Here is a 72,089-nt window from a genome sequence, read left to right on the forward strand (position 1 = left end):
CAATGGTACACATTTATGTAGCATTTCAAAATTTATCAGGTACTTCTCATGCAGTAATGCAAGTATTATGCACTTTGGTCCAAGAAAGGTAACCTTTACTCAGAGAAGTTCTATCAGAGCTTGTTTCTGGCTCACAGTCTTCCTCTTTTCACAGATCTTACCATTATTCTAAGTACTCAACATATATGTTGCTATTCCCTCCAAAATCCTAACTACTCAATTCCTTATCTCCTCAACTCTCATGAACGACTTCCTCACTTCACCCTCTATATAGTGCTGCTCTCCTCGTAGCAGCAGTACCTTTCAGTTCTCTACAGTTTAATCCCAGCTACTTTCATATCCAGCATGAATGCAGTCATTTCTATAACTCTGTTGTGCAGAAGAAAGTCAATCATAGAAATATATTTGTACACATATATTTATATGATGAGAAATCAATCATTAGTAATTAAGAAAACAATCACACACAAATATTGAATATATGATGGTTCACTCAAAACCTGGAAGAACAGTAGCCCCTGTAAGCCTTGAGCCTGATGTCTATTCATATCTGAGGCAATCTCTAAGGCAAACATAAATCTCTGATTCTGTGATCTGTCTGTAATAAAGAAGATAAACTTCAATGCTTATTATTCCAGGCATACTTTAATGATTTTAATAATTAATGACCAAACAATCCATCAAATAAAAATCGAACATTAAATCTATCAAATAAAAAGTGTTCTTTAATGTAGAGCCTATATTGCATTGCATGCCACCTTGGAGAGAGGAGAAGGGAGGTGGAGAAAAATTAAAATTTTGTGGAAGTGAAAGTCGAAAACTAAAAATAAATAAATTTATTTAAAAATTTTTAAAAATGTATTCTTTATAAAATAAACTTGTAAACATAACAATAACATATCCAGTATTACTGGTGTTTAAACTTATTGCCAGTCAAATATCATCAATTTGGTCTAATACATTTGTGAATCATCTTACATCAAAAATTACTTCATAACTTATCAGTTTAATATTTTATACCAAAGAGCATGATAGAGTAATTACACTTTTAATTTTTATTCATAGTTTCTAAGTATAACATTTTAATGTCAAATATTAAATGTTTCATTAAAGTATGATCTATATATGGATGGTAAAACATTATGATTATCTCCCTTTAAATGCATCACATTATAACATAGTTTAGATTTATAATCACAAATGATCTCAATGAAAACGTCAATTTCCAAAAGACTGTTAGTTGCCACCACCTCAAATAAGAGAGGCAACTGTTTTAGATTAACTTCATTCCAAAGATTTATAGAGGAAGTTTCACATTCTCATCTCCTTCTTGCATTATTTCAGCATTTACAAAAATCTTTAAACTCTGATATGGAAAATGTACAGTAAAGGTATTATATTTCAATTATAAATTTTTCTCTAATTAGTTTGTAATGTCATAAATTTCTACAAACCAGGAAAATAATTTCCTTTCTTTACTTGTCTAACTTTATCTCTGTAACCCCCACCTGACAATTGAAATTACAGAGAGAAAGTATCTTGAAGTTTTCTTTTTCTTTTTTAAATTCCAAAAACCTTATATTGAGGTAAAAGTCTGAAATGAGAGTAAATCTGGTTATTGAGGAGAGTTTAGAATCAGATTATAGAAATCTAGCAGTAAGTTTTGAGGTTTGAAACTTCATTCATCTTCCCCACCTACCATTCTAAACTCCATTTCTGCATTTTTTTTCAACAGACTTTATTGTTCAGCTGCATTTTTGCCTTAGAAATCTTCCATGTTGCAGAATCTACAAATAACACCAGACATGACACAGCACATTTTGCTGAGAACCTCATGGGATGGGAGAAAAAGATGTTTGCCACACTTCGGTACTAGTCTTTAGCCCATAAATGCCCAGCCCTGGTCAACAGTTTATCTGAATAATACACACTGGAGCTTCCCTCATTAACCTGGTGTTATCCTAAGTGACTAGGTATAGGACTGATATTAGATGAACACTTCATCAATGCCTCTCAGTTAATTAAAGGGATTTGTGATATAAATAGTGTAAATCAACCCAATACAGGAAAATGTTCATCAGAAACTAAATCAGTGCAAAAGAAAACAAATTAGAAACTAGATTAAAAAGTTCAGAAGGTAAAACCAGTGGAAGAGTTTAAAAAGCATACACCAATCATTATAAAAAGACAGAAAAATTTCCCAAAATATTAGGAAATTCTGGTCTTAATTCAGTTCAAAACTCAAAAGTGTCAAAGATAAAGGAAAAAATAAATATTTCAGTGACAATATTACTCTGACTAGAATAGTAGATAAACCTGTTTAAAACCACAAATAACAGGAAAAAAAAAAAGTAATTCCTTTTACCCAGTACGTAACCACAAGGAGATTTTGGCAAGCAAGGCAGATGGAGCCGTGCCTGCAGAACTCATTCTCCTACAGGGGCACTTTAGGGACATTGCTTCCTTTCAAAGTCAGTATGTACTGCCTTCCAGAGAAAAGGGGCAGGAAGACTGCCCATATCAGCTTTCCTCTCCCTTCCTCCCTCCCATGACTCTCCTCCCACTTCCTTATCTCTTTCTCCCGACCCCCCCCTTCCTTCCTCTTACTCTCCCCCCTCCCTCCCTTGTCGTCCCCCTCTGACCCCACCATTCTTTAGGAACAACTACCGAAAAAGGGGACAGCAATCACACTGAAGTCAAATGAATACTTTATTTACTCAAACATTTCCGTGCAGCCACACTTCTAGGGAAACTGTAAAGAAGTGATTTCTGGCTTGCTGCTCCCTCCATCCCTGCCTGTGCAACTTGAAACCCTGCCCCTCCCTCTGAGCTTCGTTGGGCAATCGAGTAGAAATGTATAAAGCCAAGGCTTCTGTCAGTTAGTCTTTGCCTCTGCGTGGGTTTTCCGACACCCCAGAGCTGACCTGACCTGTGAGGTGAAAAGAAATGGCTCTTTCCAGATCTCACAGGGTGACAATGAATGATGGGAATACCATCCCGGTGCTGGGATTTGGTACTTACGCACCCAGAAGAGTAAGTATAGATAGCAGGGGGGTTTGTGGGCGCTGGGAGGGGAGATGAAGTGTGTAATCCTGATTCCCTTCCCATGCTTCCCAGTTTGCTGTTAGAGACTTTTTGGATGGAGAAATACACAATTACGTAGCAAACGCAGAACAGTGAATTTCTGTGTAAACCTGACACTGTGGTAAATGCATCATATTTCGCATTCAGTCACAGCTGGCTGGCCATGGATACTCTGGGAGTTGTAGTTTTTCCCAGGTTGAGAAAAGAAAGTTAAGGTGAGATCAGCCCTCAGATGGGGAGGGAGGAAGGTTTTTCACTAAGCCCTGAGTTTGAAAAAGCATTTAGGAGTGTACGAAGAGAGGAGAGGAGCATCCCTGGCAGACAGTGTCTGCTATATATCTGCCTTCCCCTCGTTGAGACCGTGAGAGATGATATTTAAATGAATGAGCAGAGAGATGTGGAGTTGTGTATTATTATACAAGATCGATCCAGGAGGCAGAGGGGTCAAAGAAAAATAGGTCCTGCCATATTCCTTACTTCTGCTTAGTTGTGTTTTTAAAAAAATTCTGTTAAAGAATATTTGCCAGATTTAATATTAGTTTTACTTATTTAAACTATATTTATAAATTAGGTGAGTCATATAAAATATAATTATGACATAAGATTCATTTAATTTTTATTTAATTATATTAATTTTCATATTATTTTTCACTTGTGGTTGTTTTGGTTCTTAACGTTGCCTGGTAAATAAATTCCTTTGATTGAGGCTTGAGGGCAACATGGGAACCACACTGAGAGGGAACTTGCTCAGGGTAAGGCAAGGAGCTTTTTTTTCTCTGAGGGCATAAGCAATAACCATTTTATAATTACACTTCCAAGCCCAAAATTATTGTGAACTTGCACCATCTTTGAAATAAATCTGTATCACAGATGAAGGCTTATAAGGGTAACCGCTTGTACTGTATGCACTTTATTGAACCTGCGCACCTCAGCAGGACATGGATGTTGGAAGATGGGTAGATGGATTCCCTTGAGTTCCCAGTGGTGAGGAAAAGGGAATCAGATTTATTTCAAACTGAGGTGCAGGAAATGCCAGGTCAGCATGTGGGCACCTGGATATTGATGTAGTCTGAGCATTGGAGAAAAGAGTGCACAGCAAGCAAAGCTGTATTTGGGGAATATCCGTGCTGTGTGCATATTGTAGCTAGTAAAGGGGAAAGAGACAGAAAGGGAATAGTAGTGGAAGGGAGAATACATTTTGCTTACCATGTGAGCACAGAGGGGAGCCAGTCAAGAGAAAGAACTTTCCTCCAGCCCCCTTCCTCTCTGCTTCCACCTGAGGGTCTCCAGGAAGCAGGCAGTTTATTTCTTCCTTTATTTAGGATGGCAGGGCTCTTGGAGTTTGGGGTTTGTAGGGTATTAGTCCAGCTAAGAGACTAACAGTCAGAGCTCTAAACCCATTCTCTTTCTAGGTGTCACTGTCTCACTGTCAGACATGCTTTGTCTGCCTCTTGGTGAAATGGGGACTTTGGGAAAAGGGGATGGGGGAATGGGGAAGGGAGTTGTTATAAGGTACAATTCTCTAAGTAAAATTTTATGATTGTTGAGGTAACATAGTGTGAAGGTCTGGACTTGTTGATTGACTAGATGGGGAAGGGTATAAGCCTAAGCAGGACTACCCTGACAAGAAAACAGAACATGGTATTTGGGCCCCTTCAAGCTTGGGTACAAACTGGAAAAGCTTTGATATTTTCTGGTCTGTTAACTAAGACACTGCCCCTAATTTTAAGAAACCCACAACTTAAAAGAGAAATAAGATATAAATACAGAAAACTATAAATATATGTTATACAATAATTGCATTAGAGAGTTATACCACAAAGAATTGTGAGAAGTTTGAAGTGGAGACTAATAACCAAGTGGGGAGAGGGAGAGATGGAATAAGGGAAGGCTTTCTGGACAAAATGTTATTGACATTGAGCTTTGTGATATGATTTATTTTTAATACTTTTCCAGTGGCCCTTTATTTATAATATAACTTCATTGCATTATGACAAGTAAGCATATATTATATATACATATAATATTTATGCTTTTTTGCCATTTGTTTTTGTTCTTAAGTAATGATCAGTTTTTGTGGAGGAGTTACACACAGCTGAGAAATAGGAATATTCATTTCTATTTTTTTCAATAACCATTGGAGGTGTCATATCTAATTTATCTAAGATTCTATTCATATTTTTAATTTTTTATTTATTTTTTTGTTATATTTACCTAGGGTTGATGGGGTAAATTGAAGTCCCTCATTATTATAGTTTTGTGGTTTTTTTCTCCTTATAATTCATTTAGTTTTTCCTTTGTTTTTAATAGTTATACCATTGGTTACATGCATATAAAGTGTGAAATCAATTATTGTGTTACCTTTCAGCAAAATGTAGTTTTCTCTTTATCTCTTTTAAATTAAGTCTATTTTTCCTGTTGCTTTGACCAAAATCATAGTTGTTACCCTGGCTATTTTGTGTTCAGCTGAGTCATAATAGATTTTTGTCCCAACCCTTTATTTTAACTCTTTGTGAGTCTGTTTCATACAAGTATGTTTCTTGTAAACAATATATTGTTGGATTTTGTTTTCCAAATCCATTCCAGCTTCTGTTTTAGAGATGAATGCATCCCCTTCACATTCACTTTATTTTCTCATTTTCTCTCCTAGAATCATTCATTTCTGTTTAGTCCATTCTGATTTTTAGGGTATTTGTTACTAAAGTTTTGTACCTCTTCTGTTAGGCTATTGCTCCTTTCCCCAGTTCTCTTCTCCATAATTTTGATTTCTTTTGTAATACTTTTTAAAACTCTTATCATTCAGAAAAAAATTAGAAGTTTTCTTGTGGGCAAGCTTTTTCTCCCCTGTGGTTTTGATTATAGAAATTTTACATTATTCTTTTCTGGTTTGTACCTTTGTGATTTACTCAGGGAAATACTCTGCATTTATAAATTTTTTTTGTTATAATATTTAGTTCATTTTTATTTGTGAGGCTTTAGGAGTTGAGTTCTAGCTTTCCCCTACTCTGGGGGATCAGATCAGGTTGAGCACCTTTCCTTAACAAGGTCTGTTGTCTTTCTTTAGATCTTTTTCTTCACTATGGATTCCTAAGCTCTCCTTCCTTCTGGTCAGCCTTACTTAATAGCTTTTCCTTTGAGCAGACAGAGAGAAGAAGGAGAAGCCTTTTCTTCACTTCTTAGTTATTCCATGCATGCCCTCCCCTGGTGGGAGAAACCTAGATGAAGAGTAATCCTTAAGGAGGAGAGAGGTTACTGTTCTTTGTGTCACAATCTTTTTTCTTCTTCTTTCTGTTCTCCCTTAAAAATATGTACCAGTAGTCTGTGGGAAAAGCTGCTGAACCTGGTGCTATATTCCTCTAACCCATAATTTTTTTTCCTGAAAATCATTTTAAGATATGTAAAATTCACCCTAACGTGACATTTAGTGTCTGTTGCTGTTCAGTCATGTCTGACTCTGTGGCCCCATAGCACAACAGGCCTTTCACTATCTCTGTCTGTCCAAGTTCATGTTCATTGTTTCCATGACACTGTCTATCCATGTCCTCCTTTGCTGTCCCCTTTTCCTTTTGCCTTTCCTCTTTCCCAACATCAGGTCTTTTTCATTGTGTCCCATCTTCTCACTTTGTGGCCACACAAAGTTTCAGCTTCAGTATTTGACCTTCCAGTGAATAGCCTGAAATAATTTCTTTAAGTATTGATGGATTTGATCTCTGTCGTTGCTGTCTAAAGGACTCTCAAAAGTCTTCTCCAGCACCGCAATTTGAAGGCATTAATTCTGTGATGCTCAGCTTTCCTTATAGTACAACTCTCACAATATAAATACAGTACACATAAAATATACCTGTCAGAATTCAAAGCACCACTTACAAGCTGCTTTCAATGAGGCAAACTCTAGCAACTGTAAAAAAATACATAACAACAACATACATACAATATTACATGCACATGTCAAAAAGTACAAAACATTGTATATAATTCAAAAATAAGTTATATTGAGCTGACTAAGTAGCCAGTGACACTGCAATAGCATTATTTAGCCTATTTATTGATTGGATGGTTATAACTCTTTTCTGATTCATTTGTCTTTCCACATCTGTACCTAAAGTAGTTGTTGGCAAAATCTCACTCCCAATATTTCTAACTCTATGATTTTGCCCTCTTATCCTTATTAATACGACAGCTGAGGTTATAGATATAGACTCCCTAACAGTAATTCTGAACTCTCTGTATTGCCCTTTAAGGGGATTCTTGAATTTTAGTTTAAGTGTATAGTCATGGATAGTGAATATCAAGTTAACTTTTTTCCCCAATCCATGATTGATAGTGATTCTCGTAAGTTTATCTTTTTTCATTTTTCCTGTAATGCACTGAATGTTTTCTCTCACACTTTTCATTGTGGAAAGCTTTTTTCCTCCTTTAGGCCTTACTGACTTTGCAATGTCAATTAGTATTGCCCAGTTTTCTGGCATAGTACTCTGCTGTCTTCCAGTAGCCTGATACTCAATGAACTTTAAACAAAACATTCTGTTAAACTATGGGTTGTGGGAGGAGGAAAGGTATGGAATGTACAAACGGATCCTAAAACTAAACCCCAACACTGAAATCCAAGCCAAAGAACTCAGCTGACCCTGGCAGACATGTATCTGGCAAAATGTCTAATTCTTTCTATTGCCTAATAGTCTCACACTTCTTAGAATGGCCAAATGGAAAAATGAACAAGCATCGGGATCTGAAGAACATAAATAACAAAATGCAGCTGTGTGTGGAAGAACTTGAGTAGTACTTGACCAAGAAAAGACAAGAAAGGGAGAAGGTGTAACTGGAGAGTTAGAGGGAAGGAGGAACTACAGTTAAAGGACCATGTATAGATAAGGAGGTTCATAAGGAGAAACTAATTAAAGGACCATGTTCAGGAAAGGAGGTCCATTGGGTTAAGGTGTCTTTGTCCATGTTGAAATTCTTTCCCTTTGAATCTCTAGGTTCCCAAAAGTGAAGGTGAGAAAGCCACAAAGGTGGCTATTGAAGTGGGCTTCCGCCATATTGATGGGGCTTTTCTATATGAAAATGAAAAAGAAGTTGGACAGGCAATCCGAGCAAAAATTGCAGATGGGACGGTGACCAGAAAGGACATATTCTACACAGGCAAGGTATACAAAAAAGTGATTGAGTTTTGTGGGATTTTTTTCATGTTAAAGAAAATGTGATGACCTACAAACAGTATGCTATGTGGAACAAAGAGGAATCCTCCCCACCAAGGCAATCTGAACAACAAATATGTGTTTTGCTGCATAAAGCAAAAGAGAAAGGCTAGCTAGTGTTGATGAGAAACCATGGAATTTAACTCTCAGTCATTTAATTTCAAAAGTAGATTGGCCACTCAATTAATAAGAAGATGCACCCTTGTGCAGGATATTCATTAAAGAATACACACTGTCTTTGTTCTTCAGGAGCTTACTCTGCTATAAGGCACTGTAAAATAGCTAGACATTTAATTTTCCCAAATAAATAGCTAAAAAATCACCTCAGAGACCATGAGAAACAAATGAGCACCTCCAGGAAAAACTATTAAGGAGCTGTTTTAACCATATTTTTGGATGAGCAGCAGTGAGATTATTCCTCTTATTATGACAAGCCAAATGTAATTTTTTTGGTATTCATCAGACTCACTATGTTGAACTCACAGTTTCATAACAGTGCTAACAGGAAAATTTAATACTGAAGACTAAAATCGAAATTATTCCTACTTTTAGTAAGGATGTAAGTTTTTTGACTAAACTGTGAGAAAAATGTACAGGGATGTTCAATTAGTGGAATTTTTTAAATTAATGGATCAAAAGTGGAGTTAATTTAAAAGAAAATTGTATACTTATTATGGAAATTTGTGTTCGACAAACCTGTATTTTTTTAAAATCAGAAATATATTGTCTAACAGAAAATTAAATTCCAGATTTAATGCAAAAGATACAAATTGTAAATATGTAGTTGATTTTTGGTCATTCTTTACAAACACCTTTTCATTGGGGAAACAAAAGAACAATGCCTTAAAGAGAAGACAAAATGTTACAAGACTGTCACTTCTTTTTAAGGAATATCATATTCCATTCCCTTCGATCCCTTAATGTAGAAGCTGCTAGATCTTGTGTTATCCTGATTGTATTTCCACAATACTTGAATTGTTTCTTTCTAGCTGCTTGCAATATTTTCTCCCTGACCAGGGAACTCTGGAATTTGGCCACAATGTTCCTAGGAGTTTCTCTTTTTGGATCTCTTTTAGGAGGTGATCAGTGAATTCCTTGAATGCTTTTTTTGCCCTCTGGTTCTAGAATCTCAGGGCAGTTTTCCTTGATAATTTCATGAAAGATGATGTCTAGGCTCTTTTTTGATCATGGCTTTCAGGTAGGTCTATAATTTTTAAATTGTCTCTCCTGGATCTATATTCCAGGTCAGTTGTTTTTCCAATGAGATATTTCACATGATCTTCCATTTTTTCATTCTTTTGGTTTTGTTTTGTGATTTCTTGGTTTCTCATAAAGTCATTGGCCTCCATCTGTTCCATTCTAATTTTGAAAGAACTATTTTCTTCTGTCAGTTTTTGAATCTCTTTTTCCATGTGGCTAATTCTGCTTTTTAAAGCATTCTTCTCCTCATTGGCTTTTTGAACCTCTTTTGCCAATTGAGTTAGCCTATTTTTCAAGGTGTTATTTTCTTCAACATTTTTTGGGGTCTCCTTTAGCAAGGTGTTGACCTGCTTTTGATGCTTTTCTTGCATCTCTCTCATTTCTCTTCCCAGCTTTTCCTCCACCTCTTTTACTTGGTTTTCAAAATCCTTTTTGAGCTCTTCCATGGCCTGAGCCCATTGAATATTTATTTTGGATGGTTGGGATACAGAAGGCTTGATTTCTATGTCTTTCCCTGGTGGTAAGCATTGTTCTTCCTCCTCTGAAAGGATGGAAGGAGATTTCCGTTCACCAAGAAAGTAACCTTCTATGGTCTTGTTTTTCCCCCCCTTTTCTGGGCATTTTCCCAGTCGGTTACTTGACTTCTGAGTGTCCTCTCCACACCCACCTCACCTTCAGATCCTCCCAGCCAGTGCTTGGGGTCTGAGATTCAAATGCTGCTCCCCAGCCTTAGGGCTTCTGCGGGGGCAGGGCTGCCATTCAGTGTGAGATTAAGTTCAGCTTCTCAGGTGGGGGCAGGGCTGCCACATGGGGCTCAGTTCCCTCAGGGGGTTTATGTGGAGACCTTGAACATTGGATCTGAGCTCCTGCCTGCTTTGGGAGCCCCTTTCCACTGCCGCCTCTGCTGCTGTCTCCCTAGGGGGCCTGAGTTATGGGGACACCCCACTCCCCTCTCAGTGAACTGAAAAGGCCCTCTCACTGACCTTTGGCACCTGTGGATGAAGGGACCTGCATGGCTGCTGGACCTTTTGTCCCTGAAGCCTTCTCAGATCTGCTCCTTGCAGTGCTGTGTGGCCAAGGTAGGGCTGGGCTCTGCTCCAGGTCCAGGCCGTGAAGGACCTTTCATGTCAGTTTTTCAGGTCTCTCTGGAGCAGAAATGTCCTCCACTCTATTGTTCTGTGGCTTCTGCTGCTCCAGAATTTGTTGGGAGTTGTACTTTACAAGTATTTTATGTGCAGTGGGTTAGGAGCTAGCATATGTGTATCTTTCTACTCCGCCATCTTGGCTGCCCCCCACACCTCCCCGTCCCATAACTTCTTTTTTAGGAAGGTTACATGGGTTTAACTGCTTCTGAACAGGAGTAATATGCACTCCAATTTCGTAGAAATTCAGCAACATACTGTTTAATTAAGAGTTTCCTAGGCTTAATTTAAAGTTTTTCTCATAGTCTTGTTTTGTTCTACATATTTACCTACTTTTAGACTAGAAGATGATTAAAATACACTGTATCAATTGTTTCTAACTCATTCTTATTCTTTTCCTTTGGTACCCCACGGTGGCTGGTTTCTAGCACTTGGACCTTGAGACTAGCAGAAGATGTTAGTCATAACATTAATTTGTTGGGGGCAGGTAATTAAATTGTATTAAAGGTATCTAAAATGAAGTTCAATCTTAGGAAACAATGTCGGGAAAATTAGACACTTACCCAACAGACAAGGTGAAAGTGAAAGTGTTGTATCTCAGTGCCTACTTGTCTGTCATCTTTTTGACATTTGATTCTGTAGCTACTGCTTCCTTGCATAGGTGGAAGAAAATCTCAGTAGGTTACCAAAACACAGTTTCATGAATATTCAAAATTCTAGCATTAACCTGAGTTGGGAGGAGACCCCAGGTAGGTTTGGCCCTGTTAAAACACCTCACTCCATGAGTACTTCACTTCTTTACATTTCTAGCTCCGGAATTGTTTAGTACTTCTTTTATAACCCCCTGATTCAGAGATGTCTTCACACTGGGTGTACATTCACTCAGAACCTCCTTCAACAGGCAGTTCAGGACCCTCCCTCTAGTGGGTAAATTTCTTGAGTTCCCAAAGAGGTCACTTTTGCAGTTTACAAAGCATGTGACGTCTCTTTTGAACCTCAGAAGAACTCTTGGAGGTAGATAACATTTTATTTATTATCCCTTATTTTACAAAGAAAGGAACAGGCACAGAGATTAAGTGATAAGAATGAACTTTAGGAGCCATTCTGGGAACTCAGTCTGCTGTCCTGTTATTGACATAATTTGTCCCTTCTGTTGATATTGTGTGATAAAGAATATACAACATTACTTTGAATATTCCTTCAATCCCTTTAGCTATGGAGCACATGCCACCGCCCAGAATTGGTCAGGCCTGCCCTGGAAGAGACCCTGAAGAACCTCCAGCTTGATTACCTTGACCTTTATATTATACATTTTCCTGTCTCTCTTAAAGTAAGTACTAGAACCCCCCTAGGTGTACACAGACTTTTTGACAACATTTCTCTCTTTTCTGTCTTAGCATTTTTCACCTCTGCTTCTATGAGAATTGAAGGAATGTTTTGCCCTTATTCATACTTTGTTTAGAGGACTGCAGATGAATGTTAATAGTTTTGTGTGTCAGTGTGCTAATATTTAAAGTAGATGCCTACAAGTAAACATTTCCTAAGGATATCCTGATTTAACCTTAAGAGATGAGCCTGGTCATAGTGGTGAATGCCTAGAGTCTCCGTATTGGGGAATTCGCTTCTAGGGAGAGGCATACAATCAGCAGGGTCCAATAACTGTGTGTCAAAGATAGTAGGAAAAAACTTAGAGATTTATTAGAGTGCTAACAAGCTGTATGAGTGTTTAAAGGAGATAGATATCCTATAGAAAGAGAAGGTTTTAGAATGAAGGGATACATGAACTATCTGTGCTTGGAAAAGGAACCGTAAAAAAAAAACAGGGTAAAATGAACAGTAGACTTTACTGGACTAAGGAGGGAGAAGATGGGAGTAACAGAGGAAAGAGGAATGAATGTGTTAGAGGAGGGGGGGAATTTATTTAAGCAAAACAAATTACAACTATGGACTGCTAATTAACCAGTGAAGAAATAAAAATGAATTGAAGGTTTAGCAGTGTGGCTCTGGGCCACAGGTAACAAAATAGCAATTACTAAAACTATTCAGTAGTGAATTCTTTCCTTTTAGTAATCCCAGAGCCTAGCACAGGACCATTAAGCACTCATAGGTGCTTAATAAATGTTTTATGAGTGAGTGACTGAATGGATGCACATGACTACAATTTTATAAAAAGTTCTCAACTGTTCAAGTTCACATCTTTTCTTTTTAAACCTCAGTAGACTACCAAGTTAAAAAGTGTTACATGCACATACAGAACCATGTAATTAAATTAGTCAGTTTTGCTTAATTGTTTCAGGAAATATGCCTCTTCATGAGATTTAATTCAATGTTGTTGAGTATGTGTTGTGTAACAAATTATCAATCAAGTTTTAAATATATAAAAAAATGAGAAGGTTGATTAGACAGACGATCTCTAAGATTTTTGCCACTTCTACATCTCTGATGCTTTGCATTTGTATTACGATTATCTATCTATTTGATCTCTACTAGTTGATAAGCTCCTATAAGTCCAGACATTCAACATCATTTCATGTTTTATTTGTGGCATCTGGCACTGTGCCTTATGCAACATACAAAGTAGGTTGAATTGAATAGAATCACTCACTTGCTTGAGAGTCTCCAAAAGACAAGTCTTCCTTCTCCAATTACAGCCTGCCAAAGAGATGATTCCAATGGATGAAAATCAGAAAGTTATCCGTGACTCTGTAGATTTGCGTGAAACTTGGGAGGTAGGTGACTTGTGCAAATAGAAAACAAAAAACATCCTGCTCTTTTGAGGTGTTTTGCCCTGCCTAAAAGTGATTGTGACTGGAGAGAAAGATCCTCAGGTGGTTGGAACTGAATTTGATCAAATGAAAAGGTGCAAGGCACCTTGTGAAATGGAATATGTGCAGGACTAGAAACCTAGACTTCTAATTGTAGCTCTGACACTGATGTGGGAATGTTGAGTGAGTCATCTCAGCTGTCATTTGAATAATGAGGGCAATTGGACTAAAATATAGTGAAGTGTCTTTTCCCTAATGATTTACTTAATTATTCTACATTAATATAAAAAGAAGATGTGTCGATTATATGAGAATTGACACACTAATCAGAAAATTCAGGGAACTATGTACTTTAAGATATTGTTGAAGCCTCCTCTGTTGGAAACAATGGAATCTTGGGTCCCCTGAGGTGGGTGGAGATGAGAAGAGAAGAGGTACACTTCCAGGATTTCTTCTAACCTCCAAGAAATTTAGTTGTCTTGTTATATTCAGATCAAGTGGAAAGAACCCAGGACTCATTGAATGGGAATGATAAGGGAGAGAGTAATTAGAGTGCTAGGAAATAGCAAAAATAAAGACAAGAGAAAGTAGATGAAAGCTGGGGGTGGGAGGTTTCTTTTTCTGGTGGTGGTTACTGTTTTCGTTCCTCTTCGCAACAGAGATTTTGTCACCTGTTTCAGACTGAAAGGCTAATTTGATATTTTGGAATATCTTACTTTTAGCTCCTATGATTTTAAATTTCTTTTACTGAAATGATCACTTAACTGCCAGATTTTCATATTTTGATTGAAAATATATATGGGAGTCAATGCCGCATGCATGAAATTCAGTTAATATATTTATTTGAAAAGTAGAAATATGCCTGGTGAAGAGCTGTCCTCTGGATCAGTGTAGTAAAGAAGTCAGAAGACCTGAACTCAAATCATGGTTTGTTTGCTTACTATGTGGTATTTTTCAATAACTTCTCTAGATCCTGCTTTCCTTGACCAAAAAAGAAAAAAAAAACAATTTGTGACTAAATTGTATCTAAAGCCCCTTCCAGTTTTTAATTCTGTGACATGCTTTCTCCTGAGGTCCTTTTTTCAAATAAGAGGAGAGGAAGTGAAAAGATCAAGGCTAGGGGCTCAATGGGGGATTCTACTCAACATGCTCTCCAAGGTTCCATAGTGATTCACAATCCCTTTCTACTCAGGCCATGGAGAAATGTAAAGATGCAGGCCTTGTGAAGTCCATTGGAGTGTCCAACTTCAACCGCAGGCAATTGGAGATGATCCTGAATAAAACTGGGCTGAAATATAAACCTGTCTGCAACCAGGTAAAACAATTCTTTTTCTAGTGCAGTTTCTTTCCTATCCTTCCCCTTCCTAACAAAAGAATGAACGAATAATAGCTCCCTGTAATTCTTATCTTCATTATGATCTTACATCACATTTTTTGTTCTTGAAACTATTTCTTCCTACTCACATTTTCCTAGTTTCTAGTAAATAAAACTTATTTCTTTAATCCTTTATCCTATACAACTTTTCAGACATGCATGTTTTCATCTTATATAATCCATAAGGTCATTTGAGTCTATTTTTATTAAATAGTTGATTTTCTATTCACAACTGCTCAGATAATTAATATCTGAAAGCTCTGTTTCTTTCAACATATTTAAAGTTTTTTATTAAATGAAAGTTCTTTTCCTACTTCTTTCAGACATCAAAGTATTCATCAATGTCAGTATCTGAATCTTACATCCTTAATTAATTGATTTTAGTCTTTTTCTTAATTCAAAACTGCTTTTTTCTACCCCTTTCAGCACCAATGGCTGTATGTGCAAAGGGTCCTAAGTAGACACATATTGTGCTAATATTCTGTGATTTGGGGTGTAACTAGGTAATTCTCAAGTCCTTCAATGATTAAAATGCTTAATATTGTTCTTTTTGGCTTCATACAGCTTATTTTTATAAGCTAAAACCAGTGTTTATTGTACTGCAGGTGGAATGTCATCCTTACCTGAATCAAGGCAAATTGTTGGAGTTCTGCAAGTCAAAAGATATCATATTGGTAGCATACAGTGCTTTGGGATCCCACAGAGAGGCTCCATGGTGAGAAAGGGGGTCTGTAATTGATTCCTTAATCACCAATAAAGTTGATTACCCAAATTTTTGTATACTTAGAAACATTGAGTAGTGGAAACAGCATTGATTGTGGGGTTATAGTTAACTGAATTTGACTCCCATTTGACTTCCGGCATTTTACTAGTTGCATGATCTTGAAGAAATGGGGGGCGGAGCCAAGATGGCGGAGTGAAAGCAATGACTCACCTAAGCTCCTGGAAAAACTCCTCTGGATATCTCCGGGGGGAGAGTCTGACCAGACTTTGGAGGTGTAGAATTCAGTGGGAGACGGACTTTGACGGATTCGGAGCCCAGGCTGGACCAGAGGGTCCACGGGAGGGATCTGTTCCGCGGGGTAAGACCCCGGCGCACAGCGCAGCGCGGTCGGCGCGGCAGGGCGGAGGGGACCAGAGGAGCCCGAGAGTGGTGGGAGAGACCAGCGGAGCAGGAGATAAGCCAGGCCGAGCCGGTGAGAGCCGCTGAGTGCCAGACATCAGCGCAGCAGCCCTTGAAATCTTCAGCCTGAAGATGGACTTCGGTGGGTCACTACTTGAACTTCCAGGAACTGGGATGGCAGAGTGATCAGTAAGTGCTCTCTCCTCCCCCCTGATGACCGTGAGGGAACCATAAAATTCTTCCCCAGATTAATCCTGGATCAGCGGGAACAGCAGAAGGGGGCGGGTGGTCTCATAACACCAGAGGCTGGAAAAGTGGCAAAGGGGGATTCTTCCTACGGTAGCAGAGATGGCTGGAGGGACAGACGACCCAGGGCAGAGAAAATTCGCACTGAGACCCAGGCAAGCCTCAGAGCCGGGAGACGAGCCCAAGGAGGGGCGGGAACACGCCTTAGCTTCTAGGCATGCCCCAGCCCTCCAGGGGAAAAGGGAAGACAATAGGGAAGCTGGGATCCCCATCCCCTGACCTGGCCTTTGCCTCAAGTCAGCTGAGGAGATATCCTGAGGACAGACCACCCCTCCCACATACCTAACAAGCTAACCCCAGGGTTGATCGGGGAAACAAAAAACAAAAGCCTGCTTTTAGCCTAGACACACATCAGCTCAACTTAAAGATCTGTACCTTCTGACTGAAAGAACCAAAAGCTACAACACTCAGCCAACATCATGAATCAGAAAAAGCAGACAAAAAGTGAAAAAACCATAGAATCTTTCTATGGGGATAAGGACCAAAACACAAATACCAAAGAGGTTAGAGCTGAGACTGTACTTCCATCTGAAACCTCAGATGGGACTATGAATTTCTCGCAAGCACAACTAGATTACCTGGAACGTCTGAAGAAGGATATAAAAGAAAAACTGGCCAATGATTTTAAAACTATAAAAAAAGAATTCACTGATGAGAACATCACCCTGAAAAAGAAAATTGAAGAAATGGAAAAGGAAGTTCAAAAATTAACTGGAGAGAATAATTCCCAAAAGGAAGAGCTAATCAAATGGAAAAGGAAACCCAAAACCTAATTGGGAAAATTGATCAGATGGAAAAGGAAACCCAAAACCTAACTGGGAAAATTGGTCGAATGGAAAAAGAAGTACAAAAATTAAATGGAGAAAATAGCTCCTTAAAGGGAAAAATTGGTCAGATGGAAAAGGAGATGGAAAAGCTAACTGAAGAAAACACTACGATGAAGATTAGAATTGGGCAAGTAGAAACTAATGACTCAATGAGGCAACAAGAATCAGTCAAACAAAATCTAAAGAATGAAAAGATAGAAGAAAATGTAAAATATTTAATTGGAAAAACAACTGACCTGGAAAATAGATCCAGGAGAGAAAATCTAAGAATTATTGGCCTGCCAGAAACCCATGATGAAGAAAAGAGTCTGGACAATATCTTCCAGGAAATCATCAAGGAAAACTGTCCAGAAGTACTAGACTCAGAGGGCAAAATAGTCATCGAAAGAATCCACCGTTCCCCTCCCGAAAGGGATCCCAAACTCAAAACCCCAAGAAATATAGTTGCCAAATTCCAGAGCTATCAAGTGAAGGAGAAAATACTACAAGCAGCCAGAAAGAAACAATTCAAATATCAAGGACACACAGTCAGGATCACACAGGACCTTGCAGCTTCTACATTAAAAGATCGAAAGAATTGGAACCCAATATTCCGTAAGGCAAAGGAGTTGGGACTTCAACCAAGGATCAACTACCCAGCAAAGTTCAGCATAACATTTCAGGCAAGGAGAAAGTCATTCAACGAAATAAGGGATTTCCAGAGCTTCCTGACCAAAACACCAGAACTCAATAGACAATTTGATCTTCAAATGCAGGTCTCCAGAGAATCATAAAAAGGTAAACAGAGGGGAAAAAACAAAAAAAAAAACTTGTTACTCAATTAGGGCAAACTGTTTACCTCCCTATAAGGGAAGATGATACCTGTTAATCTTGAGAACTGTGCAGCTATTATGATAAAAGGGATATATGTAGAGGGAACGGGCATAAAGTAAATGATGTCATGTCAAAAATATGATTTAAGCATGAGAAGGGAATGTAATAGGAGGTGTGGAAAGGGGGAAGCAGAAAATGGCAAATTATATCACAGGAAGAAGTACAAAACTATAGTAGAGGGAAGGAGGGGAGGGAGATGAGCATTTTTTGAGAGGTACTCTCATCTGATTTGTTTAAAGGAGGGAACAATAATCTTAAGTAGATAATCCTAACTAGCTATATAAGGTAGTAGGAGGGGAAGGGGGAAGAAAGGGGAGGGTGGCTAAAAGGGAGGAAAGAAGCAATAAGAGTAAAGGGAACTAAAAGGGAGGGGGGCTAAAAGAAGGAGGGGAAGGCTGCAGGAGGAGGGGGAGAAAAGTGAATACTATTGAGGAGGGGAAGGGAGACGGGAGAGTTAAAAGCACAAATGGTGGGAAAGAGGGTGGAGGGAAATACATAGATTGTAATCATAACTGTGAATGTGAATGGGATGAACTCTCCCATAAAACGGAGACGGATAGCAGAATGGATTAAAAGCCATAATCCAACAATATGCTGCTTACAAGAAACACATTTGAAACGGGGGGATACACATAGGATAAAGGTCAAAGGATGGAGCAGAATATATTGTGCCTCAGCTCATGTAAGAAAGGCAGGAGTAGCAATCCTAATCTCAGACAAAGCAAAAGCAGAAATAGATCTAATCAAAAGGGATAAGGATGGAAACTATATCCTACTAAAAGGCACCATAGACAATGAAGCAATATCATTACTAAAACATGTATGCTCCAAGTGGCATAGCATCCAGATTCTTAGAGGAGAGGTTGGGGGAGTTGAAGGAAGAAATTGACAGCAAAACTATACTAGTGGGGGACCTCAACCTCCCCCTCTCTGAACTAGATAAATCCAACCTCAAAATAAACAAGAAAGAGGTTAAGGAGGTAAATAAAACTCTGGATAAGGTAGATATGATAGATCTTTGGAGAAAATTAAATGGGAATAGAAAGGAATATACCTTTTTCTCAGTGGTACATGGAACATTTACAAAAATTGACCATGTACTAGGACATAAAAATCTCACAATCCAGTGCAGAAAGGTAGAGATAATCAATGCATCCTTTTCAGATCATAATGCATTAAAAATTACATGTAATAAAAGGCCATGGAAAGAGAAACCAAAAATCAATTGGAAACTAAATAATCTAATTCTAAAGAAGGATTGGGTTAAAGAAGAAATCATAGAAACAATCAACAACTTCATTCAAGAGAATGACAATAGTGAGACAACATACCAAAACTTATGGGACACTGCAAAAGCAGTTATTAGGGGAAGTTTTATATCTCTGAATGCTTACATAAATAAAATAGAGAAAGAGGAGATCAATGACTTAGGCTTGCAGTTGAAAAAGCTAGAAAAAGAACAAATTGAAAATCCCCAAGTAAATACCAAATTTGAAATACTGAAAACCAAAGGAGAGATTAATAAAATTGAAATTAAGAAAACTATTGAATTAATAAATAAAACCAATAGTTGGTTTTATGAAAAAACTAATAAAATTGATAAACCTTTGGTCAATCTGATTAAAAAAAAGAAAGAAGAAAACCAAATTACTAATATTAAAAATGAAAGGGGTGAACTCACCTCCAATGAGGAGGAAATTCAAACAATAATTAGAAACTACTTTGCCCAACTTTATGCCCACAAATTCGATAATCTAAACGAGATGGATGAATATTTTAAAAAATACACATTGCCCAGATTAACAGAAGAGGAAGTTGAATACTTAAACAACCCCATCTCAGAAAAAGAAATTGAACAAGCCATCAATGAACTCCCTAGGAAAAAAATCTCCAGGGCCAGATGGATTCACAAGTGAATTCTATCAAACATTTAAAGAACAGTTAATTCCAATACTACATACACTATTCTTGAAAACGGGGGAAGAAGGAGTCCTCCCAAATTCTTTCTATGATACAAATATGGTTTTGATACCCAAACCAGGAAGAGACAAAACAGAGAAAGAAAATTATAGACCAATTTCCCTAATGAACATAGATGCAAAAATTTTAAATAAGATTCTAGCAAAACGAATACAGCATCTTATCACGAGATTAATACATTATGATCAGGTAGGATTCATACCAGGACTACAGGGCTGGTTCAATATTAGGAAAACTATTAGCATTATCGATCACACCAACACCAAAGCTAACAAAAACCATGTGATTATCTCAATAGATGCAGAAAAAGCTTTTGACAAAATACAACATCCATTCCTACTAAAAACATTGGAGAATGTAGGAATGAAGGGAACTTTCCATAAAATAATAAGCAGTATCTATCTAAAACCTTCAGCAAGCATTATATGCAATGGGGATAAGCTAGATGCATTCCCAATAAGATCAGGGGTGAAACAAGGTTGTCCATTATCACCACTATTATTTAATATGGTACTAGAAATGTTAGCTGTAGCAATTAGACAAGATAAAGATATCCAAGGAATTAAAATAGCCAAAGATGATCTTGAAGAAATAATTTAACCTTTTTGAACCCCATTTCATTGTTTGTAAAGAGAAGATAAAAACTTTAATCCTGCCTTCCTCTTGTATTATTATGAGGTCCAAATGATACATTTATGGAAATACTTTGAAAAATGTAAAAAACTAAAAGATGATTTCTATCTACATAGCATTGAACTCTGATCTGTTGCCCTGACCACAGATTTCAAAAGGTTTGTTTTCCCTTACAGGGTAGATCAAAAGTCTCCCATTCTTCTTGAAGACCCAGTTTTGGGAGCCATTGCCAAGAAGCACAATCGAACTCCAGCCCAGGTTGCTCTCCGATACCAGATTCAACGAGGGGTGGTCGTCTTGGCAAAGAGCTTCACTGAAAAGCGCATCAAGGAGAACTTTGGGGTAAAGAGGCATGGGCAGAGTTGGTTTAAGCAGCTGCACAAATACTGGTGTTGGAGAATGGAAAATTGGAGAAAATGATGAAAAATAGAGAAGTCTGAAAACTGGTCATTAAGGAGATGATTTTTGAAGCGTGTAGTGGACTTCACTGATTCAGTCTAGTGAATAGAAATGTGACTTCACCCACATTCTCTGCTATTTTCAAAAGATCTCTAAGAAACTGCTTGTTCACTTCAGTTTTTGGAGGAGACAGTGTGTGTGGTTATGCCACACACACTTTGAAATAACTGCTTTGTATTTATTCTCATTATATCATGCAAATATATAATATAAAGAGAAATACAAAGTAGTTAAATACATAGTAGTAAGGGACGCAGAGCATTAGCAGTTAAGGGGATCAGGAAGAACTTCATAAAGAAGTTGGTACTTGAGATATACTAAAGGAAGAAAGGGATTCTGTGAGGCAGAGGTGAAGAGAGAGCACCTTTCAGGTATAGGGGATGGCCAGTACATAGGGGAAGAGAAGAGATACGGTGTTCTTTGTGAGCAACAAAGAGAAATATAGGTTGAGGCCAGATTATGGAGAAGTCTTTATTTTATCTTCAAGGTGATAAGGATTTTATTGAATAAGGAAATGACACAGTGAGATCTGCACTTAAGGTTAATCACTTTGTCAGCAATGAGGAGAATGAACTAAACTGGGGAGTGACTTGAAGGAAAGTGACCATTAATCCAGGTTAGAAATGATGATGGTAGCTGTCTGAGCAGACAGAGGAGATGAGATATAAGAGATGTTGAGGTTAAAAATCAAGATTTGGCCACTAATTATATTTGCGGGGTGAGATAAAGTGAGGGATTTAGGATAACACCAAGATTATGAACCTGGTAGACAGAAATTGGGAAATTTGAATCAGTATTATTTGGAGGGGAAATGATAATGATTTCTTTTTTGGACATACTAAATTTATGATATCTCAGATATTTAGTTTGAAATGTCTCCTTGGGAGATCTGATAAAAGTACACTCTGTCCCTCCTTGTCACCCCTCCTATTATTCTCCCTACCCTTCTGACTGCCTGAGAAGGCAGACATTAAATCCAGAACTTGTTTGTACTTTAAAATTGTTAACTTTTCTGTTTTAATTAGTCCTTCAGCTGAAGCATAATGGATTCTGCTCCAGCCCCTTCCCTTTACTGTGTGTGTATGCTTCAGATGTGTTTTTTGTAAACAGCATATTGTAGAATTCTTGTTTTTAATTCACTCTGCTGTCTGCTTCCATTTTATGGGTGAGTATAGCCCATTCACATTTATAGTTATGATTACTCTTTATTTTCTTCCATCCTATTTTCCCCTGTTCATCCTTCTCATTATTTTGCCCTGCCCCTCCTCACCAGTGTTTTGCTTCTGGCCACTGTTTCCCTCAATCTGTTCTCCCTTTCATCAGTTCCCCTGCTTGTCTTATCTGCCCTTCCCCCCTTCTGCTTTCCAATAAGGGAAGATAGATTTCTATATCCAACTGAGTTTGTATGTTATTCCCCCTTTAAGTCTCTTTCATGTGAGATAATTTATCCATTCTACTTCTCTTTCCTCTTCTCCCAATGCAATCCTCTTTTCCATCTCTCTTTTTCATGTCATGTCATCAAAATCAACTTATGCCCACACCCTCTCTTTCTCTGTACTCTCCTTCTAACTGGACTAATAGTGATAGAGTTCTTAAGAATTACAAATATCTTCTTCCCATGTGGGGATGTAAACAGTTTAACCTTATTGAATCCCTTATGTTTTTTTTCCTCTTTCCTTTTTGCCTTTTTATGTGTCTCTTCACTCTTGTATTTGAAAGTCGCATTTTCTGTTCAGCTCTGGTCTTTTTATCAGGAATGCTTGAAAGCTCTCTATTTCATTAAATATCAATTTTTCCCTTGAGGTTGATATGTTTATTTTTGTTAGGTAGGTGATTTTTGCTTGTGATACTGGTTCCTTTGCTTTCTGGTATATCATGTTCCTTCAGTCCTTTAATGTAGAAGTTGCTAAATCCTGTATAATCCTGACTTGGCTCCATAGTATTTCAGTTGTTTCTTTCTGGCTGCTTGAAGTATTATCCTTTATCTGGGAATTCTGGCATTTGGCTATAATATTCCTGGGAGTTTTCACTTGGGATCTCTTTCAGCAGGTGATGGATGTATTCTTTTAAGTTCCATTTTACCTTCTGGTTCTAGGATATTAGGGCAGTTTTCCTTGAAAATTTCTTGAAAGATGATGTTCACGATCTCTCTCTGTTTCTGTTTCTCTATGTCTCTGTCTCTCTTTTATCATAGTTTCAGTTGCTTTTAATTATCTCTCTTGGATCTGTTTTCTAGGTCAGTTATTTTTCCAATGAGACATTTCACATTTTCTTCTATTTTTTCATTTTGTTTGATTCATCACTTGTCATGGAATTGTTAGCTTGCACTTTCCTAATTACAATTTTTAAGCAATTATCTCCTTCAGCGAGCTTTTGTACCTCCTTTTCCATTTGGCCAATCTTTTTTTTAGAATTTATTTTTTATTTCAAAAATAAATTTATTTATTTTTGGTTTTCAAGATTCACTTCCACAAAATTTTGAATTTCAAAGTTTCTCCCCATCTTCCCCTCACTTTCCTCCAGGGCAGCATGTATTCTGATTATCCTTTCCTCCAATGTGCCCTCCATTCTATCACCCTCCCCTCCTTCTCTCATGCCCTTCCCTTCTATTTTCTATATGGCAAGATAGATTTCTATACCCCATTGCTTATATATCTTATTTCCTAATTGCATGTCAAACAGTTTTCAACATTCATTTTCAAAGATTTGAGTTCCACATTCTCTCTCTTCCTCCCTCCCTATGCACCATCATTGAGAAGGCAATCATTTCAATATATATTATACATGAGTAGTGATGCAAAACCCTTCCAGAAGACTAACTATATTTCCCTGTGTCCTGTCCTACCTCTCATTTATTCTATTCTCCCTTTTGATCTGTCCTTTTACGAAAGTGTTTGCTTCCAATTACCCCTTCCCCCAATCTACTGTCGTTTGTGTTATCCCCTGTCTCTTATTTCCTTCCTCCCTGCTTTCCTGTAGGGTAAGATAAACTTCTGTACCCAATTGAGTATGTATGTTTTCCTTCCTGAAGCCAAATCCAATGAGAAGAAAGCTCACTTATTCCCTCTCTCATCTTCCCCCTCTTCTCCTCTACTGTAAAAGCTCTTTTTTGCTTCTTTTATGTGAGATGATTTACTACATTCTACCTCTCCTTTTCTCTTTCTCCTAGTACATTCTTCTCAACCCTTAATTTCTTTTTTTAGATATCATCCTTTCATGTTCTGCTCATCCTGTGCTGTTCTCTCTCTCTCTCTCTCTCTCTCTCTCTCTCTCTCTCTCTCTCTCTCTCTCTCTCTCTATGTCTGTATGTGTGTGTGTATGTATATATATATATACATACACACATACATACTCTTACACACATACACATGCAAATATATACATACACACACACACACACACACACACACACACACACATGCACATTCCTTCTAACTACCCTAATACTGAGAAAGGTCTCATGAGTTCCAAATATCATCTTTCTATGTAGGAATGTAAACAGTTCAACTTCAATATGTCTTTTATTTTTTCTCTTTCCTATTACCCTTTGCATGCTTCTCTTGCTTCTTATATTTGAATGTCAAATTTTCTATTCATCTCTGGTCTTTTCAAGAAGAATACTTGGGAGTCCTCTATTTCATTGAAGTTCCATTTTTTCCCTTAAGTATTATACTCAGTTTTGCTTGGTAGGTGATTCTTAGTTTAAATCCTATCTCCTGTGACCTTTGGAATATCATATTCCAAGCCCTCTGGTCTCTTATTGTAGAATCTACTAAATCTTGTGTAATCCTGATTGTGTTTCCACAGTATTTGAATTGGTTCTTTCAGGCTACTTGTATTATTTTGTCCTTGAGCTGGGAACTCTGGATTTTGGCTACAACATTCCTAGGAAGTTTCTTTTTGGGATCTCTCTCAGGAGGTGATTGGTGGATTCTATCCATTACTATTTTACCCTCTGGCTCTAGAATATCATGGCAATTTTCCTTGATAATTTCTTGAGGGATGATGTCTAGGTCCTTTTTTTATCATGACTTTCAAGTGGTTCAATAATTTTTAAATTATGTTTCTTGGATCTATTTTCCCAGTCAGTTGTTTTTCCAATGAGACATTTCATGTTTTATTCTATTTTTTCATTCTTTTGGTTCTGTTTTACAATTTCTTGGTTTCTCATAAACTCATTAGATTTCATTTGCTCCATTCTAATTTTTAGATAATTATTTTCCTCAGTGAACTTTTGAACCTCATTTTTCTTTTGGGTCATTTTTCTTTTTACAGCATTCTTCTCCTCATTGGCTTTTTGGACCTCTTCTGCCATTTGACTTAATGTAATTTTAAAGGTGTTAAAATTTTCCTCAGCTTTTTTTGAGGTTTCCTTTAGCAAGTCATTGACTTGTTTTCATGATTTTCTTACATCCCTCTTATTTCTCTTCCCAGTTTTTCCTCTAGTTCTCTTACTTGATTTTCAAAATCGTTTTTGAGCTTTCCCATGACCTGAGACCAATTTGTATTTGTTGTCTTCTTCTGGATGTATATGTTGATCCTCCTTGTCCCCAATGACATAAGAAAATGCCTCTTCATTGAGAAGGTAAAAATCTATAATCTATTTCTTTTCTCTACACCTCATTTACTCATTTTCCCAGCCAGTTACTTGACTTTTGAGCTCTTTGTTACGTGGAGGAATCCTGAAGTAGCCTCAACTTTAGCAGTGACTGCTGCCACCCTAGGGCCAGGGACGGGCTGGGGCCAGTACTATGGGTAGGGTTGGACCACACTTCCCTCTCAATCAGGTGAGAGACCCTTCTTACTGACCATCAAAGCTGTCTTTGACATTACTGGATTGAGAGGTCTGGAAATCATAGCAACTGCCTGTGACTCAATGCCCCAAGACCTGCTTTCACTCTGTCCATGCAGGCACTGCCCATGCTGAACTGCACTCTACTCCTAGCCCAGTGTGACTGACCCTTCCTGTCGACCTTCTAGAGCATCTTGGACTGGAAATTTGCTTTAGTCTTTCATTTTGTGGCTTCTGCTACTCTAGAATTTGTTTAGAGTCTTTTTTTATAGGTTTTTTGAGGTGTTTGGGGGTAGATCAAGTAGGTCCTTGCTTTTAGTCTGGTATCTTGACTCTGACCCCTTGGCTAGTCCTTTTCAAGAAGCTGTTTTCTCCAGTGAATTTTTGTACGTATTTTTGTATTTTCTGTGCTCCCTTCACCAAACTATTGACTCTTTTTTCATTATTCTTTTGCATCACTCCCCTTACTTTCCCCAGTTTTTCTTCTGCCTCTCTTAGTTAACTGTTACAAACCTTTTAAAGGTCTTCCAGACGTTTTTTTTGGATGTCACAGGAGTGCTTTTTGGTCTTCAGACCAATTTCAGATTTTTTCTTTGAAGCTTTGCATGTAGATGCTGTAAGATGATGGTCTTTTTCTGAGTTTGTGTTTTAACCTTCCCTGTCCCCATAGCATCTTTCAATGGTCAGGTTATTTATTCATTTATTGCTAATTTCCCAGTCTTGTGACTTGAAGTTGGACTCTGTTCCTAGGGTGGAGGGAGTACTTTTTCAAGCTTCTTGTGCTCGAAGAGAGGGACCTCACCACTGGTCTACTGTTCTGGGCATGTGAGGTCTCTCAGCTGCCTGCTGGTCAGGGCTGTGGGACCTGGCCTCTTGCCTCTGGCCTGCTGTGCCAGCCAGGACCACTAACTTGCACCTGGGCTCAGGATCTTACTGCTGGCTTGATTGGATGCTGCCTGCATTGGACTGTGCTCCACTTTCATCTGTGAGACAAACCTCTTCTGCTGACTTTCCAAGTTGTATTGGTCTGGAAATTTTTATCACTCCATCCTTTCTTTTTTTCTGGTGCTCTAGAATTCATTTTGAGGTATTATTTTATAGCTGTTTGGAGGTGAATTTGGGAGAATTCGGATGAGTTCCTAACTTGCTCTATTATTTTCTGTTTTAATTAGTTCTAAAGCTAATTTATATAAAGTGATAGATCCTAAATGTTGTTTCTTTGCTAAATTATCTTCTCTAGGGAGCACAAAGAAGACAAACAGAGCTTTGATGTTGCTACTTGATGAAGAAGAAGGGAACTGGGCAGAGGGAATAGAGCTTTTCAGCCTGAATTTTACTAGGAGAACCTGTTTGTGGGCATGGTATCTATATGAGAAGGAATCTTAATGATTTTAAAATATTTTATAAATTTTTCAAGTTGTGTGACAACTCACATGAGTGGAGATGTCATGTTCCAACCTGCTAACACCTTCAAAACCAGAACAAAGGAGTTAAAGCAATAGCATTAGGGAATAGAGAAGTAACACGTATAAGGATGCTTGAGGCGCATTTACTTCTCACACTGTGGAAGTGTTGACTAAGGCAATGGTTCTCAACTTTTTTGTTCTGTAAACCCTTTCCAATAGCAACAAAAAATGTGTTGTGAACCACCAGGGTAATTTAATATACTGTTTATAGTATTGTTTTAGACTTACTTAGTAAGTGCTTAACATACCAGTGATATATTTTATACAAAAGCTCCAAATTAAAATTTACATTTTATAATTATAAAAAATAAATGTTATTCTACCCTTAATTATGAAAACTCTGAATACAAAATAAAACTTTAATTAAAATTATGAATGTTATGAGAGAAATACTCTAAGAACTAAAAAAAGCATTCCAGTAAGACCTCATATTCTTCCAGTTATCTGCAAGACTTCATATTAAAGTTATTTTCACCAACTTTGTTGAATATAACTAACATAATCAAATAAGTTAGCATTTGGAATATGTTTAACATAATATAATAATCATATATAAACTTAGTTTTGATATAGGTCTATTATATTTGAACAGAACTTTGCAATATTTAACTCAACAACAGATAGACAGTCTTAAAATTGTTTCTACATGAAATTTTTTTCTGTATTTTAAGTTAAAATAAGAATAAAGTGAAAACGCTTGCTTCCATAATGTAGTGGAAAATGGTAGGAGAATTTTATAAGCTATCTTGTTGAAATATGAAAGTTCATTTAAAATTTTTAACCACCCTACCAATTGATAGAAATAAGCAGATAGTTAAGATATAAAAGATGAACTTTTCTACTGGCTAATAAGAAGCATTGTATTACATGATAAATGTACATAAGGTGCAATTACATATATTACTTCATTTTAAAACAATTTTTATAGTTACATTAATCTTTGTAAGGAGAGAATCTCTTCTGATACACCTTTATTCTTCTCTGTCACACCCTCAAAGAAACTACTGAAACACTGACAAATGTTGACAACCAGTTCATTTAAACTGAAGAATAATATCATAAGTGGAGGATATAGTTAAGTCAGAAAACTGCCTTAACATTGCAGTGAGAAACACCATAAGGTTTGTTTCTCCTGAATGCTTGGGATAGTCCATGATGGTTTCAAGATGGCTTGTAAGTGATGATGGATTTCAGACGGCTTGACATTTATTTGCACTGCAAGAATGCAAATGCAAAAAGAATGCATCTTGGTCATGTCATTATACCACTGATGAGATAGGCTTACATGGTAACAGAGGGGAAAGAAGGAGCTCTTTGGTGTACAAAATGCAAATGACAGAATGTCCATGCATATGATCACCTATTGGGAATCTGTTTGCCCTCAAACTTTTCACTTTTGTGGCCATGGCTATTTGGAAACAATTTGATAACAGGTTGAGAAACTTCAAGAACATATTGCACTAAATCAGAAGTGGTCAGTTTGCTATAGTAGCCACACAGAATTCATTGTGTGCTTGATGATTTTGAATTTTTTCAGAAACAAACCTATATGGTTTCAAACATACATGTGCTTGGTATCTCAGGGGAAAAATGTATTTGCAACAAATTTTGTGTAATTATTTGCTATGTAAAGCAGAATTGAAAAATTTTAAACATGAACTTGTTGGATGAATGTACTGAATAAGGGATTTGTGAACAGCTAAATGGAAACTTCTAGATTAAGGGGAAGTCTACAATTCTAAAAGGAGGTGTTAGGAAAGGAAAGTTCCACCCTCAAGAAGACTGGAGCTATCAAGTGGGAGTAGCTAGTTTTCACCTAGCTTAAACACCTCCAACACCAGAACAGAGTTACCAAAGTCTCAGTGGAGAGTGTGACTGATTGAATCATTCAACTTGCCTATTCCTTTCTGAGGTGCTATAAGCAGATCCTAGTTATAATATTTTTTCTTCTCTGGCAGGCTTTTGAGTTCCAGTTGACTCCAGAAGAAATGAAAGTCATCGATGGCATTAACAAAAACCTTCGCTACCTGACCCTTTCAATGTGAGTGTTTACTCTTAGTGTCTTACTTTCTATCTCAGAGGTCTGTGACTTCAGGGATATGGGGCAGCACTTTAGAGAGTCCTTTTTCAAGTCCTTCACAGAGAAGTTATAAATCTACCAAGTATAATGTTTCATAATGCTCATCAAATCTCCTCTTCCTTTTATCTGAGGCAGGACTCTGTACCTCCCTTATGCACTTGTTCTGGGTCAGATCTGAAAAACCATTTCAGTAACTGAGGCTCCAGGATAAAAGTTTCTGCAACTTCAGTCATTTGTCTTCCCTCAAACGTGGCTGTTCAGTTCTCCATGTAGTTCTCCTATGTCTCTTTTGATAGTTTAATAGAAAAAAATATTTTTTCATACATGGATTTTAATAATTTTTTGGTGCAAACAGGTTTTCTTCTTCTACTTTCAGTAACTGAACTTCTTCCATACAAACAGAGCAGTACCTTATGTCATAAACTTAGGTTCTAATTATGTCTCTGATGCTAGTTTAGTAGCTATGAGACAAAAAGAGCAAGTCCCTTATCCTCTCTGAATCTCAGTTTCTTAGAACATCTGGAAAAAGCAAGATTTGGATTAGATGATCTTTAAGGACCCCAAATTAGTCCTGAGAGGTGCCCTACCTAGGACCTATATTCTGTGAAGATGAGCAATAAATAGAGCAGCATTCTCTAATGTTACCGTGGAAGGGTGGAGTCACAGGCATTCAAGAATAGATGAAGAAAAGTAAGTGTGACCTCCTCCAAACTCATTTCCTCATGGATTCTTGTACTCCTCCATCATTCCTCAGGAAGTGAAGTTCAGAGAAGCCTCTCCCCTGTTCCCGTGACTGCTTTTATTGTCATTAGGTGGCTGGTCCTATGTTAGCCTAAGGATATTGGGAAATTATAGAAACACAATCTTTAAAGTAAACATGGTACATATCTTAGGACTTTCTCTGTTTTAACTCTGAAACTTTGTTTTTCATTTCTAAATTGGACTCATTATCTTTCTTCCATACTGCCCACACCCAGACTTCCCCTATCACTGTAAATGGCACTGCTATCTTCCCAGCCGCAAGGCTTAGAGCACAGGTGCTATCCTTGACTCCTCTCTATCTCTCACCCCATCCCTTCTCATATTGAATCTGTTATCAAGGCCTATTGATTTCACCCTTGTAGCGTCTTTTGAATATGCTGTATTCTTTCTTCTGATACTGCCACTACTGTGGTGCAGGCCCTCTTTACCTCATATGTGCACTATTGCAACAGGTTTTGGGTGAGTCAGCCTAACTTAAATCTCTCCCCATTCTCATTCATTCTCCATTAAGCCACCTAACAAAGACCACCTAACAAACCCTAAATGCACTCCCTGTTATTTCCAGAAAGAAATATACTATTCCTTGTTTGGCATTTAGAGTCCCTCATAACCACCCCTCCCCCACCTTTCCAATCTTCTCACACTTTACTCCTTGCCACGTACTCTTCAATCTGGTAACACCAGCCGCCTTGTTATTTATGAACAAGACACACCATCTTACAGCTCTGGGTGGTTTCTCTGGCTCTCTTCCATTCTTGGAATAGTCTCTCCCTCACCTCTGTCTCCTGGCTTTGTGGCTTTATTCAAGTGCCAACTTTAATTCTACTTTTACGAGAAGCCTCTCCCAACACTTCTGAAATCTAATGCCTTCCTTCTTTTGATTATTTCCTGTACATAGTTTGTTTTACACATTTGTTTCCTTGCAGTCTTACCCATTAGATTGTGTGTTCTTCAAGGGCACAGACTGTCCTTTGCTTTTCTTTCTATCCCCATTGCGTAGCACAGTGCCTCACATTTGGTAGGCATAGAAAATGCTTATTGACTGATGGACTTGCGGCACAGTGGAATATTTACTATGCTCTTGATTGCCCTTGGAATATCTTCTCTTTCTGATTCTATACAAACAATCAGAATTTAATGGGGTTCATAGTAGAGCCTATCCAAAGTCTACAGCAATACTTTTCCTGCTCTAAATTTCCTCCATGCTGTGGGAGCAAAGCCTGCTTTCTTTATTGATATGGATAAATGTATGCTGTGGTGTAGGGAGGCAGTATGATGATTCTCATGGGAAAAGCACTGAATTTCATGTCTTAAGTTTTAGCTTTGATTCCTCTCTCTGCTGCTTCCTACCAGTTTAACTCAGGAGCTCACTTCCCCTCTGTTGGATTCACTTTCCCAAATCAGACCCTTCCCAATACCCCTTTTTACATGACCTTTCTTAATGATAATCATTGGCATTTTCATAGTGATTTATGGTTGCAAAGTCCTTTGTATCCGAAGTCTCAAGTGAACCTTGCAATAACCCTGTAATACAGGTAGACCAAAAAATGGTATTCTCCATTTTAAAGATGAGGAAATTGAACTTCTGAGACATTATGGTAATTTGCTCATATTCATACTGCCCAGTATTCAAGAGTCAGAGCCCAAGTTCCAGCTTTTCTAATTCCAGAGTCAGGATCTATTATGTTTACTGTTCAGTTGATTCAGTCATGTCTGACCCTTTGTGACCACATTTGGGATTTTCTTGGCAAAGATACTCAATTGATTTGCCATTTCTTTCTCCTAATTTATTTTACCACCCATTTATTTGCCTTGTATCTCAGAAATACTTTTTTGTTTAAGGAAACTGAGCAAAGCTTGCTTGAACCCAAGGCAAGAAGGATCAATAGCTAAGTCCTTGCTCAGTGTTTAGATGCATGGGCCAAAGAAAACAAACCACCACGAAGACTGTATTTCTTATTCTGGGTATTTGAAGAGGTTGGGTTTGGGAGGAGGTAGGTTGTTGGAGTTGTTGTGTTGGAGAGATTTTTTTAACGTATGAGACTTATACATGTCTGTTTCTCCCTTTTTAGATTCCAGGAAGATCCCAACTATCCTTTTGATGATGAATATTAATGAAGTTCTGACTCAGAAGATGTGTGGCCCTTAGGGATTGCAGTTCTCTTAATGAAATAGCTTACATACTGTTGATTTTTGTGGAAATTTAATCCACTATTATGGTTAAGTCATGCAACATAGCTAAGCCTACACCAAGGCATATGTAAAAGGTAATTGTTCTATTATAAGCTTTGCCTGTCCTGCCCCCAATAAGGTAGACATAATGGTACAGAGGTATGTAACATTTCAAAGTTTACCAGGTCCTTTCCATGCTTTAGTACAAGTGTTACACACTTTTTTCCAAGAGTGGTAGCCTTTATTCAGAGAGGTTGTATCAGATCTGGTATCTGGCTCACAGTCTTCCTCTTTTCTCAGTTTTCTATTATTCTAGGTACTTCAACATGTATGTTGATATTCCCTCCAGCATCCTAAGTACCCAGTTCCTTAGTATCCTCAACTCTCATGAACAACTTCACTTAACCATCTATATAGTAGTACATCAGCTGTCCTATGAATGGCAGTACCCTTCAATTCTCTATGATTTAATCCTATCTACTTTCATATACAGCATGAATGCAGTAATTTCTGTAACTCTGGGGTACAGAAGTATAGAAGAAAGCCAATTGTAATACACACAAACACACAAATATATATTATCAGAAATGAATCATTAGAAATTAAGAAAACAACCACATTCTGTGATGATACACCCAATGCATATATCATAGCTCACTCAAAGTCTGGAAGAACACTGACCTATGTAGACCTTGAGGCTGACAAACATCCATATCTGAATTAACTTAAAAGGAAAAATAAATCTCTAATCTGGGATCTGTCTGTAGTAAAGAAGCTGTAACTTCAATACTTATTATTTCCAGTGCAATTCAATGTTAGTATTCAATGCCCAAATAATCTACCAAAATTCTATTGAATTACAAATCTGTTGTATTAAATGTGTTGAATAAAAAGCATTCTGTATTAAATAAACTTGTAATTCTAACAATAACACATCTAGTGGTATGGATTTTTAAACTCATTGCCAGTCAAATATCATCAATTTGGTCTAATGCACTTATGAACCATCTTACATATAAGATGACTTCATCCCTTGTCAATTTGATACTTTATACCAAAAAGCAGTATGGAGTAATTACTCTTTTAATTATTATTCATCCATTTTCTAAGTATATCACCAAAATGCCAAATATCAAATGTTTCTTTCATTAAGGTATGATCTATATATAAAGGGTCAATCCTTATGATTGTCTACCTTTAAATGGGTCACATAATAATTTAGTTTGGATTTACAATCACAAATTATCTCATTCAAAATATCAATTTCCCAAAGACTATTAGTTGTCAGCATTTTAAATTATAGAGGCCACTGTTTTAAATTAGCTCCATTCCAAAGATTTACAGTGGAAGTTTCACATTCTCATCTCTTAAAATATTTCAGCATTTACAAAAATCTTTAAACTCTAATTTGGAAATTTGCAGTAATGATAATGTATCTCAGTTATAAATTTGTTCTCTGATTAGTTTATAGTGCCATACATTTCTCCAAACCAAGAAAAATATTTCCTTTCTTTCCTTGTCTAACTTTATCTCTGTAACTCACATCTGATGACTGAAATGAAGAAGTATCTTGAAGTATTTTTCTTTTTCTTTTCAAATTCCTAAAACCTTACCTTGAGCTAAAAGTCTGAAGTGAGAGTAAATCTGTCATTACTGAGGAGAGTTTAGCATCAGATTATAGAAAGTGAGAGAACTGTTTCAAGTATGAAACTTCATTCATCTTCCCCAGTCACTATTTTAAACTTCCTTTCTGCATTTTTTTCCAGCAGACTTTACTGTTCAGTTGCATTTTCCCCTTAGAAATCTTCAAAGGTAGCAGAACCTACTAATAACAGCAGACATGACAGGGCACATTTTCCTGAAAACCTCATAGAATGGGAGAGAAAGGTATTTCCTACTGTTGGAGTGCTAGTGTTTGACCCATAAATGCCCAGCCCTGGTCAATGGTTTATCTAATGCACATTGGAGCTTCCCTCATTAACCTGGGGTTATCCAAAGTGAATAGGTATAGGACTAATTTTAGGTAAACTCTTTATCAATGCCTCTCAGTTAATTAAAGGGATATTAGAACATGAGAAATCACAACACAGATATCTGATAAAAGATTGCTTCTGGGCAGGACATGTGGTTCAACTGGTGGTCTTTGCATGTGTGTCCTGGATCACAGTGCCATACTCACCAGGATTTTAAGGTGGCTCTCATTAGATACAGGTATCCAGCATATTTCTAATGGTCACAGGAGGGTTGAGAGAAATAAAGGGAGTGAAAAAAAAAGGAGAGACAGACAGATAAAGATTGAGACAGTATTAATGGTCAAATTTAACAAATGGCAGCATTGCTTCCAGACTCCTTAAGTAATCAATTTCAGAGGACTATTTATTTACTGAAAAGGGTGGTTAGGCTTGTTTTAAACATACTCTGAAAAAATTTTGAGTTAGGATGTCACACAGCCCCCTACATTACGTAGAGTTCAAACAAGGGAACAAATATTGCATTCTACTGGATCCCTAAGGTTATTCACCTCATCCCACCATACAGATTGAGACCATCTAGGTCAGTCCTGCCCTACTTTGGCCTTCTCAAATTGACCATTAGAGATCCCACTTCTGACACCAAAACTTTTTGGCAGAGAAGAAACCAAGAGCTAAAAAATGTAGAAGTTTATTAAATCATCTAGCGGAGGAGCTGAAAAAAGTTATCTGTTCCCCCATTTCTCTTGAATATAATATAGGATTATGTAAAATTCAAAAAAGGAACATGGAAACAACAGTTGAGTGGTCAGCACAGAGGCAGTTTCCAAATGAGACCCATGAGTTTATCAAGATGTATAACAGGAGAAAATTTCTTATACCCATTTATGGATCTGCCTCCACTGGAAGATTTCTAGTCAATGTAACTTGCAGTCCTGAGTTAACCAAAATCGTTCTCTAAGCAACAGGTTTGGTCTCTCAGTCATATAGGACGAAGTTCAATAACAATTTCCCTTTCCATCACATGTCTTCCTTATTATGTCAATGTCATTTCTATTTACCCTCTTAGCCTGGTGGATGATGTACTCCCAAGAGAGTCAATATCGAAAAGATTGAGAAATTCTGCAACACACCCCACTTATAACATGCATCCGAGTTCACTAGCTCAGTTTATTCCTGTCAGACCTAGATAAATATAAGCAAAAACTAAACAAATGAGAAGTTAAAGACTTGAATAGAAGTTTTAAAAGTCAGATATCATGCACCTCTGGAGATTGCAAAAGGAAATGAAAAGGAGTAAAGATATAATTCAATTGCATATAGTACCTTCATAAGTTGATCATATATTTGGGCATCAAAGCTTCACAAACAAATGCAGAAAAACAAATGTATCCTTAATTGACTCTGATGCAATAAAAGTATTTAACAAGGGACAATTAATAATTATTTAATTGTTGACTAAATAGCTTGTCTTCAAGAATGGGTGGCTGGAAGGACAAATCATACAAAAAATCCCTAATTTCACTGAGGCAGAAAAATGGCACAGTGGGTAGAATGCCAGCCTGCAATCAGAAAGACCCAAGTTGCAATCTGGTCTCAGACACTTATTACATGTGTAATCCTGGGTAAGTCATTTAACTTACATCTGCCTTTGTTAACTCATCTATGAAATGGAGATAACAGTACCTACCTTGATGGATTGTTGGGGGATCAAATGAGATATTTGTAAAACACATAGCATAGTGCCTGGCTAGTAGGAGGTGTTATATAAATACTTATTTTTCCTTCCCTTCTCTTCATTAAAGATAATTACAACAAGACAATATACCAAAATATTGGGGATGAAGCCAAATCAGTCTTAGAGTAGATCATTGAATTGAGCATGCACTTAAAAAATCTATGGAAAACGCTTAAGTTAAAAATCTCCAGTTAGAGCCCAGAAGAGACATTCTGAAAATCAAAGAAGAGACTAACAAAATTGCAAGCACAAAAGAAATCTAAGGCTATGAGTTGTGTTTTTTCTCCTCAAAAGACCAATAAAATATAATCTTAACTAAATCAGTTTTTGAAAAGAAAGAAAATCAAATCCCCCATATCAAAAATGAAAAAAAGACTTCACAATGAATCAAGAAATAGTTAAGCAATATTTTATATGCTAATTTAAATTACAATCTAAAAGAAGTAAGATTATTTACAGAATTATAAAATACTTACCTTAACAGACCAAGAAATAGAGGTCTTAAATAACCTAATCCTAAATATATATATACACACACCCACACCCACCCACACCCACCCACACACACATATGTACATAAATGAACTCCCAAATAAAAAAAGCCTTAGGACTTTACAGATTTCTGTGTGAATTACATCAATTCATTCCAATATTACATTGTTTGGAAAAAATAGCAAAAGAATGGGTCCTACAAAATTCCTTCTATGAAAAATATGTTCTTAATATACAAACCAAGAACAGTCAATACAGAGGGTGGAACAAGTATAAAACAAATGTTTTTATAGCTTAAGGAGACTATAGCAACATATCAAAAAGATTATACGCTATGACCAGGTTGAATTTATACCAGTTATATGAGGCAAACTACAGGCATAATTGAACATATGATTGTTTCAGTAGATGTAGAAAAAAGCTTTTTATAAGCTACAATATCCCTTCCTGTTACAAACACTAGAAAACAAAGTAATAAATGAATCTTTCCTTGAAAAGATAAGTAATACCTCCCTAAAACCAAGACCCAATATTATCTGTAATAGAGTTTTTTCAATAAGGATCATAAAAGCAAGGAGGTAAAGCAAGGATGTCCATCACTGTTCAGTGTAGTTCTAGAAATGCTATCTATAGCAGTTATATAAAAAGTAATTGAGGGAAGACACACTTTTTTTACAGATGACATTTTGGATTACTTAGAGAACACTAGATAGTTTAGTAAAAAATTAATTGAATCAATATACTTGTAAAAGTTGTAGGATATAAAATGATCCCTATATAAATAACTAGCATTTCTATACTTTATGATAAAAAAATTCAGCAGGAAGGGAAAGAAAGAGAAAGGTCATTTAAAGTAATTACACAGGGCTCACATGATCTGCAAGACAGGGGATGATCAAACAATAAATAAAAGTTTATTAAAAACCTACTAAGTGCCAAATATTGTGCTAAGTGCTCATAACAGCTTGTAACATCTTTTGCTATTTTTCTGGATTGACTTTTAGTCAAAAAAGTTCCTTTGATTGAGTTTTACCTTTGATTGAATGAATCAAGAATCTTTGAGAGGAAACAGTATATATATTGTATTGCTTGGAAAGGGAAGCAGAGAGAGAAGCAGCAGAGCTGATAGATAAATGACCCGTGAGCAGCTTAGGGAAACTTGATTGTGGGGAGACCTAACAGAAAGAATGTTTGCGATGTTGGGAACCCTGTCCTTGATCTGTGTTAATTTCTCAGAAAAGTCCTGTCTGTTGGTTCTTATGAGTAATTGAGATGAAGGCGCTGGTAATGCGTATAAATCTTGTTATAGCCCTGTTAAGTTTTGTTTTCCTAGAAACAGAAAGTGCAGAGAGGAGCTCCTGGAGCCTGCTGTCAGACAAAAGCAGGAAGAAGTTGGAGTGGAACAGTTCCCATGAGCTGAGACAAGGATCAGGAGCAGAGAGCTGCCTGCCTGTGAATCCAGGTTATAGCTGGGAGTGGTTGATCAGTGGAGAAGCCACTGAGTGTGGAAGTCAGCCTTGAGTCAAGATGAGATAAGACTTTATTTGGACACTTTGTTGGGATTGAGAGATTGTAACCTAGGGGTAGATAGTGTGGCATATCTTTTTTTTTCAGCTGCACATGGCACCTTTATTTTTGAAAATTTACTTATTTATTTTCAGTTTTCAGTATTCATTTCCACACGATTTTGAGTTCCAGATTTTCTCACCATCTCTCCCCTCCCCCTTACCATATTGCACTCTGATTACCCCTTTTTTCAATATGCCCTCCCTTCTGTCAGACCCCTCCCTTCCTTTATGCCCATCTTCTCTTTTCTTGTAGGGCAAGATAGATTTCTATAACCCATTACCTGTGTTTCTTATTTCCCAGTTGTATCCAAAAACAATTCTTAACATTTGTTCCTAACACTTTGAATTCCAGCTTCTCTCCCTTCCTCCCTCCTCACCCATCCATCCCCACTGAGAGGGCAAGCAATTTAATATAGGCTATGTATGTGTAGTATTGCAAAAGACTTCCATAAGAGTCAGGTTGTATAAGACTAACTAGATTTCCCTCCATCATATTGTGCCTCCCATTTATTCTATTCTCTCTTTTGACCTTGTCCTTTCCTAAAAGTGTTTACTTTTATTTACTTCCTTCTCCCATTTGCTCTCCCTTCTATCATTCCCCCTCACCCCACTTGTCCCCTCCTCCCCTACTTTCCTGTAGTGTAAGATGGATTTTCATAACAAATTGAGTGAGCAAGTTACTCCCTCCTTAAGCCAAACATGAAGAGAGTAAGCTTCAGTTTTTCCCTCTCACCTTTTCACTTTTCTCCTCTATTGAAAATGCTTTTTCTTGTCTCTTATATGAGTGATAATTTGCCCCATTTCATTCCTCCCATTCTCCTCCCAATATATTCCACTCTTGCCCCTTAATTTTATTTTTTTAGGTATCTTCCCTTCTTATTCAACTCACCTTTGGTTCTCTGTCTATGTGTGTGTGCGTGTGTGTGTGTGTGTGTGTGGGTGTGTGTGTGTACAATCCCTCCAATTACCCAAATACTGAGAAAAGCCTCAAGAGTTCCAAATATTATCTTTCTATGTAGAAATGTAAACAGTTCAACTTTAGAGAATCCTTTATGAATTTTCTTTCCAGTTTACCTTTTCATGCTTCTCTTGATTCTTGTGCTTGAAAGTCAAATTTTCTATTCAGTTCTGGCCTTTTCATCAAGAATGCTTGAAAGTCCTGTATATCACTGAATGACCAATTTCCCCTGAAGTATTATACTCAGTTTTGCTGGGTAGGTGATTCTTGGTTTTAATCCTAGTTTCTTTGACTTCTGGAATATCCTATTTGAAGTCCTTCAATTCCTTAATGTAGAAGCTGTTAGATCTTGTGTCATCCTGATTGTATCTCCACAATACTTGAATTTTTATTTCTGGATTCTTGAAATATTTTCTCCTTGACCTGGGAACTCTGGAATTTGGCTATAATATTCCTAGGATCTCTTTCAGGAGGTGATTGGTGGATTCTTTCAATATTTATTTTACCCTCTGGTTCTAAAATATCGGGAGAGTTTTCCTGATAATTTAATGAAAGATGATGTCTTGGCTCTTTTTTTGATCTTGTCTTTCAGGTAGTCCCATAATTTTAAAATTGTCTCTCCTCTATCCATTTTCCAAGTCGGTTGTTTTTCCAATGAGATATTTCACATTGTCTGCTATTTTTTCATTCTTTTTGTTTTGTTTTGTAATTTCTTGATATTTCATACAGTCATTAGCTTTCATCTGCTCCATTATAATCTTTAAGGAATTATTTTCTTCAGTGAGCTTTTGGACCTCCTTTTCCATCAGGCCAATTCTGATTTTTAGGGCATTCTTCTCCTCATTGGCTTTTTGAATCTCTTTTGCCATTTGGTTCAGTCTATTTTTTAAAGTGTTATTTTCTTCAGCATTTTTGGGTCTCCTGTAGCAATCAGTTGACCTGTTTTGCATGATTTTTTTGCACTGTTCTCATTTCTCTTCCCAAATTTTGTTCTACTTCTCTTACTTGACTTTCAAAATCCTTTTTGAGTGCTTCCATTGCCTGAGACCAATTCATATTTTTCATGGAGGCTTTGAATGGAGGAGCTTTGACTTTGTTTTCTTCTGTTCACATGTTTTGCTTTTCCTTGTCACCAAAGTAACATTCTATAGTCTGATACCTTTCCTGTTTTTTGCCCATTTTCCCAGTCATCTACTTGACTTTTGAGCTCTTTTTCAAGGTAATTCTCTGCTTCTAATGAGGATGGAGAGTGTACTGTCAGTTGCTTGTAACTCCCACAATCTGTGGGCCAAGTGCTTCACAAACAGTGACTGCAGCTGCCCCCGTTGCTGTTGTGGCTGCCAAGGGTTCCTCTGCTCCCTCCACCCTCTGCCACGCTGGAGTTGATATTGAACCACTTCACTGTCCTGCATGGGTCCCACAGGCTTTTCCCACTGACCTTCCAATTTATCCTCTATGTTTTGGTGTCATGAATTTTGGAAACCACCCCAGGTGCCTGAGATTCAGTCTCTCCAAGGTCTGCTCAGTTCCCCTCTGTGCACTTGTGGCCCACACTGGACTGTACTCTTCTTCCAGCATGGCAGAATAGACACTTTCTGGCCACCTTCCAAGTTTTCTTGGGCTGGAGATTTGCTTTAGTCCATCCTTCTGTGAGTTCTGCAGCTCCAGAATTTGTTTAGAGACATTTTTTACAGGTATTTTACTGGGCTTGGTGGGAGTGCTCCTGAAAGTCTGTGCTATTACTCCACTATATTGGCTCTGCTTGGTGTAGTATTTTCTTCTACCCCTTAAGGATGCATCATGCTAAGGAAGACCCTGGCTTGGCACCCCCTGACTTTGGAGATGCAATGATACATGCTATGTTCCATATGACATACTGGGTATACTGAATACATTCTGAGATATGTACATGTATCAGGTGATATATTTTGCTTAAGGATGTTGCTATAAATGTTATGCTTTATGGAACAATATTTAGTTTATTGTTGAGTAAATAGAGAATTCATTATACTGTGTGGTTAGACCATTGAAATTATTCATTGCAGCAGTCCTCAGGTGTGCTGGTAAGTGTTACAGTGCTGAAGACACAAAATGAGGCAGAAGATACTCCCTGTCCTCAAGGAACTTACAATCTAATGGAGGAGACACTATGTAGACAAATGTATGCAATGTCAACTACATGCAGGACAAGTAGGAAATAGTTAACAGAGAGAAGTCACTAGAGTTAGTGGGAGTGACATGGGTGAAGATCCAGCAAAAGAGACTAAGAAGGATACTGGAGGGGTAAGAGAGCTAAGAGAAATGTCAGAAAATTCCAGGGAAGAGGAAAGTATCCAAGAGGACACTAATACTGTCAAAAACTTCAGAGGATTCAAGGAGAAAAGAATATATAATTCATATATAATATATAATTCAAACCAACAAACATGTATTAAGCACTCATTATGCACAGGGACTAGAAAAGAAGGCAAAAAGAAAGAAAAACAGTTTCTATCTTTCTTTCTATCTCTCTCTATTTGCCTGCCTGTCTGTTTGTCTCTGTGTCTCTGTCTCTGTCTCTCTGTCTCTCACATACAGGCACAGATACACGGACACACAAAGAAAGAGAGTGAGAGTGAGAAATCTTGCATCATCAGGGGATCATGAATGTGAATCTTCATTTACTGGTGCAGGAAGTTTGGAGATTTCATCCCATTCATGACTCCTTTCTAATAGATGTTGTCTTACTCATTGTATTTGTATCTTTAGTATATTACTTGGAACATAGAAGGTGCTTAATAAATCCTCATTGATTGACTGATACCAAATGTGGGTGCCCCTCAGAGAAATGCAGACTACTGGTTATATATAAATATAAATAAGGTGATCATTTCTGCTACATGGGCATGTTGGTATTACTAGATATCTAGGGCAAGAGGATATTTTAGCTGATTTCCAGTAAGTTAACCTTGAAAATAGGCTGTCTATTTGTTAGTGTGATTAATGATTTATCCCAGGCAATTAGAGAAGGTTAATTCTGATAGAAGATTAAGGATCAAAAAGATATTTTTATCCACTGATAAATTTTCTTAACTCATTTACAAATTCATCTGGTTCTTTACCAGCTTATATTCATAAATCAGGCTTATTCAAAAGTCTTTCACTCTGTGGTTGAAGTTCGAGACCCTAATAGCTTTCAGCAGTCCCTCATTCAGTGTCTATAGCCTACAGGAGGAAAGGGATTCTATTTAGCATGTTGAAGATGCTGTGTTAGTTGCTAGTACAGTGATTCTAAAAGAAAAAAGCATGACCCCCATCTCTAATACATACCAGATGTGTAATCCTAGGCTAGCCACTTTACACTGCTCAGCTTCCTTATATGAAAAATGGGAATAATAATACTTGTAACAACTTCTTTGCAGGGTTATTGTGAAGAAAGATCTCTGTAAACCTTAAATCATTACACAAATATGCTTTTCTTTGTATGTAGGGCCAGGAATAATGGTAACATTCAGTTTAATCCAGTTAATCAAAAATTTATTAATCATTTATCCATGTAAGGCAAGAGTCAACACTGTGGATGAAACTCCAGGTCATGAATGAGGAAGCTCTGTGTTTATGTCCTGTTTCTGAGACTTACCGGCCATTTAACTTAATCTCTCCATACCCCAGGAAACTCTGAGTCTCTCAGTTGTTGTTAGTGGTTGAAGGAAGTTTTCAACACCACAGAGTTCTGCACACTGGTAAAATAACAGGTCTGGAGCAAGAAAAATGTGCAAGGTGTATCCTCAATAATAGGTATTGGGAATATAAAACACACATGCACACGTAAACACACACACACATTCTTGACATTAAAAAGCCTGATTTCTATTTTGGGGTAAGAACAAACTAATCCTCTATAGCTTCCATACAAAGTTTCTCTGTTTTAAGATATGTGGGGATGAGTTTAGAATACAAGAGAAATAGTGGTCTCTGTACTTAAGGGACCTATTTCACTGTTTTACTATGTAATTCTAGGATGGGAAAACACAAATATTAGGCAGATAAGTTAATACAAGAAAATTTGAGGCTGGAGAGAGCAACTGTGGCTATTGGGAAGGGCTGGAGTGTGTCTTACTCAGCTTAGATACCCTTTTTCCTCCTCTCTGCCATAATATGCCACTCAACTTTATTTAGACTTCATGAAAGACACAACCTGATGTGGTTAATCATTTTGTATGAGAATTATAAATTAATCAATTTATCTGAGACACTCCAGAACCAACATATTATGGTGAAAAGATTTTGGATTGGAGTCAGAGAATGTGGACTCAAATTCCAGATTGGGCAAATCATTTTAATTCTCTGAGACTCAATTTCTTCATCTATAAAATGTGGGAACTTGTTTAGATGACCTTTAATGTCCCTTTCAGCTCTAAATTCATGACTCTATGAACTTTCTTGTGTCCCATTCTCTCTGTCTAGTCCAGCCTCCCCCAGAACTTAACCACATCTAGACAAGGAACAAGGCCTTAACTTAGCTCCTAGCTCACAAAGTAGAGATGGTTACCAATATCTTTTAACAATTCCTCAGTAGACTGATCTAGATTATTCTACAGTATCAGAATAAGGCAGATGTTTTGGACAAGAAGATCATTGCATCCTGTAGATGAATATGAGAATGTTTCCCTCTGGTTTTGTAAAGACTTGAATGTTGCTAAATAATGGGCTTATTCTCTTGTTTCTTACCATTCAGAAGATGATATCTCAATGATCACTATATCTTAGACATTTCTAGACTCACAGGGTCTTAAATACTGTAAGAAATTAACACTGATTAAAAGATATTACTTCCTATTTAAATTATTCTGAAAAGAATAGAAATTTTATTGACTGTCTTTGTCCAAATCCATTAAAAAAAATGGCACACAACTCCCTTCAGGTTTCATTTGATATTAAGAATAATCTCTGAGGAACACTAATTTAAAAATATATTCCCATGATACTGCTTTGCTAGAAATATTAATAACAAACATTCCTGTCTTGACTTATAGAGAAAGTAAATAATGATATTGTTGATTTCCTAGACTTACAGTGGTGGTTTCTGTCAGAACAACAGCTCTCCAAAACTGATGGGCTCTGAATTTCATACTAGCTAAGATGGTGGAATATGTGCTTTTATTAGCAGAGTAAGTTATACTCACATTCTTTTTTTTTTTTAACTTTTAACATTCATTTTCACAAAATTTTGGGTTACAAATTTTCTCCCCTTTTATCCCCCCCCAAACACCAAGCATTGTAATTGCCCTTATGACCAATCTGCTCTCTCTTCTATCATCCCTCTCTGCCCTTGTCTCTGTCTTCTCTTTTGTCCTGTAGGGCCAGATAGCTTTCTATACTGCTTTACCTGTATTTCTTATTTCCTGTTGGCAAGAACATTACTCGACAGTTGATCCTAACACTTTGAGTTCCAACTTCTTTACCTCCCTCCCTCTCCACCACTTCCCTTTGGAAGGCAAGCAATTCAATATAGGCCAAATCTGTGTAGTTTTGCAAATGACTTCCATAATAGTTGTGTTGTATAGGACTAACTATATTTCCCTCCATCCTATCCTGTCCCCCATTACTTCTATTCTCTTTTGATCCTGTCCCTCCCCATGAGTGTCAACCTCAAATTGCACTCTCCTCCCCATGCCCTCCCTTCTATCATCCCCCCCACCCTGCTTATCCCATTATCCCCCACTTTCCTGTATTGTAAGATAGGCTTTCATACCAAAATGAGTGTGCATTTTATTCTTTCCTTTACTGGAATGTGATGAGAGTAGACTTCATGTTTTTCTCTCACCTCCCCTCTTTATCCCTCCACTAATGAGTCTTTTGCTTGCCTCTTTTATGAGAGATAATTTGCCCCATTCAATTTCTCTCTTTCTCCTCCCAATATCTTTCTCTCTCACTGCTTGATTTCATTTTTTTTTTAAGATATGATCCCATCCTATTCAATTCACTCTGTGCACTCTGTCTCTATGTATGTGTGCGTGTGTGCATGTGTGTGTGTGTAATCCCACCCAGTAACCAGATACTGAAAAGTTTCAAGAGTTACAAATATCATCTTTCCATGTAGGAATGTAAACAGTTCAACTTTAGTAAGTCCCTTATGACTTCTCCTTGCTGTTCACCTTTTCATGGTTCTCTTCATTCTTGTGTTTGGAAGTCAAATTTTCTTTTCAGCTCTGGTCTTTTCATCAAGAATGCTTGAAAATCCTCTATTTCATTGAAAGACCAATTTTTCCCCTGAAGTATTATATTCAGTTTTGCTGGGTAGGTGATTCTCGGTTTTAGTCCTAGTTCCTTTGACTTCTGGAATATCCTATTCCATGCCCTTCGATCCCTTAATGTAGAAGCTGCTAGGTCTTGTGTTATCCTGATTGTATTTCCACAATACTTGAATTGTTTCTTTCTAGCTGCTTGCAATATTTTCTCCTTGACCTGCGAACTCTGGAATTTGGCCACAATGTTCCTATGAGTTTCTCTTTTTGGATCTCTTTCAGGCGGTGGTTGGTGGATTCCTTGTATACTTATTTTGCCCTCTAGTTCTAGAATCTCAGGGCAGTTTTCCTTGATAATTTCATGAAAGATGATGTCTAGGCTCTTCTTTTGATCATGGCTTTCAGGTAGTCCCATAATTTTTAAATTGTCTCTCCTGGATCTCTTTTCCAGGTCAGTTGTTTTTCCAATAAGATATTTCACATTATCTTCCATTTTTCCATTCTTCTGCCTTTGTTCTGTGATTTCTTGCTTTCTCATAAAGTCCTTAGCCTCCATCTGTGCCATTCTAATTTTGAAAGAACTATTTTCTTCAGTGAGCTTTTGAATCTCCTTTTCCATTTGGCTAATTCTTCTTTTGAAAGCATTCTTCTCCTCATTGGCTTTTTGAACCTCTTTTTCCAATTGAGTTAGGCTAGTTTTCAAGGTGTTATTTTCTTCAACATTTTTTTGCGTCTCCTTTAGCAGGGAGCTAATTTGCTGTTCATGCTTTGACTTCATGTCTCTCATTTCTCTTCCCAGCTTTTCCTCCACCTCTCTAACTTGATTTTCAAAATTCTTTTTGAGCTCTTCCATGGCCTGAGCCCATTGGGTGGGCTGGGACACAGGAGCCTTGATTTCTGTGTCTTTGCCTGATGGTAAGCATTGTTCTTCCTCATCAGAAAGGAAGGGAGGAAATGCCTGTTCACCAAGAAAGTAACCTTCTACAGTCTTATTTCTTTTCCCTTTTCTGGGCATTTTCCCAGCCAGTGACTTGACCTCTGAATATTTTCCTCACACCCACCTCGCCTCCTGATCCTCCCAGCCAGCGTTTGGGGTCTGAGATTCAAATGCTGCTTCCAGCCTCAGGGCTTTGGACGGGGGCAGGGCTGCTATTCAGTGTGAGATTAAGTTCAGATGCTCAGGTGAGGGCAGGGCCGCCTCTCAGACTCAGTTCCCTCAGGGAGTTTATGCACAGACCTTCAACAATGGATCCAGGCTCCTGCCTGCTTGGGGAGCCCCGGTCTGCCACCACCCCTCAGCTTCTGTCTCCTGAGGGGGCCCGAGCCATGGGGGCACCCTCCTCCCCCTTCGACCCGACAAAGAGACTCTCTCACCGACCCCCATCACCTGTGGGTGGAGGGACTTGTGCGGCCGCTGGAGATCCTGTCCCTGAAGCCCGCTCGGATCTGTTCCTCTCGGTGCCGCGGCCACGGCAGGGCTGTACTCAGCTCCGAGTCCCGGCGCCCAGTCCACAGAGCGAAGGACCTTTTGCGAGAGGTTTGCACGTCTCTCTGGAACAGAAATCTCCCTCGCTCCAATGTTCTGTGGCCTCTGGGTGCAGAATTCGCCGTGAGTTACTTCTTTGTAGTTGTTCTATGGGTTGTGGGTTTGGAGCTATGTGTATGTGCGTCTTTCCACTCCGCCATCTTGGCTCCACCCCCTATACTCACATTCTTGATACATTTGAACATATTCATAATTTGTCTGTTTACATTAGAAAGCAAGAGATAAAATCCTAGGAAGCCACACAATTGAGTTTTAAGTCCTGGTATGATTTTATTTTTACATTCCTTGATTATACACCATTGTGCCTGAATTTTTTATATTAACTATTGTACTTCTTTGCATTTATATGGTAATACTAATTTGTATGATGTTGCTTGACTCAATTCTTGATTTGAATGCCAAAGGGTTTAATCCAGAACAAAGAAGAGGTATATGATGAAGTGTTTGATGTTTGAGATGTCCTTTGTCATGCTGAATGAATAGAAGAAAGAGGATTGTTGAAATATGATATGAAGATCTCAAATTTAAATGTAAATTTAAAAATCAGGAAAGATCTTATGTTTGAAAGTATTTTGTTGATTCTGAATTTAACAGTTCATAGTTGCTGATCAAGACAAATGGCCTATTGGACAAATGTCTAGATGCTGCCACACACAAGGTGAGGTATCAGAAGATACTAACAATTGTATCAATGTGATTGGCTTGTCCTGATAATTTATTTTTTGGGGGCATTAGTGTGATTTGCAGCAACTTAATTATATATTGGAGTCCTTTAGCTGTATATTACATCTAACATGACAAGTGTATCTTTGACTCATTTTCCTCTATGTTAGCTTAATATTCTGTTCTTGATTTGTAATTTTAATGAAAACTTTGCAGTTTGTGGAAATTTCTAGACCTTTCTAGATGAGTTTTTATGATGGTATTTAAGCCTTAGGCTTTTTGTGCCAAACTAGGTCACAGTGATGGAGAGCTTTATTAGATGGGTTTATTATTTATCTTCATTTATTTGTGTGTTTACTATTATTAGACTATAGGCCACTCTCTGCTCCTGGATCCTTACTTTCTCCTCCATGGGTTCTTAGGACACTTCTCATCCTTGGTTCTCTTCCTACCTGTGTAACTATTTCATCTCATTCTCCTTTGTTGGGTCTTCATTCATATGAAACTCCCTTGTGGTGAGAATAAGTTTGTTAACTCAGAATGAGTAATTCCATTTTGTTTTAAGTTTTCATTTTGTGACTTAATTATTATGTAACCTGTTTTTCTATAATAAGGTCAACACTTGAGTGAACTAGTTTGGCAATCATGCGTGTCTCCTCCAAACTCGGTATACAACATTTATTCATGTGTATGCATGCATATCTATCCCAAATCTGGCAAGGAACTGATAAATATTTGATAATGCCATTAGCTTTGATTATGATTTTCTTTCGTAATAAGGTTAGGTAATCCTTTGCCAATGAGAATTCAGAGATCATTTGTAAAAGTCCTTAGCCAGAACCATAGAAACCCAATACAGACCCCAGCAACCAGTCTGCTCCAGAGTTGTGACTAAGACAGATAATCTTCCTTTTCCACGTTTGGAAATTTGAACACCCAATGTTTGTTCAAGCATAGGGCTGATTGATGATTGATGGAGACTTGCCAGAATGCCACCTTGAAGAGAGACGCATGACTTCAGGCAGGGCAGAAAAGAAACCTTGTTGTAAGCACCAATCTCATATATATTTAGTGAGACCTTCAGTAAGCAGGCTCATGGTTTGTTCCTAGGAGAGTTGATGCTTATATTGTTAAATAGAAAATTGCATGCTCCAGACCAATAAAATTGAATAGCATATACTGATAAGTGTCTTAATAGTGTAATGTCAACCCTACTAAGCATATACAATGGTAAATTGATTTTAGTGTGCACCAGTTGTTACACCTCTGACTACTAGTGTACCCCCAAGACTCTGTCCTGTACCTTTCTTTCTTCTCACGATACGCTTTCTCATTTGATGGCTTCATCAGCTCCCATGGACTTTAATTATTATTTTTATACATATTACCCCCAGATCCTAATCTCTCTTGTGAACTCTATTCCAGAATCATCATCTGCCTACTGGACACTTCAAACAATATTTGGTAGACATCTCATACTCAGAATGTCCAGAATGGAACTCATTATCTTTCTTCTTTCCTGCCCAGTGTTCAACCCACCTTTCTTCTGCACTTCCTTATTTATGCTGAGGGCACTGTCATCTATCCATTCATTTTCCATTGATCTTTACTCGTTTTTTATAACTCCACATTTCCAAATAGTTGTCCTTTCTAATTTCCTAAAATTGTTGACATCCATCCCTTTCTCTTCTTACATAGCCACTGACCCCAGTTGAGGCCCTTATCACTTCTCTCCTGGATTATTCCAATAGCCTTCCAATGATTCTCCCTGATTTAAACCTTTCCCTAATTCGATCCCTTCTTCAAATAGCTGGCAAAGTGATTTTCTTAAAGGGCATGTCTGACCAAGTCATGTCCAGGAGGTCTGTATTACTACCAAGAACAAACATGATTATTAACACTGCAGCACGTGTATAATTTATAATTAAGTTAAAATTCCCTCTCTATGCACACATGCTTGATTTTTTTCATAATCATTTTCATGATTGAAAATGTTTGAGAGATTCCTCTACCCACCCCCACCTCTAGTCCCTACGCTGCTCTTGGTCCCTTACTTCTTCCTTAGTGTCTTCAGTTCTGGCCATTGGAACTGGGATAGAATTTACATGCCTCACATCTTTGCAATCACTGCTTAGGGACACCTGGAAGTTTGTCCCAGGCAGTGATGCATTATTGAGAGCCAGTACCAGAAGGCCCAGTCCTATGGGAAGCACATCCCGAGCTCCCAGTATCCTGGGTACCCAATCTCTGCTTTATGCTGCACATCATAGCTTGGCTTTTCATATTTAGTATTCCTCTTGGTTTTTGACTTTCCTGAGCTCATGGCCTTAAACAGGTCTATTGCCATATGTGGGGGCTGAGAAAGGTGGGGCTCTGAAATCACTTCAGGTACTGAAAGTGAGTACTTGTGACACCCTAGACAGTGCAGTGGGCTGTGCCCCAACCAGGCCTTGAACGAGTCCTCTTGGCTGTTCATCTTCCTGTTCATCTTCCACTTGGGCTTAGCCCATAGGCTGGGCAAGCAAGACTTGTGCAAGTGTTGTGACCTGAAGAGCAGCAGGAATATTAAGGGTCTAAGTACTGCTTTGTCAGGTCTTAGATTCTAAATTGAGATGTAAGGTTTGCCTAGGATGGGAAATAAGAGCTCTAAGAAAAAGGTGCTTTGGAAGACAGAGGGAATCCTCCAGGGAGGATAAAGGGAATCCTCGAGTAGTCTTCTGGAAGGTCCATTTGGAAGAATGCTGGTTGTATTCCTCCCTTGTCTGCTCCTGAGAGACCAGTCCTAAGGAAGGAACTTTGGAGGAAGGGAGTAGAGAGGAAAAGGGGGAAGGAGGGAGAGGAATTTGGTGAATCTAGATTATGGGAAGGATTCTTTTGAAATTGACTTGAAGTCAGTAAAGTCTGAATTTCAAGTGGTCTAATCTTAATCCTAAATTGATTTAATTACTAAAAAGAGAAGATCCGTATTGCTCTGTCTGTATATGTACTGTCTTTTTGGCCCTGTGTGAGGAGTGTTTATGTGTAATCTGACGCCTTGTAAAGATGAAAATATATCCAGCCAGGAAGAGCAGCAAAGGGTTGCAGCTGAACTTTTCTTAGAACACTGCTGTCTCTTCATCTCCCCCTGCTCCCTCCCTCCCTGCTGCAGCTTCAAAGGAGTGGGTGGAGAGGTAAGAAAAATACTTTACTGTTTACTTATACGATTAGTAATGGCAAACTGAAGTGGCTGAGAGTGGTGTCAGGTCAGAAGTAGAAAGAAATAAAATATGTGTAACTTTAAAGGGGCTTTAATCAAAGTCCACCAGAAGGGATAAGTAGATAAGAAGGAAAGGCAGGACACTTTAAGGATGTAGGAAGGATAGGAACATGGGTAGAAAGTTTAAGGAAGGCAAAATATATTTGTACAGGCAGTCTGCACAGAAGGTTTGAAAGTAAAAGGTCTGGAAACTTGGGTAAAGTTGTTAATAAAAATTCTCTCTCTCTCTTCTATTTCTGTGTCTCTGTCTCTGTCTGTCTCTGTTTTTCTGTCTCTCTGTCTCTATCTCTCCCTGTCTCTGTCTCTGTCTCTCTCTCTTTCTTTCCATTCTAACTCTGGCCAAGTTTTGAATGTGTGGGGAGACACAAAAAAGAAATAGGAAACTTTTACCCTTATATCAAAGGATGACTAGAGTCATACCATGACTCACATAAAAGAGAAAAGGTTTTGTGTACTGGGACATAGCTAAAAGATAATTGAATTCATTCTAGTCATATTTTAGATGAAATGTGTCACTTCTAAACTGATGTTTAAGATAGGTTATAATTTATCATTCTATTTGACTAGCTTCTAAGGGAAAAAACAGGGAGAAACTCTGCAAGAAGCTAGTGGAAGATTGGAAAAAAAAAAAAAAAAAAAAAAGAATCTCACCCAAACAGCCTAGAATGAAAGGCTTATAGGGATTGATTTATAGGTGGTTGGGCATTAACTCTCCCAAGGTTCCAAGAAGTGCTGAGAAGGAGGAGAAAATTGGGGTGATTATGTTTTTAAAATTTTATTTGGAATGTAAAGGAACGTTGAGGTACTCTGAGTAAATAAAGATTAGGAAAGAGAGAAATGGAAGGTAGAAAAAGGAATGGTATGGAGAAAGATGGGAGTGGGGGAACAATTGGCCTATGTGCTTTCAGCCATTCTCTCCTCCCTCTTACTTCAGAAGATTTGGGTACATTGAAAGAGTACAGGGAAATTTTGATGTTGTTTTAAGTATCAGGGGCTGAAAATGAAAATGTGTAGCCTGATTGCAAAGCCAATAGACAAAGTTATGGAGGGTTTTATTGAATGGGTACTGACTATAGTAAAGATATTGATTACTGTGATTTGCAATGATTACTATTCAATTAATTATCAAGCTCCAGAAGTGTCTGCCTGAAGGGGAAGGTGATCATACCTTGTCAGCACTGATTCAAATTCCTTAGGTTTCCTGTTTGCCTGGGATGAAAGAAGCTATTCGAATATTGGCCCAGCAGATTTTAAACTGACTTGATTATAAAGGTGATTTCAAACTGTTTGTAAAACTTTCCCAGGAAAATGTGAACAGGAATATGAACTGAAATGTTAAGGGAATATGTGACTTTGTGGATTTTCTTTTTAAAAGGCCAAAGGTATCAGATTCAGAAATGTATATTTAAATAACTGAGAAGTACATATTGTTATTAAGCATCAAGAAATTTATTGACTGTATGGCCTCAAAAAAGTTCTATTTACCTTAGTTTACTCTTCAGTACAGGGAATGATGTTGGAATTCACTCCCAAGGATATTATGGGGATCCCATGATTGTAAAAGTGCTTGACACAATGCTTGGAATAAAACAAAAAAAAATCTTAATGTAAAAGGCTTAAGCTAAATTTAATTCTTTCATGTTTGTTAACTTTGTGTGGGTTTTCTTAGATGTGAAGTTTATGCCAAGGGTGATGAGATGAATGATTCTCTGTGTAAAGCAATTTGGAAACACCTCCCAGTAAATTAAGGTCATCAGATTGGTTATTAATTGGTTTTGGTTTTCAAGTTTAAATACATGATAATTGTTTAGAGTATTGTATTTCTAAAATTTTCTTTTATTGTATAATTTGGTAAATAATTGTATTATCAATATTGTTAGTAAAGCAATTTTTCTTGTAATCTAAATGTTGTTGGATTATGAATTGTGCTATCAGAGGAACAGAAAAATGATGAATAGAAAATTTTGACTGTGTATTATAATATTTTGAAATGTTGTAATTTTAAGAAATCATAAACCTCCAAGTTTTGTCTTTACTTAAAAGGAATTCTCAGTTATAATTGTTTTGCTATCATTTATGGAATTTGTGAGATTGTTACCTAAGTTATTTGGGGTTACTGTGTTAATACTAAAACCTAAAATTGTTAATTGTATTCTGTTTATGGAAAGGGGTGGGGATTGGGTGAAAGCCTCATCCAGATTGGTTCTACCCATTCAGATTAGTCCTCCTGTAGGTATGAGGGTCAGAAGGCAGAGGCACCAGTGTCAGCCCCTCCCTTTGTCAATTTTTCTTATTTTGGAAACTTACCAAAGCCCCTGGAAACCATCTGTGTGGGCAAGGTCCTCAGCCCCAGAAAAAGAACTTGTTTGGGTTATGGAGTTGGTGAACAATGAATGTAGCTTGCTCAGAAGTTGTAAGTATATGTACAATAGATAGAAATAATATCTAACAATTGTTTTTTTTTTTTTTACACTAGGGCAAGTTTAAATTTGAGGAGGAAAGATGCTAAATGAAATCCCTTATGTATGTGAGTCCTGATAAATCTTTATTGCTTATTGCAACTCCATAAGAATGAAAATAACTCTACCTGGCTGTAAGCTGTGATTGGTGAAACTTGCTGTTTCAATAAAAGGCACTTGGGACCATAACTAATTTTGTTTTGAGTTTGAATTTGGGTACAGTTGTTTTCATTAAATCAGTATCAGAGAGAAATGTCACAAATTAATCAGAGGGAATGTGATCCTGTATTGTTAACAGATGGAGATCTATATCTGGGAAAAAGCCATGGGGACAATCTTAGCCTCAATCTAGGATGGGATCCTCCTGGCTCAGTTTCCATTGTGTTCCTTTGAAAAGGAATGTTTTCCACCTGACTATTCCTAAGTCTGTCTATGAGGTGGAACAGATACTGCATGACTAGAGAATTTTGACTCTTATCTGAATTTGAACACAGTCAAGGATGCTTTATTCTGTCATATTTGGTATGTCATATGTTCCTGCTTTTCTCCCCTTCTACAGCAAATTTCTCTGATCAGAGCAAGTGGTCAGTAAAACATATAATCCATTTTTGTAATTATTGGAAAATTAAATATTTTTTATCTACAATTAGAACATGTACAGAAATTTATGTAAACTACTTAAGACTCACCTTAAGATGTTCCTTAATCCATATGAGATTATAGTCATATCTGAAGCTGATTACTGGAGCTTTCTATTTAAGATTTTATAGGACAGTTAACTGACTGTTTTTATTAGTCTTACTCCAGGTGTAGATATCAAGAAAGACTTTCTGAGCTACTGATCCATTATGCCAGCAACCCTGTGAGGTGCAAATATGAACTGCAGAGGGTGACCTTCTGGGAAGTTTGGGAGAACCAGTGCTTTTGCCTTAGCTGAGGAAGGATTCACCTGACTCAATTTCTCCATTACGACACCTGGCAGACTTTAAGCTTGACCATACAACTTCTGCCTGGAATTGATATGAAGTTAGGGAAATGTTGTTCCTTTGCTCTCTTAATGGCAAATTTCTATAATCAAAAGTTTTGCAAGCATAATACCAGTTCTATTAAATAATAGGTTGGTATGGGAACATCTGAGATTACTACAGTAAGATGTAAGTCTACAATTAAGCTCTCAGGCTTAGGATTTTAGTCCAAACAACTAACTATTTAGCCCTGACATCAGTTACTAGTATATATTCCCATACAAGTTAGTGTCCTTTAATTCTTTGCAATAGTATGGAGACAATAAAATTAAGGGCTTGTGAGACTATCATTCTGTTACTCAGTTAACATCATACTTGTCTCAGTTTTGTTACAATTAATTAACATTGAAAGGAGAATGCTTTGTGGGCCAATTTGTAAAAACTTTAAAAGAAGCATAACATGACCAGAAGTTGGAATTATTTTATGACTTGATATGTACTGTGTTAAAAATAAGGCCTCAATGTGTTTTTGTATGTACTGGAACTTGTTATTAATTCCTTAGTGAAATCTCATCCTCTTGATAGGGGAATGAATAATGTACAATTGGCCAGGGTTCCAATTTTGATTTTGTAGGAGTAGTAAGGGTATAAGGCATAGGAATGGTAATTTGAAATTGTATCAAGGTCAGTTTTGTAAGAGAATGGATTTCTTCAGGAAAATACGGGAAAGATCCTGAGCCACTGTGCTGAAGATGCCTGGAACAAGCCACAAATACCAGAGAATGTTGGATGATGTTCCCCAGCAGAATGCTATATGAGATGAAACTTTTAAATGGACAATTCATTGATTTGTCTTTTCTTTGAGGAGGGCTGGGTATCTCTTTTTCTGTATTTATACAGGGGACTGACTCGTTCTAATTTGTCAGTGTGTCGATCTGCCTCTCTGCCTTCCTACTTAAAGGGGAGATAGATGAGGGGAAGAATTCATATAAAAAGAAATAAGGGAGTATTAAAGATATAGAAACAAAATTTGAAGTAAGGAATGTCAAGAAGGTGGTTATAAAATAAGGAATGTGAGTTAATGCTGGAAAGATTTGAACAGGAAGTGGAAAGTAAGTTCAGGGTGTAGAAGCCGAATCCATATTGAGGAGGAGTAGGGATTTGTGAGATAAAGAATTTGGTATTATATGAAGCTCTGCTTCCACAGATATTGCCATGCAGGGACTTTGCTGGGGAGTGTGGTGTGGGTAGATAAGCATAGCCTAATGGTCTGGGACTCCTAGCTCAAGGACTTTAGAGGGAGTGAAGCATGCAGTACGGCTCAAACTTGAGAGTTCATGCCCCAGTCACTGAGACCTAACTACTGCACATGCCAAATAACCTTCATGAATATTAATTTACCTGCCCATGTCCAGGTTATCCCTCCATTTTCTGCACATGGGATCCATTTTCAGGAGGGGAAGACATGTCAGGCAGTAATGTACAGTGGGTAGATTAGAAATATTGTAACCCAGGAAAGCTCGGAAAGGAGAAACAAAGTAGCACTATGCATGAAAGGCTTGTTCTTGCTTCTGTAGGTGTGGGTGTTATTTGTGACAAGCATGCCCACATCTGGAGAAGTGTAATAAGCACCTTCCTCTGCTCACTTTGTTTCTGACTTCTTTCCATGAGAATGGCATGTTTCTCACCCTGAACCAAGCTTTTCTTTTTTTCCCTTTCATTCCCTTTTCTCTTCTTTTCTTTTTTTCCTCACCCTCCATCCCTCTCCCTTCCCTCTTTCTTTCCTCCTTTCTTTCTCATTTTGCCATCTGTGTAGAGAAGCAAGTCCCAGGTACCAGTGAGTTCTTCAGCTTACAGTTTTAGAGAACTGTCTAAGGCACTGAAAGTAAAATTTGTCCTGGTTAAGCTTCTATTAGCAGATGTTAAAAGTCAGAATTTTACCGTAGGTCTTCCTGACTTCAAGGCCTACTCTATTTGTTAAGTCATGTAGCAGATGGCCTGAGTCCCCACGTGGCTTGGTGACAGTGGTGAAAAAGAAAGACACACAGGCAGGCGGATGAAGAAAGGGCAACTCCATTTACTGATCCGAGGGTCAGGGTATTTTTAGACAGAAACTGAAAGTCTACATGACAATCTACTCCTCTCCCCTCCTAGTAATTTGGCCATTCTTATTGTCTTAAAGATTGTTACCCTAGAGGGCATCTATTTTACATATCCCTTGTATTCTGTAGTTCTCTTATTTATCTCACAGAGACAGCAACCTCAGGGGGGCCTGGAGAGCCATTCTGGATGATAATGAGCACAGTCTCAAAGAACAGTTACCCTGCAGGTCTATCCTGAACTTTCCAACAGCACTCCAGCCTGGCCCTCAACAAAGTCATGCCTCTTATGTAGGAGATTCAGATTTAAATCCAAGTTCTGATTCTAGATTTGGAATGAAGGGAGGAATCCTTGGAGGTGGGATAGGTTAAGTCATAGAAGGGCAAGGTAATGGGTAAAAATAAAGTGGCAGCATCAAGAGGGTTAGGAAATAAGAGATTCTCACAAATACAAATGGAGAGATCAGGAGTAGACTCTGTTAGGGAAATAGGAGCAGGGCTTGTAATCGTGATTTTGGACAAAGTTAAGGCTAAAATAGATCTAATCAAAAGAGAAAAATAAGGAAACAACACTATGTGTCAGCCATATTTATCAGTGTTGTTTTATACTATTTAAAGCAACTAGATGGTATCCAGTGGGAATATTGCTGTGGTGTAGAAAATGATGAATTGGTAGACTTGGAAAAATATGGAAGGATTGGAGTTATGAAGGAAGAGATTATCTACCCTCAGAGAAACAGAGGATAAATAAATATAGTATTACACAGATGCATGTGAATGTATATGTTTATATATGTCTAGGATTATCAATACTTAAATATATTTATATGCAAACAATTGTATATATGTACAAGGATACAAGTATATATGTATATCTGTGTATATATGTCTATGTATATATATATGTGTGTGTGTATACATGTATGTATGTGTTTATATCTACATATAATTATATCCACACATTATTGTAGCCTTCTGGAATGTGGGGAGGAAGGGGAACAAAGAACAAGGTAAAAAGTATACAACAGAGAACAAAAGAAAACCTACAAGTAGGCAAAGAAAAGATGGATATCTCTCAACACAATGTGTGGTAGCTTTTTAATCCTCTCTCACATTCAGCTGTGCACATGGCAATGCTTGTACCCTTTAGTTTGTATTATTCTAGTTTTAGTATATGTTTGTTTCTTTTATCTCCTCTTAATCTGCATTTAAGTTCAAAATTTAAAAAATACACAAAAATCAAATGGGTATTTAATATGGTGGTGTTGTTAGTATAAAACCTCCCCCTTGATGTGGAAAAAATAGGTGCACTAATGTACTGCTGGTGGAGTTGTGAATGGGCCCAACATTTCTGGAGAATGACTTGGAATTATGCCCAAAGAGTTGTAAAACTGTGCATACCCTTTGAACCAGAAATACCACTATAAGATCTGTATTTTAAAGAGATCAAAGGAAAGAGAAAAGGACCTATTTGTAGAAAAACATTTATAGCAGTTCTTTCTGTGGTGGCAAAAGATTGGAAATTGAGGGGATGCCCATTAGTTAGAGAACAGCTGAACAAGTTATGGATATAATTGTGAAGGAATTATAGTATTTGGCTATAAGAAATGACAAGCAGGATGTTTTCAGAAGAAACCTGGAAAGACTTATATGAACTGATCCAGAATGAAGTGAACAGAACCAGGAGAACATTGTAGCCAGCAACAACAAAATTGTAGTGGTGATCAACTGTGAAAAACATAATTAGTCTAATCAGGACAATAATCCAAGACAATGATCCCAAGCATGATGAAAAATGCTAGAGAGAGATATGAGAGCAGGTGGAAGCATACCTTTTTCCACCTTATGTTTCTTGCTTTTTATTGTTGATTTATTTTTTGTTTTTGCAATACAGTGAATATGGACACATATTTTGCATGACTAATATAATTAGATTGGTATATTGCTTACCTTCTCAATGGGTGGGGGAGGGGTAGAAGGAAGGATATAATTTGGGCCTCAAAATTTTTAATAAAAGAATGTTAAAACATCCATCCTGTTTCTGGAATAGTCTCCCACCAGTAAATAAGGAAAAGTTGGCTCAGGTTTAGATAGCATGTGTGGGAAGGAGGGTAATATAAGTGCTGGATGTCTTTCTCTTGAAATTCTCAAAACATTTCCCTCAGGTAATGTTGTATCTTTTCTGTTGGGCTTCTTGTAGAGTCTTGAATTTGTCTTTCCTCATCACATCTAGTCTGTCCTGACTTCCTTTGCAGATATCTCTATCAGGTGTTGTCCTAGGGATACTGCTAGAATAAGTCAATGAAAAATCCACATGTTGCAAGGTAACTAGGCTTGAGTGACTTGCCAAGGGTCACAAAGCTAGTAAGTGTCAAGTATCGAAGGTTAGATTTGAACTCAGGTCTGCTGACTCCAGGGAGTACTCTGAAGTTCACAAATCCCTCTTCTGGCCAAGGAGAGAGGAGGAGACAAAGACAAAGATTGAGTCTGAGGGGCTCTCCTTTTCCCTTCCTCTCCCTTCCAAAATGATGTCTCCATTCCTTTCTGCTTCCAAATAATTCAAGTTGGTACTTTCTCTGCAACTGACAGTATTAGTTTTCTGGAGCATAAATAGGTTGTCTTTCCCAGGGTCACAGTTAGTATTGGTCAGAGGTGGAGGTGGAATCCAGGTGTTCCTGGCTTTTACACCAGCTCTCAGGCCATTGCTTCAAATGATTCTCATTCTAGTGATAATCCTTACGAGAAAAAATATAAATGAACACATGCATTTAGGCATAACTACATACTAATATTTTTCTTTCAACCTTTGCATCATTGTGACTAGAAGTTTTTTCCTAGCCCTGTATAGAATCTATTAGCATTCATATGCAGAATCCTAAGAGGAAAAGCTATGTAGAATTTCATAAATGTTCCCTTTATCCTCACTTAAGAGAATAACCCAAAAATTTCTGGAATGACACGTTCAAATTAATTGGTTAATAACCTGTTTACTGACGCAGTTTTAATTGCTTACCTTTGCTGTCATTCTTGAAAGTCGCCAAGAAGTTTGCCATCTGTTTCCACAATTATAACCTTAATAGATAAGTGTCTACTTGGGCTTAAATATCCTCCTAATATCTGGGATGATACCTAAGACTCTCCACATCCCCTTTATTGACCAACATTGAGTTAATTAGGAAATATCCTATTCTCATATTCTAACAACACCCCAGCCCCTCTAACTAATCATTGTACTCAAAGATCCCACAGCATAATTCTAGAAGCTCATTCTCCACCAATCACCATGTTGGCATGTCTGAAAAGGAAGGAGCATTTCCAACACATTAGAAATTGCACTTTTCCTGTTCAAGAATATAAAGGTAGGATGCCATCTTTGGAGCTACTACATTATCCTAATCTAGATGCAGGTTGGGAAGACTGCAGCCTCCCGTTGCCACATTGTGGGCAGCAAGTAGGGTGGGATTTGCTTGTTTGGAGTTATTTTTCAGGCTCAGGTTAGATTGTGAGCATGTGAGAGTTCAGTCTGCTTTGAGTCCTGATGGTTCACAGTTGTTCTGAGTCACGTGGGTTTCATGCCTGCTGTCTCTGAGCCAATCAGGAGCAGAATCTTCATTATATATACTAGAAGGTTAATATTTTACTTTGGGGGTTCACTTATGAGAAGGATCTTGTGATTACCTGGTTGAGACTCTGAGTGACCCTATGTTCAGACCCCCAACTGCTCAGATGTCAAGGTTCTCTCAATCCAGGGTAGTATGTAAATTGAATGGCAATATTGCTTGATTCAGAGAGCAAGATCTCTGTGTGTTGGTCTTTATCTCTCTGCTTATATTTTTCTGTATGTGGAATGTAATTAAAGTGATTATTGACCCCTCAAAAGTTGCCTTTCCTTGTATACATGCAGATTTAAGAAACGGTGATAGGCCACCCTGTGTATGTCGGGGTGCTGACTGACACCTCCAGACCTCTCTTTGGTCAACTGTACAGACATTCTTTTACAAATCTCTTTTGGACACATAAGTCTTGTGTGCCAGTTTTCTCCTTTTCCACTTACCTAGTGCATTTACCACAGAATCACTCATTGGAGTGGTCTTTGCCACAAAACATAGGAGCTCATACAGGGAGTCTTTAGATCTAGTGAATGGTTCTAAATTAGCCACTGGGGAAAAGAAGGAAAGAGGTTAGTACTTCAAGTTCTACAAAAATGGAGGAGCCCCCAATGACCTAATGCCATCAGGAAGTAATCAATGAACCAAGAATGTCACTTACCTTGAGTATATATGTCAATAATGTGTTGGATGTAGTTTGGGTATGATTTTCTCATCAGTAGGCAAGGCAATTCATGCTCAAGTTGTCCTTATCCTTTTCTCATCACCTAATTAATCCAGATAACTTCAACTGACTTTTAATTCCTTTTTTTCCTCTTGTTAGCAGCATGGACATTGCTCTGCTCTGGGAATTCTTTGAGTATTGTGTAGTGGTCTGCTACTCAGAAGACATAGGTCTAAGTTCCAGTTCTATTGCTAACTGGCCATGTTTCATGGGCAAGTCACTTCATTTCTCAAGTTCCTCATTTATAAAAATGGCAGCATTTGACTAGATGATATCTAAAGTTATATCGCGCTCTGATATGCTGGCTCTGTGGCTTTGCAGTTGAGAATGTCAATTAATTTGGGCTATTTATTACCTTCATATAGTTTAAGGAAGCAAATGTGTTGAAGAATTATTAATATATTTCAAAATCACTTCAAATTGTGGCAGAAGGTCCTTTTGTGTGCCTTTCAAATTATGCTGTGCAGCTGATTGTACCTTGTTTCATGTGTTTTTGTCAAAGAATGATTTTTTTTAACCCAATACTGCATAACGCACATTGCCACACTGGACTACATTTAAGGCACACTACTCAGGGGGAAGCTAGGTGGTGTAGTGGATAGGGCATTGGCCCTAGAGTCAGGAGAACCTGAGTTCAAATATGGCCTTGGACACTTGACACTTACTAGCTTTGTGACCCTGGGCAAGTCACTTAACCCTAGTGACCTTGCAAAAAAAAAAAAAAAAGAAACACAGTTCAGAGTAACACAACCATAGAAACAGCGTAAGCAGCCTGGGTGAACAACCACAAAGTTTTCAAATGTCTTTTTCTCCTTCCTTCTGATGCACACAGTTTAAGGGCATTAACTTAGAGGCCTAGACATTCTTTGCTTTTCTATAAAAGCAGCCTTAGAATGAGAGGGAGATTGATGTCCACTGTAGACTTCACAGATAAATTACTGTGCTTTTCCTGATTATGGCAAGAAAAAAAGTGCTGCAAAAGAATTGCTGAGTAACCATGAGAAAACCTGTGTACTTTCTCTGATGACTATTACATAGCAAAGGTTGATCTGATAAAGTGTTTTCCATTAATGTTTCCCAAAGGTCACAACCAGGTGTGTACAAAGGAGTTGAGGAAGAGAAGTGGGAAACCAGCCCACATCTTGAATCACGAAATTACATGTGTTCGTTCATTATGTAATCTCTTTTCCAGAAGTTTTTAACATGTTATTTTCTTTTTCTTCTGTCACTGATGATTTTTGTCATCCTTATTCCTTCTCTCCTCCCCTAGGCACAATGATTAATTAACCCAAACCTTCCACACTGTAGAGGTACAGCAGAAAGAGGAAAAGCCTGTGAGGCTTAAGGAAACAGGAGGTTGAAAATAGGCTTCTCAAATTTCACTACAAGAAATCTTAGACATCATGTAGTTTCATCTCTTGTAAGGACAGCATGTTGTCATTGGGAATTTTATCCCTGACAAGTCTGTTTAGGCTACAGAGGGTGATGGAAGATACTACCAAAGTCTGGTTGGAAGAGGGACATTTTCAGTATATCTGCTGAAAGGCCACCCATTAACCCCTGTGGGAGAAAAGAATTTCGGAGGAATCAAATGGGAGAGGTAAGAGAAAGCCAGAGAAGAAACAAAAGAGGAGGAGGGGGAGAGAGAAAAATTGATGTAGCGCCAGCAGACTTTCAACAAATTCCCTTAATTCTTGCTGCTAATGAGAGAAAATCCCCCACTTTGCAAGTATGGAAACGTTAGCATTGTAATACCAGAAAAACAACATTTTTCTGACTGAGATTTCACTAGAACAAGTTGAGAAACAAGGTCATCTTTAAGGCATCAAGACTTCAGCATTCACCCTGCTGACAACCCAGCACGGGAACTGCAAAATTTAGACTTGTGCCCTTGAGAACTGTAGATGGGGATAAAGTTCTTAGATTAATAGTTGCTCAAAATATTCTTTTCTTGATTTAGCCCTGTTTTATAGATAATTTTATTAAGTAAATATTATCTCATTCTTAAGTAAATATTATTTCACCTTACTATTTCATGCTATAAATTTTCATTGGCTTTTGAGAGATTTATAGATCACAAAACATAGACCTAGAATGTGATGGGCCGTTAGAGGTCTAGTCCAATGACTTCCTTTTATAGATGAGCAGTTTCAGAGAGGTTCCAGTGGCAGTTCGAATTTGAACTCTAGATCCAGGGCTCTAGATAATAAATTGAAACAAAACTGAAGAAAATATATACAAGTACAGGACATCATACCTCATTTTAGAGATGTAAGTCCTAAGAGTAAGAACTGACATTGCTAAGTTTACACAAGTAGCAACTAGTGGCCAGGGATGTTCACATTATAAAGAGAGAATGTTTTGTCCCAGAAAGCTGTGACAGTACATAGTTGTTTATGATTTTACTATGAACACAATTAAAAAATATTTATCTTAACGCAAATAACAAAATTAGAGAAAATTATATAATTTGGTGAGAAAACCCAAAGCACTTCTGCATTTGATAAGGTTCCCCAAACTGTGTTTGTGAACCTAGAGATGGTGGATGTAACCCTGTTTGCAAACTCACTCACTGAGTAGGAAGTGACGTGATCAAATCTACTATTTAGAAAAATCATCTTCTTAGCAAGTAGAACATGGATTGGAGTGGCAAGAGAATTGAAGCAGGGGGACTCATTGAAAAGTAATTGCAAAAGTTCAGGAGGGAGGTGGTGAGAGCTTGACCTAAGGTTGTAAGGGGACATAGATTTTGTTGTTGACTGATGTCCTTTTAGTCATGTCCAACTCCTCATGATCCCACTTTGGGAGTTTTTTGGTAGAGACACTGGAATGGCTTGCATTTCTTTCTCTAGCTCATTTTATGAATGAGGAATTGAGGCAAAGAGGGTTAAGTGTCTTGACCAGGGTCACACAGCTAGTAAGTATCTAACAATGGATTTGAACTTAGGAAGGTTGAGTCTTCCTAATTTCAACCCCAGGGCTTTATCCATTTAGCCACTTAGCTGCCATGGCAGACAGATATAAAAAATATTTTGAATATAGAACTAATAAGATTTGGCAATGGAATGAAAATGTGGAGAGAATGATAAGCCAAGTGAACATGGAGTTAAGGATGGCAGTGAAGGTGAGAGCTAGAGGAAATGAGAAGATGGTGGTATCCTTGACAGTAATGAGAAAGTCTGGTAGGAAAGAGGACTTGGAAGAAATGATAATAAGATATTAATTATAGGGTAAATATATAATAATATGTTTCTCTGTGGCCTCCTAGTGACTATTTTCACCATGTGTCATTTCCATGTAGTCACTTTTTCCTGTCCTGAGTCCAGCACCACTGGTAAGGTTTCAGATTAAAAGTAAGATTGTGACTTGCTCTGTACTCCCAGCACTATCACACAGCCCGTGTTAAGCTCCAAACTTTGCTGCCTGTTCCTTCCCTTCTCTCACACAGAGCCCTACCTTAGATCAGGTGCTCCATCTCTCCTCAATGCTGCTCTTCATTTCCAACTGGAGAATTCTGTCCAATAGACTCATCAGGTTATGTGGGTCAGCATGACCCTTGTGGTCAGTTACCTGGGATTTCATCATTCATTCCCTCCCATTTTCAAAATATGTACTAAGATTGATTTTTTTTCTAGCCTAAAATGTACCGCATATGTCTCCATCAGGGATCTCCTACCTAAGCATCTTATATCCTGTGACAACATCCAAATACCTCTCAGAAATGTACTTCCAAACTTTGGCAGTTCTCTAGTAATGGAGTCTCCCCCTCTCTGGGTCATCTCCAGTCATTCTGATGAATATCTGGTCACTGAATCATGATGGTTCAGGAGGAGAAAGTGAGGCTGGTGACATTGCACAGCCATCCTTCACTCAAAACGAAGTCAAGGGCAAGTCATGTCATCTTTTCTCTGATGTTGTGGTCTTCTAAAATGAAGGATCAACACAATCTCCCTCTTCCATAAAGATGCTGTACAATCCAACGCAACAACCTTGAGTTTGCCTATGACTTTGGCTACTCTGGCACCTTCAGTACTCTACAGAGTCTCCTCTTTATCATTAAGGAATTTGCATTTATCACAGGTCTTAAAGTCTTTGCACAACCTGCATGGGAACCAGATATGCAATGTGCTACATTGAGGTGATCAACAACTACACCAAATCTCTTTGCTCTGTCAGTGAACCAGCATTTATTAAAACCTTACAATTTGCCAGATACTGTACTCAGTGCCAGGCATACAAACACAGGCAAAAAGAATGTAAGCTCCTTCCTCAAGGAGTTAACACTGTCATGGAGGAAGACAACACATGAAAGAGGAGTGGAAAAGGGAGGAGAAAGGAGGTACCTGAATATGGGCAAGGTGGATAAGTCTAGAGAATGAATCTGGTCTTTCTTCAAAATGGACATTTTGGGAAGAACTCACCAGTGGGAGAAGGGGCCCATTTTACCTTTCTACCTCATTCCAAGTTTCAAGGTAATCAAGAGGTACATGCTGACATTTCCTCATCAATTACAACATAACACCTTTTTCATTACTTAATTAAAAATCTCTGTGTCCCCATCTATTTTATTGAATATTATTTATTTAATATATGGGAGAAACTTTTTAACCATAAGTTTTTGTTTATCTCTACATTTATATTAAACTCCCTAATCTCCTGTGCTCAAGGAACCATAGCGGTTACTGACTTAACAACTAATAAAAAGAGTAATAAACAAATAAACAAAACTGATGTATTTATAATGCATCAGTTATGAGTAGAGAATCACTTCTAACCAATGCGGCTCAGTTTTGGAAATGCGGTTTCATTATTTAAATCTCTTAGAATGGCAGCCAAAGACTCTTGAGAATTCTCTTTATGTTTCTTTGAAGGATGAAAGTTAAATTCTTTTCTGTAAGGATCTGATTCCTATTTTTTTCTCCTTAACATTTAACTCATTCAGTTCTCTGGGCCCACAATCTCTGTACTTCATCCAGTCTCTCTCTAGCCATTAAAGTTAGCAGATGGGCAGTTAAATTTTCAGTTTCCTCTTTATTTCCTCACATGACAATTAAGCTGTATTTCCCAATATTTCATTTCATCATTCCAGGCAGGAAAAAGAATACCTACAGGGAACAGTAGAAAATAGTATAATGCAAGAAGGGGGAGTATGTAATGTCTGTGAAATTGGTTTGGAACCAGATTGGGGAGGGCCTTAAATACCACTGAGCACTTTGTATTTTATCATAAAGACAATAGAAAGCTTCGTTTTGACAACTCTGTGGAAGAGAGATTGGAAAGAGAATAGATGTATTACAAAGAAATCCATATAGTCCAGAAAAGAGATGTTAAGGATACAAGCAAAGGAGGCATTTATGTGAGTGAAGAAAAGAAAGCAGATGGTGAAGACAGAGTGGAAGTCAAATTGAAAAGATTGACAACTGATTGGATATGAGATGAGAGTGAGAGTGAAGGCTCAGATGATTCTGTGATAGTTATGTGGACTGTGTGTGGTACTTGGAATACATGGACTCTGCAAAAGCAACAGTCAAGAACAGATTATTGGTTGCTTTTCTTAAGTTTTAGTAAATTAAAGTTATTTAGCAATTTAAAGTAAGTTAAAGTACTATGACACTGTGATAATTATTCTACTTCAAGGGATTGTGATATTGAATATGTCCACCAGGTAGCAGCTCATTCAAATCACAGATGCAGGTGGTTGAGTAGTTTAAAATCCCTGCTGACCAGGTTCTGAAATTCAAGTGGATTATGGCATTATGTATTGCCTCTCTGCTCCTTGTCAAAACATTCCTCTACATTCACAGGACTCAGGTCATCAACATAATCTAGTCATATAAAAAAAAAAAAACCCACAACTGTTGCGCCCTTGTCTGTTTTTCCTGCAGTTTATTTTAAGGAAAATCAATTTGAAAAGAAAAAAAGTCCTGAAAGACATTTCCACAACTTCACAACGCATTATCACTACTCTTTGAGAGTCCGTTAACAAGTAGTTGCTGGCTCATTACCTAACAAGCCATGAGAGCCCTTCAAAAGCATTTTTGGGAAACAACTGCCATTAAAAGAGATGCTTCTGTATCTGTGGGGCAGAGAAGGGAGTTTGGTGACAAAGTAGAGAACCAGAAAGCTGCTCTGAGTTATAGTTTCTGCTCCTGGGACTTGATAGATCTTTTCATATTCATTTCTACTCAAATTGGACTTCAAAGTAGATGATTTAGCAGACGGAGTTCAGCAAGATTCCTTTCCAGGTGGCATGATCAATGAAGCAATGGGGGTCACTAGAGAAGAGAAAGATTTTGTTTCCATTGCAGTGATGCATGCAAGAGTCATTTGAGCAAGGCCACCATGAATATAACTCAAGTATAAAAACTGCACAGTAGTGATAAAGGTACTTATGTTTTCTGAGGTCTTTTTTTTTAAAATTGGAGTAACCTGGATTTTAAAGCATGCTCAGTTTATCTAACAGATGAGATAGTCCTCTTTGATTGGTCACCTGCATCTTTAAACCTGTAGGTCCAAATTGACTTTTGGCCTCCATTCTGTTACCACATGGGGAGGTCAGCAGAGAGTATATGGTATATAATGAATATGTATAGTTCACATTTCTATACTGATAAAGCACTTTCCTCACAACAGCACTACGAGGTAGGAAGTGCAAATCTTGTTATTCTCATTTTATAGACGAGGAAGCTGAGGTTCAGAGAGGTGACTGCTTTTCCACAATTTCAAAAATAGCAAATGTTAGAGCCCAGCTTTTCATATTTTACATTTGGATATTTTTCATTACACAATATAGTACCATATATATGAACAATTTCACAGGATAGTCTGGCTGTGCTCATTTTGTTGTACGTTTACTTATCTACATCTTTTCATGCTTCCTGGCATTTATTGTGTTTGTTGTTGCTTATATCATAGCGACATTTTATTACATCCATGTCCCACCGTTTGTCCAGCCATTCCCCAGTCAATAGGCATTGATCTTGTTTCCAGTTCTTTGCTACCACAAAATATTTTAGTGTGTCAGGATCCCCATGCCAAGGCCACTCGTGCTCTGTTTACTATTAGGACACATCCTGCTTTCCAGAGCTAAGGGCCAGCAAGTAAGCTGTGCCCCGAGCTTGGCAAATCACTCAGGTATCTTTGTGAAGAAAACCCCAAATAAGGTCACAAACAGTTGGATGTGATTGAAACAGCTCAAGAACAACAACCACAGTTCAGAAGAGAGAGAGCTCACTGTTGGCCATTGGTAAAGGAAAGCTGTGAGGAAGAGGTGAGCCATAAATGGGGCTTAGAAGGAAGGTCAGAACTCACAAAGGCAGAGAGGAGAGAGAGAGGCTATTCTAGGCAGTGGGAAAACCATGAGCAAAGGAGTGCGGGTAGAAATAAACCATATGTTTCTCAGGGACAGTGGTAAGAGGATGACTTTTCCTGACTCCTGGTCTGGTTCTCCATCCAGTGTACCACCTCACTGCTCCACTCTTCTGAACATCAGATTCAGTGTGATTCCCTTCAGCAATCTACACTGCTTTTCATTGTTTGTAATCATGTTTCTGTAACTGGATTGTAAACTCCTTGAGGTATGGGATCCTGACTTTTATCTCTGCCTCAGAGGGTCTCCCTCTTCCTTGAAGATGCAGCTCAAGTACCATCTTCTACATGAAGCCTTTCCTGATTCCCCTCAACTGCTACTGCTTTTCCTCCCAAACTACCCTGTTTTGTGTGAGCATGTATGTATAACTTTGTATTTGTGCTGTAAGTATTTTTATGTGTATTTGTAAACTCTTTGGGAGGAGGGATTGTTTTGCACTTTATGCTTGGATCCCTAGTGCTATCACAGGACATAGCAACTTTAGTAAATAATTTGTTAATTTTAATTCTTTAAATTTTCCTTAATTAAGTCTTACTGATATACCTATAGTTTTAATTTTTCACCTTTTCACTGATCTCTAGAACTAAAGCTAAAATAACATAACGAGGGTAGGGAATCTCATGAATACAGTGGAATTTTTTTTTTTTCTCTTGCTGCAGTCTTCTCCAATCAAGTGACTGAAGCAGCAAAGGCTGCCATAGACCTGGGTTACTGCCACTTAGAGTGCCATTTTGTATCACAATGAAAAGGAGGTGGGAGAAGTGATCCAGCAAAAGATCAAGGAAGGCATTGTGAAGCGGGAAGACCTTTTCATTGTCTCCAAGGTATGTCTTCTCTGCTGGGGAAATAACCCCTGGACTCACAGCTGATAGAACTCGCAGAAGAATGTTTTAGAGTTCAGAAGGATATGTTGATTGATTGATCATGCTTGTTGCTCAGTGACTTCTTTTCAATGTGTTTCACTGGCCTAATACCAGGCAAAGTAACATAACCAAAGACTTAAGCACTAAAAGAAATTACGGCAAGACTAATGTAAATTGAGAAAAACTGTCTAGAAATATTCATGAAAATTGGAAATATGACTTATCAGTGACAGTTATCAGACATTTTACTTATCTAATGTCCTAAGAGTGAAATATCATGGGGAAAATTCCTGTGTGCTATTTATCTTATAGGTTCTTCATTGAAAGCCACGCTCCCCAAACTATAGCTCATAAGCTCTCACTGACCTTTCAGAAGTCAATCAGATGAGAATTAACTCAAGAAAAAGGCATATTAACAGCATGTTAAGAAGACTTGTAATAGAATCAAGGGTTAGGGAACCCTAACCCTAACCCTAAATGTACTCTGATTCTAACCCTAAATAATACATTCCTCTTCCCTTCCCTTTGTCCCTTCCTAATCAGCTCTCAGTTTCTCCACACCCACTGGGGCAAATGGGTGAGAAGAAGGCATCATTGTACACAGCACTTGGATGAACAAGGAGTCACAAACTATGGACAATAAACTTTCCAACCATTGCCATCTGCCCTACCACTGCATTCTGGAGTCATCTGGGCCTTACTACTTGCCTGTAAATACACCATCCCCCTGATTACATGTGTTGTCTCCACAATTAGAGTTGAGCCCCTTGAGAACAGGGATTGTCTTATTTTTTACACTTATATTTCCAGCATTTAGCCCAATGTTTGATGTATGATAAATGCTTTTTCATTCATTCCTCCCCCTAAACAAACTGAGGTTCACTTCCCATCAACAGATCAGCACGAGGGGAATCACGCTTGATGGGTAACTTACATGTCTAATGCTGAAAGACCCCGGAAGTCTTTTTATGATACCCCCACAGTAGTCTTCACTGGGTGAGATGAATAGTCTGGGCTTGTTGCTCAGCTGGACTCATTAAGCCTGATTTCTGTAGAGCTTATTCCTTCACTAGTTAGTCTATACTCTCTACAGCCTCCAGCTTCTGGCTCAGCTGACATCCTTGGCTAAGGCATTACCAGGTGCTTTCCTACCAGCACCTTTACCAGAGCAGCAGTAGGAAGCTCCCTCAGCATCTTGTCTGTGTGACTTGCCATCTCTTGAACAGCATGACTTTTGCTGTACAGGTCAAGCTGTCTCCTTGAACTTCTCTCTGCAGAAGACTGGGATTCAGGAAACAATGTTCTTGAATCCTCCTGTCAAGTAAGTATCTCCTACAGTCATATGTATATTCCTGTTGCAAGATAGAGGTAGGGAAGAGAATCTGAGGTGAGGAAGAAAAATTACCTTCTCCCCCCACAACCCTGCAGCAAGGGCAGAACTAACCTCAAGTTCATTGTCTTTTTAAGTCTTTTAGAATGGGACTCAATGGTTTATTTGATTTTAATTTAAGTTTCAAGGAGAGGACAGGGAACAGGACAGGGGAAACTTGGACTCCAAGGGGCCCCTGCCAAGGGCTCCTGTACCCCACTAGCTTTAGAGTGATTATCAATGGTAACTGTTGCTGTTTCCCACCCAGCCTAATGTTTTTGTTTTCCTTGACCTCTTTAAAGGGGTCATGCCCTGCCTACTTCTTAAACAGGCCTATTCAATAAATGGGCGTTGCCTCACCCTAAGTAAGTAGTACCTGCAGAGACCTTGGCCTAAAGGGCCCAAGGTCTGCCAGTGCATCCTGGGTCATTTCCAGTCATCCTGAGGAATATCTGGTCACTGGATTCAGATGGATCTGGGGGAGAAAGGAGGCTGGTGACCTGCACAGCCCTCCTTCACTCAAAACAAAGTCAAGTGCAAGTCATGTCATCATTTCTCTGATGACATGGTCTTCATTAGCAACAAAGGACAAACATGAAGTCTCAAGGAAGAGGGCTGAGCCTCTCAGTCTATCATTAGAAGTTGCCTTTGCCCTATCAGTTGCTTTCATCAAATGGCCAGTGCTCCATAATCCCATCAGATTGATTAAGGAAGTGCTTTGACTCCATTTCCCATTTTCATGCCTTTAACCTGGCTAAAAGACACACACAGAACCAATTTTTGTGCCAGAAACAAAAAGTACCAGCCCTTTCCAGAGTGATCCTAGTCAAGAAAAGGAGCTCTGAAGCATTCCTCACAATGAAAGGCAGGCTTGCTCAAAGGCTGGGGCTGTAATGGAGCAAGAGCTGTGGCATTAAACCTGTTAGACAGGTAAGTTGGGAATCTGGAAAAAGGTCCAGTGGCACCTAGTCCCTTCTCTCCAGTACTGGAGAGCTCAAGGCTTCACCCTATATCCACCCCCTTAAAAACTGCTGATGCAATAGAGCAGACCAGAGACAAAGTATCAAGGACCTGTTGAATCAAGTTGTTTCATTATGAGGAATAGATTTGCAAATCAGAACCTCTTCTGATCAGAATTCCACCTTGCTGTAGTGAAGGCAGAGATCATCTACTTCAATCAGAAGTGGGAAGGGAGTGGGGAAGGTGGATCCAAAACCATCATTTCCAGGGCCTGAGGGGTTTCCCAGTATAAGCACAAGAGTCCACCATGCAGGTGTTCTGTAGTCCTGTGGGAACAGTATTGTTTCACGTCCTTGGGGTCATTACTTGATGGGTCATGGGACCAGAGTTCTGTGATGGGAGTAGGTTCCATAGTCTTTGATTTGCTTCACTTAAGGTAAATAGGCAACAGAAAGCAGTGATTGTCAAGAATCGACAAGGGTTTGAGTGATCATTTCAAGCCGCATTATAAACTTCTGACTCACTGTCAGAAGAGACCATTCTGAGAAATCCAAATTATTCGTATATTCATTACACATAACATATTGAATAATAGGAAAACCACAATTCCATTCATAGTCCTAAGATGAAGGAGGACTGGGTAAGGATTCTTTCAGGAGGTGCGACTTTCTCTCCTCTGTTGGGTACTGAAAGCTCTTTACAACTTGTTCTCAACCTATTTTCCACTCTTTTCCACATTACTCCTCTTTATGCAGTCTGAGATTAGCCAAATAGACCTTACTGTCCCCCACTTTAAATTGGGCCTCAGACACTGACTGGGGAAGTGACTGGGGAATTCACTTAACCCTATTTGCCTCAGTTTCCTCATCTGTAAAATGAGCTAGAGAAGGAAAGGCCAAACCACTCCAGTGGCTTCTTTGCCAAGAAAACCCCAAATGGGGTCATGAGGAGTTGAAAACAACTTAACCACAATTACACCACTGTCCCTCATCCATCCCTCTCTTTTATCTTCTTGCAT

The 72,089-nt window shown here is 38.0% G+C and overlaps 1 protein-coding gene and 1 long non-coding RNA gene across 2 annotated transcripts; both read left to right on the top strand.

The window, feature by feature from the left end:
- Positions 1-2,724: 2,724 nt before the first annotated feature.
- LOC140533856 (aldo-keto reductase family 1 member C1-like) lies at positions 2,725-33,168 on the top strand. The gene is made up of 9 exons (XM_072654180.1): positions 2,725-3,033; positions 8,064-8,231; positions 11,838-11,954; positions 13,276-13,353; positions 14,582-14,704; positions 15,370-15,479; positions 20,683-20,848; positions 29,182-29,264; positions 32,138-33,168. The coding sequence occupies exons 1-9, from the start codon at positions 2,947-2,949 to the stop codon at positions 32,178-32,180; spliced, it is 975 nt and encodes a 324-aa protein (XP_072510281.1). The 5' UTR covers positions 2,725-2,946; the 3' UTR covers positions 32,181-33,168.
- Positions 33,169-61,861: 28,693 nt separating this feature from the next.
- On the top strand, positions 61,862-69,500 carry LOC140533868 (uncharacterized). The gene is made up of 3 exons (XR_011977086.1): positions 61,862-62,110; positions 68,539-68,703; positions 69,286-69,500. It is a non-coding gene; the product is annotated as an uncharacterized lncRNA (long non-coding RNA).
- Positions 69,501-72,089: the final 2,589 nt, after the last annotated feature.

The sequence above is a fragment of the Notamacropus eugenii genome, chromosome 3 (assembly GCF_028372415.1).
Source record: "Notamacropus eugenii isolate mMacEug1 chromosome 3, mMacEug1.pri_v2, whole genome shotgun sequence".
Lineage (NCBI taxonomy): Eukaryota > Metazoa > Chordata > Mammalia > Diprotodontia > Macropodidae > Notamacropus > Notamacropus eugenii.

Excerpts from the sequence above, each read along its gene's own strand:
- LOC140533856 (XM_072654180.1), top strand. The coding sequence starts at position 2,947 with ATGGCTCTTTCCAGATCTCACAGGGTGACAATGAATGATGGGAATACC. Across the intron at positions 13,354-14,581 it reads ATTTGCGTGAAACTTGGGAG|GCCATGGAGAAATGTAAAGA; the intron begins GTAGGTGACTTG and ends CTTTCTACTCAG. Across the intron at positions 29,265-32,137 it reads CGCTACCTGACCCTTTCAAT|ATTCCAGGAAGATCCCAACT; the intron begins GTGAGTGTTTAC and ends CTCCCTTTTTAG.